This window comes from Oncorhynchus clarkii, chromosome 24, assembly GCF_045791955.1.
Source record: "Oncorhynchus clarkii lewisi isolate Uvic-CL-2024 chromosome 24, UVic_Ocla_1.0, whole genome shotgun sequence".
Taxonomy (NCBI): Eukaryota; Metazoa; Chordata; class Actinopteri; order Salmoniformes; family Salmonidae; genus Oncorhynchus; species Oncorhynchus clarkii.
The window spans coordinates 32,316,452-32,376,897 of NC_092170.1; the positions used below are offsets into that span (position 1 = coordinate 32,316,452).

The following is a 60,446-nucleotide window of genomic DNA, read 5'->3' on the forward strand; positions in this document are numbered from 1 at the left end:
GGGCTGAGGATGGGGATGTTTGGGGCTGAGGCGGGGCTGTTTGGGGCTGAGGATGGAGCTGCTTGTGGCTGAGGATGGAGCTGTTTGGGGCTGAGGCTGGAGCTGCTTGGGGCTGAGGATGGAGCTCTTTGGGGCTGAGGATGGAGCTGCTTGGGGCTGAGGATGGAGCTGCTTGTGGCTGAGGATGGAGCTGTTTGGGGCTGAGGCTGGGGCTGTTTGGGGCTGAGGCTGGAGCTCTTTGGGGCTGAGGCTGGAGCTCTTTGGGGCTGAGGATGGGGCTGTTTGGGGCTGATGATGGAGCTGTTTGGGGCTGAAGCTGGGGCTATTTGGGGGCTGATGATGGAGCTGTTTGGGAATGAGGATGGGGCTATTTGGGGCTGAGGATGGGGCTGAGGTGTGAAATAGTGAACAGTCTCTGTGTCACCACCACTGAAGGATTGATTGATTGCTGAGCCTTTGCCATAAGTATTAGTGTAAATATTTTCCCTCTCACGCTCCTCCTCCTCTCTGCTTCAATCATTCACATTGATCAGAGAGCGAGAGAGAGAGAGAGAGAGAGCGAGAGAGAGAGAGAGAGAGAAAGAGAGAGCGAGAGGACGTATTCACCCTGCACACCCTAATAGGCAAACAACCAAGCCAAAACAAAGGCCAAGTCTTCCCTTGCTTTGTGCTTTCACCCAATTTGGCATGAGGGTCTGCTATACAAATTGATGGAAACTGGGATGCAGCTTGAGCCCCACCCTCTTCAACATATTTACATTTGAAGTTGGAAGTTTACATCCACCTTAGCCAAATACATTTAAACTCCGTTTTTCACAATTCCTGACATTTAATCCTAGTAAAAATTCCCTGTCTTAGGTCAGTTAGGAAAAGCACTTGATTTTAAGAATGTAAAATGTCCGATTTATAGTAGAGAGAATGGTTTATTTCAGCTTTTATTTCTTTCATCACATTCCCAGTGGGTCAGAAGTTTACATACACTCAATTAGTATTTGGTAGCATTGCCTTTAAATTGTTTAACTTAAGTCAAACTTTTTGGGCAGCCTTCCACAAGCTTCCCAGAATAATTTGGGTGAATTTTGGCCCATTCCTCCTGACAGAGCTGGTGTAACTGAGTCAGGTTTGTATGCCTCCTTGCTCTTACACGCTTTTTCAGTTCTGCCCACAAATATTTTATAGGATTGAGGTCAGGGCTTTGTGATGGCCACTCCAATACCTTGATTTGGTTGTCCTTAAGCCATTTTGCCACAACTTTGGAAGTATGCTTAGGGTCATTTTCCATGTGGAAGACCCATTTGCGACCAAGCTTTAACTTCCTGACTGATGTCTTGAGTTGTTGCTTCAGTATATCCACATAATTTTCGTACTTCATGATGCCATCTATTTTGTGAAGTGCTGATCACACACACAACATGATGCTGCCAACCCCTGTGCTTCACGATTGAAATGGTGTTCTTCGGATTGCAAGCCTCCCCCTTTTTCCTCCTAACATAATGATGATCATTATGGCCAAACAGTTCTATTTTTGTTTCATCAGACCAGAGGATATTTCTCCAAAAAGTACGATCTTTGTCCCCATGTGCAGTTGCAAACTGTAGTCTAACTTTTTTTATGGCAGTTTTGGAGCAGTGGCTTCTTCCTTGCTGAGCGGCTTTTCAGGTTATGTCGATATAGGATTAGTTTTACTGTGGATATAGATACTTTTGTACCTGTTTCCACCAGCATCTTCACAAGGTCCTTTGCTGTTGTTCTGGGATTGATTTGCACTTTTGGCACCAAAGTACGTTCATCTCTAAGAGACAGAACGTGTTTCCTTCCAGAGCGGTATGACGGCTGTGTGGTGTTTATACTTGCGTACTATTGTTTGTACAGATGAACGTGGTACCTTCAGGCATTTGGAAATTGCTCCCAAGGATGAACCAGACTTGTGGAGGTCTACAATTTTTTTCATGATGTCTTGGCTGATTTCTTTTGATTTTCTCATTATCTCAAGAAAAGAGGCACTGAGTTTGAAGGTAAGCTTTGAATACATCCACATGTACACCTCCAATTGACTCAAATGATGTCAATTAGCCTAACAGAAGCTTCTAAAGCCATTACATAATTTTGTGGAATATTCTAAGCTGTTTAAAGGCACAGTCAACTTAGTGTATGTAAACTTCTGACCCACTGGAGTTGTGATACAGTGAATTATAAGTGAAATAATCTGTCTGTAAACAATTGTTGGAAAAATTAATTGTGTCATGCACAAAGTAGATGTCCTAACCGACTTGCCAAAACTATAGTTTGTCGACAAGAAATGTGTGGAGTGGTTGAAAAACAAGTTTTAATGACTCCAACCTAAGTGTATGTAAACTTCTGACTTAAACTGTATCAACGAATTGGCGAGGGCACTAGAACAGTCTGCAGCACCCGGCCTCGCCCTACTAGAGTCTGAAGTCAAATGTCTACTGATGATCTGGTGCTTCTGTCCCCAACCAAGGAGGGCCTACAGCAGCACCTAGATCTTCTGCACAGATTCTGTCAGACCTGGGGCCTGACAGTAAATCTCTGTAAAACAAAAATAATGGTGTTCCAAAAAAGGTCCAGTTGCCAGGACCGCAAATACAAATTCCATCTAGACACCGTTGCCCTAGAGCACACAAAGAACTATACATACCTCTGCCTAAACATCAGCGCCACAGGTAATTTCCACATTAATATCAGGCTAAAAATACTTGAATCAGTTATAGAACCCATTTGCCCTTTATGGTTGTGAGGTCTGGGGTCCGCTCACCAACCAAGAATTCACAAAATGGGCTAAACACCAAATTGAGACTCTGCATGCAGAATTCTGCAAAAATATCCTCTGTGTACAACGTAAAACACCAATGCATGCAGAGCAGAATTAGGCCGATACCCACTAATTATCAAAATCCAGAAAAGAGTGGTTAAATTCTACAACCACCTAAAAGTAAGCGATTCCCAACCCTTCCATTACAAAGCCATCACCTACAGAGAAATGAACCTGGAGAAGAGTGCCCTAAGCAAGCTGGTCCTGGGGCTCTGTTCACAAACACAAACAGACCCCACAGAGCCCCAGGACAGCAATACAATTAGACCCAAACAAATCATGAAAAACTATATAACTACTTGACACATTGGAAAGAATTTACAAAAAAACTGAGCAAACTAGAATGCTATTTGGCCTTAAACAGAGAGTACACAGTGGCAGAATACCTGACCACTGTGACTGACCCAAATTCAAGGAAAGCTTTGATTATGTATAGACTCAGTGAGCATAGCCTTGCTATTGAGAAAGTCCACTATAGCCTGACTTCTCGAGAGCCAGGTCTGCCAATGTGCACACTGCCCACAAAATGAGGTGGAAACTGAGTTGCACTTCCTAACCTCCTGCCCAATGTATGACCATATTAGAGACACATATTTCCCACAGATTACACAGATCCACAAAGAATTCAAAAACAATCCCAATTTTGATTAACTCCCATATCTACTAGTTAAATACCACAGTGTGACATCACTGCAGCAAGATTTGTGACCTGTTGCCACAAGAAAAGGGCCACCAGTGAAGAACAAACATCATTGTAAATATTTATTTTCCCTTTTGTACTTTAACTATTTGCACATTGTTACAATGCTGTATATAGACGTAATATGACATTTGAAATGTCTTTATTCTTTTGGAACTTCTGTTAGTGTAATGTTTACTGTTCATTTTTGTTGTTTATTTCACTATTGTTTAATTTCTACTTCACTTGCTTTGGCTATATTTTTAAAAAAATGTAATGTAACTTTTGTTTGTTTATTTATGTTTCCCATGCCAATAAAGCCCTTTGAATTGAATTGAGAGGGAAAAAGAGAGCATTGAGAGGGTGAGTAGTGATTTAGGGAGTTTTAGGGAATGGCAAATGTAACTTTTTCGTAACTTACTTTCTCTTACAAACACATACATGTAGGTGTGTCTTTTTAGAGGAGAGTGGGGAGCTATTTGGATTGTCTATTCCTCAAGCTGTTGGCTGGAAATACCCCTTATAGGGTTGAGGTACCCATATACTTGCCTGTTTTAAAGTTCCAGACATAGAGAATTCAGAACAGAGAGGAAGAGAGTCAGAAAGGAGGAGAACGGGTGAGGGGGGGACAAGAGTGAGAGCGAGGGAGAGAAATGTAGAGAGAGCAGAAAAATATTAACATGAATAATTTCTGTCATTTAGGTGGAGTGGAGAGAGGGAATGGGATAATGAAATTATTTAACGAACTATAACAGCCTTTTATTGGTTTTTAATTACATGAGTCATCGTTCCTTAATGCCATCAGACTGGCTGGCTTTCACATTACAAATTGGACGGAGGTCCGTCTACACTAAGGAGAACATCACACAAAGCAGCCTGTAAGAACACATACAGAACATACCAAATGATGGGACAGTGTAACCTAACATTCAGATGAGACATTAGCTTAATACAGTAACAGAAAACTAAGTTGCAATAATGGACTTGTTAAGGAGACGGTTTGGACGAGTTTTCCCTCCAATCGGTTATCAATGCCTCGTTCTGCCACCTTTGCTGACTCTATTTGGTCACATCTCGGTGTTCAAAAAGTAAAAACGATAAAAGGCAGTATCTGAGCCACAGTTCTACGTTTTTTAAGTTAAGTGTTAATCAAAGCGAGTGTGACTGTCTCAATGATTTGAATGATTTGTCTGGAATGTTGATTGCTTTGACATAGAAAAGCACAGCTGAGTCAGGCACCCTATCGCACACACACACACACACACACACACACACACACACACACACACACACACACACACACACACACACACACACACACACACACACACACACACACACACACACACACACACACACACACACACACACAAACATCACGGAAGGAAAACACCAACAACGACACTATTCTTTATAGAGACTTCAGAGTTTTTCTCTTTCTCTTGGAACAAAATATGTCGAGAAAGCCATACTCAAGATGACAAACAATGTAAAAATGGTACAGGAACTTTCCAGCTGAGTTTGAACGATACTGATATTGTGTATAACACCTTGTCAATCAACAGAGTGAAAGGCAAGGGTTCACATTTGTTTTAATATTTTATTTGTTGGTAGTGATCCAGGTACAAGGAAAGAAAATAACTTTGATTTATCTTACAGGACATGGGGATGGGTCTTGTAAAAGTTTTCTTGTTCTTGGACAAGGACATGCAAGTGAATACAGAAGGTTGTTTACAGGAAAGATATGAGAATGTATAAATTGCATTGGAGAGAGGGTATCACCTTTCCCCGCACTGTAAAGAAAGACAACTTCCTATTTTTGCCTTTCTTTAATCCTCTTTTTTTGCAAAAAGGCAACACACAGATCCAACAATACTGAGAAAAGTAACAAAAGAAAGGGAAAGTACTTCTCAACCTCCCAAAAAAGAACATTTGTATCTATTGTCGTATCAAGCAAATGAGGAACATATCGCTGTTTGTGTTTGGAAAAGGTTTTAGTTTCTTTTGTTTTGAGATGAGAGGAAGCAGAGTAGATAACATGCAGGACCGAGTGACTCGGGTATCTCTGACAACTAATGACTCAGTATTGCACCTGGAGAGACCATCAAGTCCTTTTGGCCTAGCTCAGGGATGGGCAACTCCAGTCCTCAGGGGGCCTGATTGGTGTCACACTTTTGCCTCAGCCCCCACTAACACACCTGACTTCAATGATCAACCAATCATGACCTTCAGTTTTGAATGCAATTATTTTCATCAGCTGTGTTTGCTAGGGATGGGGACAAAGTGTGACAGCACCCCGCCCCTGAGGACTGGAGTTGCCCATCCCCGGGCCTTCTCCAACAGAAAAAAAAGACATTTTTTTTAATATTCCACAAATCTTTATGCATATTTCACAATATACCTTTTTATTCTCATTTGAATAAATACAAAACAACAACACAGTGATTTAAAGGAAAACCATGAGTATTAAAAAGACAAAAACGCATTAGACATTAGAAATATCGATATTCATTTGGTATGTTCTGTTACTGACATCTTGCCTTAAGGTGGATGGACCAGCACGTTAAACTTGGAATTAAAACCACTGGTGAAAAGAAATGAAACAGGACAGCATTGTACATAAAAGAGGGATATCTTTCAGCAATGAAACTGGAATGAAATAACTGAGTGGAGATGCATATGAATATATACACATATATACACACATACATGAACACCGGCAGAATGTAAAATAACCTGAGATACTCCTTGCACCTCATTTCCAGAACACTGGCCACTAGGTTGATGATATGATATGACAGTGACATAAACGTGACAGTACAACAGCATATCTGACAACGCCTTCAGTTTCCTTTCCAACTCTCCTTTTATCAACATTAAGCAGTACTAAAGAAGACACAAAAGAAACACTGAACCAGTAAAATTGTGAACGTTGATTTTGAAAACATTATTAAGCAGTACTTTTAAGTCCATAAAAGGCATACAAAGAAACAGGCTTTAAAAAAAAGGATAAGAACATTGTTTGAAAAGATACAAATTGAACATCTGAGGCTGAATAGTTCCATGCGGCCGGCAGAAGGAACACGTGTTGTGACTGTTAGGCAGATAGAAAGTAGTGGTCTATGCTGTAGAGACAGAGGCAGTGGGATCTGATACTGCAGGTGGCTCTTCTCCATTCTGACTGTACTCAACCTAACTTCCTCTCCACTATCTGATGCATTCTGGGAATTTGAGTCCCAATAGGGAGTCTAGTTAGTGCCCTATTGTATGCTAATCAGAACACAGTACCATACTTCAGGGTAGGGACTGCAGTGCTCCGACTGAAACAGATACAAAACAGGCCACTGTGTTGTTTTCCATGGGATGCCATGGATGTGGAGTACATTGAGTGCTCTAAATTAAGCAAACATAATTTAAAATGGATGACAAAATAAAATGTTGACTTTTGGACAAAAAAAAAGGACCTATCCTAAATCTTCTTTCCTGGCTATAGAGAAATCCTTTAGTATCAATGTTAGTTATTGGGTTCAACCCAATCCAGAGTTTATCAAAAGGAAGGGATGATCAAAAGGAAGTCCTTTGTCAGTGTTAGATTATAGATTAGACCTTCTGAACCATGGCTTTGAGGCTCTTCATAGTGTATTTTAAGTGCTGTGGCTTCAGATTATACAAACGGATTATACAAATGATCTTCGGATGAAAACAAAAACTCTAGAATTCAATGAAAATAGAATCAAAGAAGATGAGATGAAGATAGAATCAAAGAAGATGAGATGAAGATAGAATCAAAGAAGATGAGATGAAGATAGAATCAAAGAAGATGAGATGAAGATAGAATCAAAGAAGATGAGATGAAGATAGAATCAAATAAATTGTGTTCAAACGCTGGACTGAAGATGAGGGCCCAGCTAGACGTCCATTGTGGATGTGTTATGTTCTGAAAACAAGACAATGCTTGGACAGCCTCACAACTGCCTCACAACTCATATCAGCCCATTTGTAGGACTATACGGTTTACAATAGATTCAGATTATGTAGGATCGAAGCTAATCCAATAATCAACTCATAGTTAGAGGAGAGACAAGTCATCATCTTGCTCATAGCCTCTGTACACATTGAACAAGCCCCCCCCCCCTCTCTGCCTCTTCTCTGGCCCCCTACCTCAAAGACACTAACAAACCCCATCTTCTTTCTGATTAGTCCTAACTTGGGAATGGGCATCCATTTAGTTGCTGTCCATAAGCAACCCCTCACTCTTTAATATCTCTCTGTACATTAGTATATAATTTCTCATCTTTCTACAGAAACTCCTCTTCAAATCTTGGTCCTTTTCTTCCTGTCAGGAGGAGCTATGCTTTTGTGCTTATCACCAAAAATCACAGTGCAAAAAAACAATAATTAATCATAATAATTATAATAATGAATCAATGATAGCTATTAACAAATGATGGATTATAAAACAATTATTTTATGGCACAACAGCCTATCAATTCAAATATAATACAAATGACTAGATATAACCAAGAGGACGCTAAAACTGAAGTAGGCTTGCATAGCAATGCAACAACAACGTAAAGAATCTATTTACAGGAAACAAGATTCCATTTTTTCCCCAAGTAAGGTTATTTTGAAAATGAGTTTTCTCATATAGACGTTTTACCTGTTTTGTTTAGTTGCTATTGTCTGACTGAAAAAAAATAAAGTTGGGCGGTGAGAAATAATTTAGTTGAGGACAACAACATAGTGGGATGTACCGTATGTATGTCTGTGTTTATACATCACATTTACAGTTCTGTTATGGTGGTCATCATCGTCATCTTCCTGCTCCTCTCCTCTGATAATACACAAAGAAGGACAAAGGTCATTACACCAACAGGCGAGGCGTAATTCTGATGAGGACGACGAGGCTTTACTCCAGTTCAGTTCAGATCCTACTGCAGGCAGGTCACTCTGTGAGAGAGACAGAGAGAACAGCAATGTCAGGACAAAGCCATATCTTTGTCAAAATGCTATACATTAAATCAATAAAGTTGCCTATAGTATCACAACGCCTTTTTGCAATAAGATGGTAAACAAGAATGGTGTAATACGTACATAACTCGCCCGCGTAATGTCCAGGTCCGTTGGTCCCCAGGTAGTCGCTGTGGTCTGTGGCAGCCCGTTGGTGTGGCCCTCGAGGCCCCTCTCCCTTGCGTGGCCCCGTGGAGCCCTTGGAGGAGGCTGTCCCAGAGGAGCTGTGGCCCCCGGGGGAGGGGAACGAGGGTTTACTGTAGGGGGGCAGGCACCCCGCTTCTGGACAAACACACAGAGGGAAACAATTCATATTGTCACTACTAACCCTGATTGTAGTCGGGAAGTTGACACTTTTTTCTTTTAATTGAACCTTTATTTTACCAGGCAGGTCAATTAAGAACACATTCTTATAATACGTGCATTGCAAGAAGATAAAGGGGTCCTGTGGGGCTGGGGGCAAGGTGAATACATTATCATTCACTGAAATGACATGGGGAGGGGCAACAAAAGGATAGAACGTTACAACATGGTGGTTTATAGATTCATTATGGGGCTAGGTATGTGTTTGGGCAGGTGCAGGTGGATAGGCGGGGTGGTGGTGGTTGCAGAAGGTGCTACAGTGAGACAGAGAGTCTGTTGGCAGACCTCCCTTCTAATGACATCTGCAGTGTGCTGGTGCCAGCAGGCAGTGTGGGCTCACACATGGGTCCCTCAGCTAACACCCCTTTGAAGGGGAGTAAGGCAACTACAGAGGGGTTAGTGTCTGCTGTGACATACCCTGCTACCGGTCAGTATATTGTAGCTCTGACCTGCTGTGACATACCCTGCTACAGGTATTGTAGCTCTGACTTGGTCTCTAGATATAGAGGTCTATAGATATATAGCATCATATCTCATCAAACATCCTCCCGCTGTTCTGATAATGATTAACTGGGCTTGTCTTGACCCCTCAGAACTCTGCTGTGTGTCAGTCAACTTGGAGGGACTTCTGAACTCGGCTGTGTATCAGTCAACATGGAGGGCCTTCTGAACTCTGCTGTGTATCAGTCAACTTGGAGGGCCTTCTGAACTCTGCTGGCTATCAGTCAACTTGGAGGGCCTTCTGAACTCTGCTGGATATCAGTCAACTTGGAGGGCCTTCTGAACTTGGCTGTGTATCAGTCAACTTGGAGGGCCTTCTGAACTTGGCTGTGCATCAGTCAACTTGGAGGGCCTTCTGAACTCGGCTGTGTATCAGTCAACTTGGAGGGCCTTCTGAACTCTGCTGGCTATCAGTCAACTTGGAGGGCCTTCTGAACTCTGCTGTCTATCAGTCAACTTGGAGGGCCTTCTGAACTCTGCTGTGTATCAGTCAACTTGGAGTACACCTCTTATAGAATCTGATGAGTGTGACGCTTCTCTGTGTCTCCTGGTCTGTCAGTCTGTCATTCTGCCTGCCTCTCTGTTGGTCGTTCTGTCTGTCTGCCTCAGTGTCTGCCTCTCTGTCTGTTTGCCCTGGCACAGACAGGAGAGGAACACAGCATGGTGAGGTCTAATGACTCCACCCACAGACAGGATATGAACACAGCATGGTGAGGTCTAATGACTCCACACACAGACAGGATAGGAACACAGCATGGTGAGGTCTAATGACTCCACACACAGACAGATGGGTGGAGTGGTGGAGTAGCCACTGTTTGTCTGAGAGGGGAAAGCTGGGGAATTAGAATGCATCTGCGTGGCAGGGGCCTCCTGCCTGGACTGGGCTGGAGCCGGACACCATTGCTGACAACTACAGGCTGTGTGTGTGTGTGTATGTGTGTGTATGTGTGTGTGTGTGTGTGTGTGTGTGTGTGTGTATGTGTGTGTGTGTGTGTGTGTGTGTGTGTGTGTGTGTGTGTGTATGTGTGTGTGTGTGTGTGTGTGTGTGTGTGTGTGTGTGTGTGTGTGTGTGTGTGTGTGTGTGTGTGTGTGTGTGTGTGTGTGTGTGTGTGGGGGGGGGGGGGGGGGGGTTCTGGAAGACAAGTACAAGTGGCAGACAGTGCAATCTGTTCATGGGAGCTGAGTCTCCTCTGAGATTGAACACCAGGATTTAGTAAAGGCTCTGGTCTGCCAAGGCACCGCAGCCATCAGGACCCTGCTGTCACACAGTTAAGGGCTCTGCTGGATCTCTCTTTGTACAGCAATGGCTGCTGACCTAACCACAGGTCTACTCGCTCCATACTCTGATGTGGAATATGAGTTCTATCCTACTGTTCTAAAGTAGTATACAAGAAATTGGCATCTTCAAATTAGAATGAAGTGGAATTTGTGGATCAGGTCTGAGTCTTTCTGACAATGTGCTGGCATTCTGATTTGCTTCTACCCTCCAGTCCTGTACCTGCTTTGTGTCCCCTGCGTGGGTCGTCTCCTCGGTCCATGGATGCTAGTCTGTCCTGCGCCTGGCAGTGCCGCTCCAGAGAGGTGCGTGTCTGTCTGTCCATGCAGCTCTTCATCTCCTCCAGCCCAGACAGGGGCATGGCGCCACACATGGGCTGGCGTTCCAGGGACGATGCCTGCCTCTCGGCTGGGGGGCCCATTCCGCCTACACTACGGGCCCCCTGGATATAACCTGGTCCCTGGATGGGCGGGGGGTCAGGGGGAGGAGGTAGGTCTGGGAGGGAGGGAGGCGTGATGTGGTTAACTACAAGGTTACAGTCTGGTGATATATCAGTAATCAGTCAATCAGTATTAATCAGTAACTGTAATGTAGTCCAAGTCCTCATAGATCAGGGCTCTCCAACTCTGTTACTGGAGAGCTCTCCTCCTGTAGCTTTACTCCAACTCTGTTACTGGAGAGCTATCCTCCTGTAGCTTTACTCCAACCCTGTTACTGGAGAGCTATCCTCCTGTAGCTTTACTCCAACCCTGTTACTGGAGAGCTATCCTCCTGTAGCTTTACTCCAACCCTGTTACTGGAGAGCTATCCTCCTGTAGCTTTACTCCAACCCTGTTACTGGAGAGCTCTCCTCTTGTAGCTTTACTCCAACCCTGTTACTGGATAGCTATCCTCCTGTAGCTTTACTCCAACTCTGTTACTGGAGAGCTCTCCTCCTGTAGCTTTACTCCAACTCTGTTACTGGAGAGCTCTCCTCCTGTAGCTTTACTCCAACCCTGTTACTGGAGAGCTATCCTCCTGTAGCTTTACTCCAACCCTGTTACTGGAGAGCTATCCTCCTGTAGCTTTACTCCAACCCTGTTACTGGAGAGCTCTCCTCCTGTAGCTTTACTCCAACCCTGTTACTGGAGAGCTATCCTCCTGTAGCTTTACTCCAACCCTGTTACTGGAGAGCTCTCCTCCTGTAGCTTTACTCCAACCCTGTTACTGGAGAGCTCTCCTCCTGTAGCTTTACTCCAACCCTGTTACTGGAGAGCTCTCCTCCTGTAGCTTTACTCCAACCCTGTTACTGGAGAGCTATCCTCCTGTAGCTTTACTCCAACCCTGTTACTGGAGAGCTCTCCTCCTGTAGCTTTACTCCAACCCTGTTACTGGAGAGCTATCCTCCTGTAGCTTTACTCCAACCCTGTTACTGGAGAGCTCTCCTCCTGTAGCTTTACTCCAACCCTGTTACTGGAGAGCTCTCCTCCTGTAGCTTTACTCCAGCCCTGTTACTGGAGAGCTCTCCTCCTGTAGCTTTACTCCAACCCTGTTACTGGAGAGCTATCCTCCTGTAGCTTTACTCCAACCCTGTTACTGGAGAGCTCTCCTCCTGTAGCTTTACTCCAACCCTGTTACTGGAGAGCTCTCCTCCTGTAGCTTTACTCCAACCCTGTTACTGGAGAGCTCTCCTCTTGTAGCTTTACTCCAACCCTGTTACTGGATAGCTATCCTCCTGTAGCTTTACTCCAACCCTGTTACTGGAGAGCTCTCCTCTTGTAGCTTTACTCCAACCCTGTTATTGGATAGCTCTCCTCCTGTAGCTTTACTCCAACCCTGTTACTGGAGAGCTCTCCTCCTGTAGCTTTACTCCAACCCTGTTACTGGAGAGCTCTCCTCTTGTAGCTTTACTCCAACCCTGTTACTGGATAGCTATCCTCCTGTAGCTTTACTCCAACCCTGTTACTGGAGAGCTATCCTCCTGTAGCTTTACTCCAACTCTGTTACTGATTCAGATTTTCAACCTGCTAATTATTAGAATCATGTGCTCTAGATTAGGTTTCGAGTGAAAACCTACAGGACGGTATCTCTCCAGGAACAGGGTTGGAGTAAAAACCTACAGGACGGTATCTCTCCAGGAACAGGGTTATAGTGAAAACCTACAGGACGGTATCTCTCCAGGAACAGGGTTGAAGTAAAAACCTACAGGGCGGTATCTCTCCAGGAACAGGGTTAGAGTGAAAACCAACAGGACGGTATCTCTCCAAGAACAGGGTTGAAGAGCCCTGTTATAGATAATGAGTAAGTTGTGTCAGAGGTAACTCTTTACTGAGACACATTTCTGGGAAGCTTCTGGTTCAAACACTGTGCCACCCCAGCGTCTTCTCTTACCATCTGCACTGGCGTCTCTCCTGTGGGGTGCCGTTCCCTGTCCCCGGGGCTTGCGGGTGGGCCGGGCAGCCCTCTGGTGGCCCAGGCTATGTGTGCCCACCGTGCTGCCATCTGTAGAGAAGGGACTGCTGGGCCGGGCCCGGTGGGACAGCCCTTTACCTGGAGGAGGAGGGAGAGAAGAAGACAGAGAGGCCACTAGGTTAGTGGAGGTACTGAGAGGAACATGGAGAGAGGGGAGTTAAGGAGCATGCCTGGGAAGAGAATGTTGATTTCCAAGCAGGAAGCTCACATGATCCCATGGAAGGTTCAGTTAGTTAATCAGTCAAATGTAAAAAATCCTCAAAATCACACCATTATTTTTACAATGAGAAAGTACAGGCAGTGTTAGAGGCCTGCAAAGAAATCACCAGTGTTCACCCAGATAATTGTCCTCTATCCCAAGTTCGTAGGAGTCAGAGTGCAAAGCTGGAGGAAGGTTAGAGTTGAATCAAGGTTTGTATCCTTTGTTCAGCCACATATTGTAGAGCCATGCAGATTCTCCACCAAAACAGCAGTAGAGGAAAAAACACCAGCCAGCAGATGTCAGGAAGTAGATCAATCTCCTTCTGGGTCATATAGAGGTTCCAGGGAGAACAGGCTGGAGGGGCTCCACTCCTCATATACCAACCTCTCTTGGCCAGGCTGGTGCCCTCCAGGTGGTAGCCTGCCTTGTCAGCGGCTGCCACCAGGGCCTGGGCGAAGCTACAGTGGGTGTAGAGGGATCCATCAGAGGAGCTGCCCACACTGGACCTGTGGCTGGAGTAGTGACGGTCATCTTCCTCTGAGGCTGAACCCCAGCCGTTAACCATGGACCCTGAGGGACACCGCCAGCTAGAGCATCAGAGATGTGCATGTGTGTGTGTTCACAAATCAAGTAACAATTTTTGATATCCAACCGCACCATGTTTACAGCCTCCAGACCCCAACCGAGGAAATTCCACGGACACAAAAGCCCTTGAATGATCTTCCATACTGAACATCTTCACTGTGGCTATAGGTTTCAACGGATTCATGTGCTGTGTAATCTTATAATGAGAGTTAATATCAAGTTTCATCTCAGATGGGTTTCTCTGTGCTGGAGGGACTCTTGTGTTCTAGCATGTCACTAGTAGTTTTCTACACTCATTCTGTTCTGGCCTGCCCCTCTCGTCACACACACACACATAAACATGCACACACACACGTTGATGGACAACATAACCATGGCCTCTTGAGTTTGGCCTGTGTTTGAAAGAGAAAAGTAACACACCTGTCCAGAGTTGAGTCCCAGTATTACCTCAGGTGACACACCTGTCCAGAGCGGAGTCCCAGTATTACCTCAGGTGATACACCTGTCCAGAGCTGAGTCCCAGTATTACCTCAGGTGACACACCTGTCCAGAGCGGAGTCCCAGTATTACCTCAGGTGATACACCTGTCCAGAGCTGAGTGTATTACCTCAGGTGACACACCTGTCCAGAGCTGAGTCCCAGTATTACCTCAGGTGATACACCTGTCCAGAGCTGAGTCCCAGTATTACCTCAGGTGATACACCTGTCCAGAGCTGAGTCCCAGTATTACCTCAGGTGACACGGATGAAGCAGCTCACTAAACAGTGTTGAATCAAACACCTAATGGTTTAACAGTAGAAACACCTGGCTCTCTTATCATGCCTTGTTAAAGCACTCCACACTCTGTGGAAAGTCCTGCAGCATTGACTTAGCAATAATGCCAAATCAATCACTTAAATTCCAAGATGGCATAGGAGTGGGATGTCTGTTTTGATTGTCTTTTCCCATCCCTTGTATATATCGTTTTTTTTCCTCGTCTATATTTTTTAGATTTTTAATCTAATTTTCCATCTAGGGACAAGGTCCTTAATAAAACGTTTTCTTAAAAAAAATATATACAAAACGCTGTATAGAAAATATATAAATATGCTTTTTTCTATTTTTAAAATGTACAAATGTTCCTGCAACCCGCATCACGCACTGTGGTATGGATCTGCTATTTTTAAAACCGGAACCCCCTTCAGTAGCTAGCCAGCTAACTAGCAACTAGCTAGTAGTCAGTTAGCCAATGCTAGCGGTCATCACCGTTAACTCGGACATCGGCCAACCTCAGCCCGGTCAATTCCTGCCAGTCTGCACAGCGCAATATCAACCTAGAGCATATCGGACTGCTTGTATCTACCTCATCTCCGGATTCCTGCCGCAAGCTCTGAACCTTTACTCCGGATCATCGCAGCAAGCTAGTCTGGACCCCTTTGCTGCCGACACGGAGCCCCACCAATCCATCACGACTGGTCTGCCGACATAACCATCCGAGGGGGTTTCAACAGGCTCTCCCTTTGCGACGTCCCCCTGAGGCCCATCTGTTAGCCTGCTAGCTGTCTGAATCGCCATGCCTCCAGCTCGCCTAGCTACTCACTGGACCCTATGATCACTCGGCTACACATGCCTCTCACTAATGTCAATATGCCTTGTCTATTGCTGTTTTGGTTAGTAATTTTTGTCTTATTTCACTGTAGAGCCTCCAGCCCCCCTCCATATGATTTAGCCAGCACTTTGTTCCACCCCCCACACATGAGGTAACTTCACCTGGCTCACCAAAATACTCAGTCAGTTAGGAAAGCTAAGGCTAGCTTTTTCAAACAGGTTTTGGGACACTGTAAAGTTCATGTAGAATAAGAGCATCTCCTCCCAGCTGCACACTGCACTGAGGATCAGAAACACTGTCACCACTGATAAATCTACGATAATCGATCATTTCAAAAAGCATTTTTCCACAGCTGGACATGCTTTCCACCTGGCTACCCCTACCCGACCAACATCTCAGCAGCCCCTCAGCACCTCCTTGCCCAAGCCCCCACCCCCGATTCTCCTTCACCCAAATCCAGACATCTGATATTCTGAAAGAACGGCAAAATCTGGATCCCTGCAGATTAGCTGGGCTAGACAATCTGGACCCTCTCTTTCTAAAATTATCCCCCGAAATTGTTGTAACTCCTTTTACTAGCCTACTCAAACTCTCTTTTGTATCGTCTGAGATCCCCAAAGATTGGAAAACTGCCGTGGTCATCCCCCTCTTCAAAGGAGAAGACACTCTAGACCCAAACTTATATCGACCTATATCCATCCTGCCCTGCCTTTCTAGAAGCTTCGAAAGCCAAGATAGCATCGAACAGATCACCGACCATTTCAAATCCCACCGCACCTTCTCCACTATGCAATCTGGTTTCCAATCTGGTCATGGGTGCACCTCAGCCAAGCTCAAGGTCCTAAAAGATATCATAAACCGCCATCGATAAAAGACAGTACTGTGCAGCCGTCTTCTTCGACCTGGCCAAGGCTTTCGACTCTGTCAATCACCACATTCTTATCGGCAGACTCAATGGCCTCGGCTTCTCAAATGACTGCCTTGCCTGGTTCACCAACTACTTCTCAGATAGAGTTCAGTATGTTAAATCGGAAGGCCTGCTGTGCGGACTTCTGGCAGTCTCTATGGGGGTGCCACAGGGTTCAATTTTCGGGCCGACTCTTTTCTCTGTATTTATCAATGATGTCGCTCTTGCTGCTGGTGATTCTCTGATCCACCTCTACACAGACGACACCATTCTGTATACATCTGGCACTTCTTTGGACACCGTGCTAACAAACCTCCAAAAGAGCTTCAATGCCATACAACACTCCTTCTGTGGCCTCCAACTGCTTTTAAATGCTAGTAAAACTAAGTGCATGCTCTTCAACCGATTGCTGCCCGCACCCTCCCTAGTGACTAGCATCACTACTCTGAACAGTTCTGACCTAGAATATGTGGACAACTACAAATACCTAGGTGTCTGGTTAGACTGTAAACTCTAAACATACTCTCGTAAAACTGACTATCCTACCGTTCCTTGACTTCGGCGATGTCATTTACAAAATAGCCCCCAACACTCTATTCAGCAACCTGGATGTAGTCTATCTGTTTTATCAACAAAGCCCCATATACTACCCACCACTGCGACCTGTATGCTCTCGTTGGCTGGCCCTCACTACATATCCGTCACCAAACCCACTGGCTTCAGGTCATCTATAAGTATTTGTTAGGTAAAGCCCCGCCTTTTTTCATCTCACTGGTCACCATAGCAACACCCACCCGTAGCACGCGCTCCAGAAAGTATATTGCACTGGTCATCCCCAAAGCCAACACTTCCTTTGGCAGCCTTTCCTTCCAGTTCTCTGCTGCCAATGACTAGAACAAATTGCAAAAATCACTGAAGCTGGAGTCTTATATCTCCCTCTAACTTTAAGCATCAGCTGTCAGAGCAGCTTACCGATCACTGTACCTGTACACAGCCAATCTGTAAATAGCACACCCAACTACCTCATCCCCATATTATTACTTACTCTCTTGCTCTTTTGCACCCCAGTATCTCTACTTGCACATCATCATCTACACATATATCACTCCAGTATTAATGCTAAACTGTAATTATTTTTGCCTCTATGGCCAATGTATTGCCTACCTCCCTACTCTTCTACATGTGCACACACTGTACATCGATTGTTCTATTTTTCCTTTCTTTTGTGTTGTTGACTGTATGTTTGTTTATGTGTAACTCTGTGTTGTTGTCGCACTGCTTTGCTTTATCTTGGCCAGGTCGCAGCTGTAAATGAGAACTTGTTCTCAACAGGCCTACCTGGTTAAATAAAGGTGAAATAAAATAAAGTATGTAAAAATGAAGGTCAATTATATCACTAAACAAAGGCAGCAGAGATTTGTAGCCTGGTACATCACTGTCAGGAAGATTAAAAGACAAAAGGGGAAAATGTCACATGCAAAATAATCATTATCTAGACTTTCCAGAAATACTGGAAACTTAAGGAAACCCTCGTGGATGGAAGCTGTTCCCATAAAACAGAGCCTATATTGTGAATGTTTCTGGTGAGAGTATGTCTTTATCCTTTCAGAAACTCCTAAAGAAAGCCTTTCCATCGTGCCAACAAAAATATGCCATTCTGGCAGGCGAGACTACAGTCAGCTTAAATGACAGCTTTCTGAGAGGCTTGCTTGGCAGACACAATGAAGTGGCACTTATCCAAACTCACACACACACAAACACACACACACAATCTCGTGGTCCGCAGACAAGCCCATGAGACAAAAATGAAAAGAAATGTGGATGTCATGATGAAGAGAAAAGGGGGGATACGGTACAGAGCTCAAATGGAGGAGGAAATGTCATGGGGAGAGAGGGGAGAGGGAAAAGAGGGAGTAGCAGGGATGAGAATGATGATGAGAGGGGAACAGAGGGGATGAGAGGGGTACTGAGATGGGGTCAGTGGGGAACAGAGGGGATGTGAGGGGTACTGAGATGGGGTCAGTGGGGAACAGAGGGGATGAGAGGGGTACTGAGATGGGGTCAGTGGGGAACAGAGGGGATGTGAGGGGTACTGAGATGGGGTCAGTGGGGAACAGAGGGGATGTGAGGGGTACTGAGATGGGGTCCGTGGGGAACAGAGGGGATGGGGTACTGAGATGGGGTCAGTGGGGAACAGAGGGGATGTGAGGGGTACTGAGATGGGGTCAGTGGGGAACAGAGGGGATGTGAGGGGTACTGAGATGGGGTCAGTGGGGAACAGAGGGGATGTGAGGGGTACTGAGATGGGGTCCGTGGGGAACAGAGGGGTACTGAGATGGGGTCAGTGGGGAACAGAGGGGATGAGAGGGGTACTGAGATGGGGTCAGTGGGGAACAGAGGGGATGAGAGGGGTACTGAGATGGGGACAGTGGGGAACAGAGGGGATGAGAGGGGTACTGAGATGGGGACAGTGGGGAACAGAGGGGATGAGAGGGGTACTGAGTTGGGGTCAGTGAGGGGATGAGAAGGTTACTGAGATGGGGACAGTGGGGAACAGAGGGGATGAGAGGGGTACTGAGATGGGGTCAGTGGGGAACAGAGGGGATGAGAGGGGTACTGAGATGGGGTCAGTGGGGAACAGAGGGGATGAGAGGGGTACAGATATGTGGTCAGTAGGGAACAAAGGGGATGAGAGAGGTGGTCAGTTGGGAACAGAGGGTGACAGTCACAAGTCTGGCCAAGGCAGGCACAGAGAGGAGCAGGCATACCAGAGGTCTGGCACTCATTCAGACACAGAGAGGAGCAGGCATACCAGAGGTCTGACACTCATTTAGACACAGAGAGGAGCAGGCATACCAGAGGTCTGGCACTCATTCAGACACAGAGAGGAGCAGGCATACCAGAGGTCTGGCACTCATTCAGACACAGAGAGGAGCAGGCATACCAGAGGTCTGGCACTCATTCAGACACAGAGAGGAGCAGGCATACCAGAGGTCTGGCACTCATTCAGACACAGAGAGGAGCAGGCATACCAGAGGTCTGGCACTCATTTAGACACAGAGAGGAGCAGGCATACCAGAGGTCTGGAACTCATTCAGACACAGAGAGGAGCAGGCCTACCAGAGGTCTGGCACTCATTCAGACACAGAGAGAGACAGGAGAAGATCAACTAAACCCAAACATGTACCAGCTGTACTGACAGAGTCCCTTTCATACTACACTTCTCATTGGAACACAGCGTTAGTCCAGCACTGTAATTGACGTAAAACTCAATGTCTGATTTATGTTTGTGCAGCCCAAGGAAATCAGGAAACTGAGGAAACTCCCTAAAAGTGCTTTTCAATTTCTCGCCCCTGAGCCCTTTCACAGCACAACATTGTGGTTTGTGCAGAACCCAGCTTAAACAAGGCCTCAGGGAACTAAAGCTTTCAACCAGCAGCTCACCTTATAACAGCTTTTCTCTCTGAGAAACGATCGGAGCAAATTATCCACAAACTAATGGAAAACTTCAATAAACCTGGGAAACCATTTGACAACTTTAAAACCTTGCACATTCCAATTTTACTGCACTGACTGAAAATACCCAAGACACTAACTACGTTCTGGCCTTTATCTTGCCAGGCTATTTTCTCGTTCTGGCCTTCATCTTGCCAGGCTATTTTCTCTCACACTGCTTTTCTCTGAGTTTTCCTTCTAAGAAGAAAAAACAAAGAATGCAATTCCTCTGGGTCCAATCCTCCCGCAGAGACTAGTGCAGATGATGAAGTATAAGCAGAGAGAGGCAGTCAAACCAAGGCACTGAGACTTCCTTCCAACTCCACTCCTCCAGCTCATGACCCACTACCTCAGCACATCACATCACACAGTGAGCTTTCAGCCACACTAACTGCTAGTCTCTACTACTCGTGTCTTTGGGACACAGCTATCCCTGATACGTCAAGGAAACCTTGATCTTGCTGACATCATGTACTGAAAACGCAATTTAGCTTAATCTTTGTGGTCTTGAATTCTGCAACCAATCGTGCTTAATCTACTTTACATGAGCGCAATTCTTTTCAGACTAAGGATTCAGGCTAAGGATTCAGATTAAGGATTCTGATTAAGGATTCAGACTAAGGTTCCATTCAATTCTCAAATGACTAGGTATCTAATAACCTTCTCTCACCTGCCTATGTTCCCTGTACTAATGGTCCAGGCCAGTAAAAGGGAGCTATCCACAAGCCAGGAGCAGTAAAAGGGAGCTAGTCACTAGCTAGCCACTAGCCAGGGCCAGTAAAAGGGAGCTAGACAGGGCCAGTAAAAGGGAGCTGGCCACTAGCCAGGGGCAGTAAACGGGAGCTAGCCAGGGGCAGTAAACGGGAGCTAGCCACTAGCCAGGGGCATTAACGGGAGCTAGCCACTAGCCAGGGGTTAGTAAATGGGTGCTAGCCAATAGCGAGGGGCAGTAAACGGGAGCTAGCCACTAGCCAGGGGTTAGTAAACGGGAGCTAGCCAAAAGCCAGGGGCAGTAAACTGGAACTAGCCACTAGCCAGGGGTTAGTAAACTGGAGCTAGCCACTAGCCAGGGGTTAGTAAACAGGAGCTAGCCACTAGCCAGGGGTTAGTAAACAGGAGCTAGCCACTAGCCAGGGGCAGTAAACAGGAGCTAGCCACTAGCCAGGGGCAGTAAACAGGAGCTAGCCACTAGCCAGGGGTTAGTAAACAGGAGCTAGCCACTAGCCAGGGCCAGTAAAAAGGGAGCTAGCCACTAGCCAGGGCCAGTAAAAGGGAGCTAGCCACTAGCCAGGAGCAGTAAAAGGGAGCTAGCCACTAGCCAGGGGCAGTAAACGGGAGCTAGCCAGGGGCAGTAAACGGGAGCTAGCCAGGGGCAGTAAACGGGAGCTAGCCACTAGCCAGGGGCATTAACGGGAGCTAGCCACTAGCCAGTGGTTAGTAAACGGGAGCTAGCCACTAGCCAGGGGCAGTAAACAGGAGCTAGCCACTAGCCAGGGGTTAGTAAATGGGAGCTAGCCAAAAGCCAGGGGTTAGTAAACGGGAGCTAGCCACTAGCCAGGGTTTAGTAAACGGGAGCTAGCCAAAAGCCAGGGGCAGTAAACGCGAGCTAGCCACTAGCCAGGGGTTAGTAAACAGGAGCTAGCCACTAGCCAGGGGTTAGTAAACGGGAGCTAGCCACTAGCCAGGGTCAGTAAACATGAGCTAGCCACTAGTCAGGGGTTAGTAAACAGGAGCTAGCCACTAGCCAGGGGCAGTAAACAGGAGCTAGCCACTAGCCAGGGGCAGTAAACAGGAGCTAGCCACTAGCCAGGGGTTAGTAAACAGGAGCTAGCCACTAGCCAGGGGCAGTAAACAGGAGCTAGCCACTAGCCAGGGGCAGTAAAAGCCAGGTATCCCAGGTTCCTCCTGCCACTAAAACTGATTTATGCTGATGGAGCGGCTCATCTGCATGTCGTTAAGCAGGTAAATCGTTCCCCCTGATGAGCTGGCGGCTGCACCTGCCGACAGGAGACGTGACCCTGCACCCCCCCCCCCCCCCCCCCCCCACACACACACACTCCCCTCAGCCCTCCCTGCCAGGGGGTTGTTGGGAGAATAATCACCCAGAGAGACACATCACTGAGATCCCTGTGGATGTTATACTGCAGCATCAGTAACACACAACACAGCTAGCTACTCTAGAATACAAATACACCGCCCTGGGATATAGTACCTGTGTGTATTCATCTCAGCCTAACCATGGTAATTTAACACTGCTTCAGGTGGATTCACCTTTAGCTTTAGAAAAATATGTTGTATTATGCAGTGCATTACATAATACAAAGACACACAGACAATACACACAGACAATCTCTCTAGTGAAAAAAATGTATGTGCACTGTTTTTATGGGCCCAACGGTGAGAATTTTTTATTTAGTGGCATTTGTTATAACATTAAGGAAACAGACCTATTTACATATTATTATAACAATGACAAATCCATCATGTTGGGCTCTACAGAAATCTGCTCCTGCCCCCTCTCTCCACAGCCTCAAAATGGTGGCCGCGATTAATCTCTGCATATTCCCCCTTCCTCCATCTGCCCCTCCTGCTAACCCTGGAGCTGGGACCGTATCTGTGCTGTCAAACGGTGGGAAGCGGGGGAGACTTGTGGAAAGATAAGAAGAAATAGTAGTGTCTTCAGAGTAATACAGTGCAGGAGAGATGCAGCAGATTAGGGCCCAGTCGCAGCTTTATATTCCTCTAAATATATAAACAGCAGCATGTGTCATAGCCATGTTCCATCATCCCACAGAAAAACTACACTCTGGGGTTGCAGTCGACAGGCCAGCCAAGCAGCCGTGTCAATCCTCCCTCCCTCTCTCCCTGTTCCTCTTTTTATAGATACAATGTATATCTCCCCCCTCTCTCTGTCTCTCTCTCTCTGTCTCTCTTTCTCTGTGTCTCTCGATGTCTCTCTTTCTCTCTCTTTCTGTCTCTCTCTTTCTCACTCTCTCTCAATTCAATTCAAGGGGCTTTATTGGCATGGGAAACGTGTTAACATTGCCAAAGCAAGTGAGGTAGATAATATACAAAAGTGAAATAAACAATACAAAATGTAAAATTTCTCTCTGTCTCTCTCTCACTCTCTCTCTTTCTCTCTCTCTCTCTCTAGATATGTATCTTCCTCCCTTTCTCTTTGTCTCGCTCTCTCTTCCTCATTCAATATAAATATTTATCCCTTCTTCTCTTCCCTTCTTAGTTCTATCCCTCCTCACTCATAAAATACAGAGTTGCTGCTCCATCCTGTCTGTAGTAGCGGTCGATCGATTAATCGGAATGGCCGATTAATTAGGGCCGACATCAAGTTTTCATAACAATCAGATTATTATTATTTTTTACACCTTTATTTAACGAGGCAAGTCAGTTAAGAACACATTCTTTTTTTCTTATTTTCAATGACGGCCTAGGAACAGTGGGTTAACTGCCTCGTTCAGGGGCAGAATGACAGATTTTTACCTTGTCAGCTCGGGGGATTCAATCTTGCAACCTTACAATTAACTAGTCCAACGCTCTAACCACCTGATTACATTGCACTCCACGAGGAGACTGCCTGTTAAGCGAATGCAGTAAGCCAAGGTAAGTTGCTAGCTAGCATTAAACTTATCTTATAAAAAACAATCAATCAATCATAATCACTAGTTAACTACACATGGTTGATGATATTACTAGTTTATCTAGCGTGTCCTGCGTTGCATATAATTGAAGCGGTGTGTATCGTTGCTCCAATGTGTACCTAACCATAAACATCAATGCCTTTCTTAAAATCAATGCACAGAAGTAAATATTTTTAAACCTGCATATTTAGCTAAAAGAAATCCAGGTTAGCAGGCAATATTAACCAGGTGAAATTGTGTCACTTCTCTTGCATTCATTGCACGCAGAGTCATATGCAACAGTTTGTATATGCAACAGTTTGGGCCACCTAATTTGCCAGAATTTTACGTAATTATGAAATAACATTGAAGGTTGTGCAATGTAACAGGAATATTTAGATGCCACCCGTTAGATAAAATACGGAATGGTTCCGTATTTCACTGAAAGATTAAACGTCTTGTTTTCGAGATGATAGTTTCCGGATAAGGCCATTTTAATGACCTGAGGCTCGTATTTCTGTGTGTTATCATGTTATAACTAAATCTATGATTTGATAGAGCAGTCTGACTGAGCGGTGGTAGGCACCAGCAGGCTCGTAAGCATTCATTCAAACAGCACATTTGTGCATTTGCCAGCAGCTGTTTATGACTTTAAGCCTATCAACTCCCGAGATTAGGCTGGTGTAACCAATGTGAAATGGCTAGCTAGTTAGCGGGGTGTGCGCTAATAGCGTTTCAAACGTCACTCGCTCTGAGACTTGGAGTAGTTATTCCCCTTGCTACGCATGGGTAAAGCTGCTTCGAGGGAGGCTGTTGTCGTCGTGTTCCTGGTTCGAGCCCAGGTAGGAGCGAGGAGGGGGACGGAAGCTATACTGTTACACTGGCAATACTAAAGTGCCTATAAGAACATCCAATAGTCAAAGGTTAATGAAATACAAATGGTATAGAGAGAAATAGTCCTATAATTCCTATAATAACTACAACCTAAAACTTCTTACCTGGGAATATTGAAGACTCATGTTAAAAGGAACCACCAGCTTTCATATGTTCTCATGTTCTGAGCAAGGAACTGAAACGTTAGCTATTTTACATGGCACATATTGAACTTTCTTCTCCAACACTTTGTTTTTGCATTATTTAAACCAAATTGAACATGTTTCATTATTTATTTGAGGCTAAATTGATTTTATTGATGTGTTATATTAAGTTAAAATAAGTGTTCATTCAGTATTGTTGTAATTGTCATTATTACAAATGAATAAATAAGAAAATTGGCCGATTAATCGGTATCTGCTTTTTTTGTCCTCCAATAATCGGTATCGGCGTTGAAAAATCATAATCGGTCGACCTTTAGTCTGTAGTATAGCAGTCAGCCATGTCTGGTATAGAGGACTAGTATGTCCTGTTCAGTTGGTATGAGAGACGCAGTAGGACACAGCCATACTGTCCCACCTTCTCCAATGTCATGCCCTTCACATGTCCCTCTCTCCGCCAGACAGACGGCTGTAAAAGCTTTCAGTGAGTTGTAAAAATGGAAATGGTGCCTCCAGCATGGAATGGAATATTCCGCACGTGAACTGTATTCTATATCTTCTAGGGAAGATATGGGGTGCATGGCAGTCGCTGACGCTGTGTGTGAGCTAAATCAATCTCTCTCTCTCTCTCTGGTTCTGTCTCTCTCTCTCTCTCTCTCTCTGTCCCTCTCTCTGGTTCTCTCTCTCTCTCTCTCTCTCTGGTTTTGTCTCTCTCTCTCTCTATCCATGTCTCTCACCCACCCCTCCTCCCCTTTGCTCTCCTTCATCTTAATTTCCCTCTCACTGTCCTTTTTAAAATTCATGGAATTTCTTATCTCTTTTTGGGTATGATAATTATAATTCCACAGTCTGCCAAAACCACTTGAACAAACTGGGTTTAAGGTACATGCAATACATTCATTTCCAGGTGAGACACACATATACAGGAAATTGTGGAATGATAGTCTAATGCCATGAGCAGAATAAAATTTCATTGTAAATCAATGGTTAAAATGCAGTCTGTAACTGGGCAAACAGAATTGTAATACTTACCTACTAGTTTGCGGAACACTTTTCAACCTCATTTTCATTATCTCCAGCACAATACCAGTTTCAACACATGTGAACATTGGGCATTTCTAAGTTTTGTAGAAATAAAATATAAAGTAAATAAGTTCTACACGATGACATCATCAAAAGTGATTTTTGATTTTAAAACTGTGCTTTTCAAACACTATGAGATGTGCAGTGACGTGAAGGGGCAAGAAAAGACCCTCCCTTGGGCTAGAAACATGTTAACTTTTTAACCACAGATCATAGTAACACACTGTTTTCACATATGTAGACACTGGTTTGGTGCTGGAGATGATGAATTTGAGATTACATTTGATATGTTACCTGATAAGGGGTCCGTAATCTTTTTGAATTTCTGTGGAATGACAACTGAACATGCTTTTGTAGTTAAACTATTTTTTGTTTTGGAAAAGGATTTGTGATTGTTTCTTTGTAATACCCAAATCATTAATAAGAGAGTGGCAGAAAACTGCACAACATCAGGAAGATTTGACTTCTAACGAAGTGGGAAAGAAGTTCCAATACCCTTCTCTGAACGGAGAACGGAGACAACGACGTGTCAGATTTCCATTGTTCTGTCCACATGTCATTGTATCAGCGCAGTATCTCACCTGTTACAGAGCTGTCTAGGTTGTCCATGCTGGACCCTGGCGTGTGCTCAATACCATAGAGAGGCCTGGACATCTCATAGCCTTCATCCTCCTCCTCTTCCTCATCCTCCTCATCCTCGTCAGGGATGTCAGTCTCCAGGTCCGACACCAGGGTGCTGGACACGTACCCCACTGGAGGGGCGGGGGCCTGGGGAGGGAGAGGGGGGAGGGAGCCACCCTGTATGAGCCTGTCAGAGAGTCAGAGTAATATGGGTTATCATCATGCTACAGGTACACACCAAAACATAGACACAGGAGAGGATGGGCTGCTGGTGGGGGGACAGCAACATCAGGGAAGATAACAAATGTCAAAATACATCAAGAAAGACAATGCTGGTGAATGAAAGACAGGATGACATAAAGAAGGAATCCGAGATAGACGAAAGGAACTGTTAAGCTACATTTAGAAATTCTTTCAGATTCTGCCGCTTTGAATAAAATGGGACAATTCCACTAATTCTACGTCCCTCCTCCTTCCATGCCAACACAATGACCCTGTAATTGCAGTTGAAGAGAGTACAATGGGCCCGCTCTGTAGGCCTGTCGACACGAGGCTGTCACCCCCTCACACAGCCCTCTCTGCTCCACTCAGCGCCCGCCTCACGTCACTGACAGCCCTGTTTGTTTGAGGAGTGCCGTGGGGTCTGAGACGGTCTGCGGCGGGAGGGATTCTGATGTAATTACTGCCTCTTTCCTGTTGTCAAAGATGCTCTCAAACGTAGTCATTACTGGCTAACAAGACGGCTCCTTCCTGACAAGTCTTCCCTATTCCCTCTACTGTAATGAATGGATGCCAGTCTCTCCCTCTCTTCCTCCTTCGTTCTCTCCCTCTGATCCTCCGTTGTTCTTTCCCTCTCTTCCTCCTTCGTTCTCTCCCTCTCTTCCTCCTTCGTTCTCTCCCTCTCTTCCACCTTCGTTCTCTCCCTCTCTTCCTCCTTCGTTCTCTCCCACTCTTCCTCCTTCGTTCTCTCCCACTCTTCCTCCTTTTTTCTCTCCTTCTCTTCCTCCTTCGTACTCTCCCACTCTTCCTCCTTTGTTCTCTCCCTCTCTTCCTCCTTCGTTCTCTCCCACTCTTCCTCCTTCGTTCTCTCCCTCTCTTCCTCCTTCGTTCTCTCCCACTCTTCCTCCTTCGTTCTCTCCCTCTCTTCCTCCTTCGTTCTCTCCCTCTCTTCCTCCTTCGTTCTCTCCCACTCTTCCGACAGGGTGAAAAGTGGGCTTCATCTGCCGTGCATGAGCACCACAACAATAGAATGTATAGCAGCATGGATGTGGGTGGGGCTAAACAAGTGCTTTAGACATTGTGTTCTCACAGTGAGCAGAAGGGACAGTTGTGTAAGTGGTAACACTGGCCCATTAAAATGACATGATTCATGAGTGCTTGTGTTTTGCGCAATGCCGTGACTGTGCAGCTAACATAACACCAAAATAAAACATGGAAGGGAGGAATAAACAGATAGTGAAAGAAAAACACTTCCAGCACAATATCCATTGTAGGCATTCTCATATCACCCCATTTGAACATTGTAGTGTTTTTATAGTATTCTTCTCCAGTGGGTGTACAAACCATGTCTGTTTGGCCATGTCTAGTTGGTAGGCACGGGTGATCTCATCCAGGTGGGCCTGGAGCATGGGCTGCAGCTCCTCCCGGGGAGAGGGGGTGAGGGTGGCCGTGGACTGCTGGCCGAAGGACACCGCTGCTGGGGACGAAGCCACGCCACGAATGGGTGGGGTGGGGACCCTCTCTTCCTCCTCCTCTAGCTCATCCTCCATTCCCTGGTGGAGGTAGGTCTGCACGGGCATGGGAGGACCCCAGCCATCACTCTCATACCTGGGAGGGAGGAGGGGTGGCCACACAGAGACAGAGAGGGAGGAGGGGTGGCCATAGTGTGAGGAAGAGGGATGGGGGGTGGCCATACAGAGAGAGAGAGGGAGGAGGGGTAGCCATACAGAGAGAGAGGGAGGAGGGGTGGCCATACAGAGAGACAGAGAGAGGGAGGAGGGGTAAGATAAGTACTCTAACTCAACTTTCTTTCTTCTGGTCATGTGCCAGATTAGTGTGACTAGTGTGACCTTGACTGGTGTGATCTTGAATAGTGTGTCCAAGTGTGATCTTGACTAGGGTGACCTCGTGTGATCTTGACCAGTGTGACCAAGTGTGATCTTGGCTGGTGTGACCTGGTGTGATCTTGCCTGGTGTGACCTAGTGTGATCTTGGCTGGTGTGACCTGGTGTGATCTTTACCAGTGTGACCTAGCGTGATCTTGACTAGTCTGATATTGACTAGTGTGACCTAGTGTGATCTTGACTAGTGTGAGCTAGTGTGACCTTGACGTGTGTTACCTAGTGTGATCTTGACTAGTGTGACCTTGTGTGATCTTGACTAGTTAGACCTAGTGCGATCTTGACTAGTGTGACCAAGTGTGATCTTGACTAGGGTGACCTCGTGTGATCTTGACCAGTGTGACCAAGTGTGATCTTGACTAGGGTGACCTCGTGTGATCTTGACCAGTGTGACCAAGTGTGATCTTGGCTGGTGTGACCTGGTGTGATCTTGCCTGGTGTGACCTAGTGTGATCTTGACTGGTGTGACCTGGTGTGATCTTTACCAGTGTGACCTAGCGTGATCTTGACTAGTCTGATATTGACTAGTGTGACCTAGTGTGATCTTGACTAGTGTGAGCTAGTGTGACCTTGACTTGTGTTACCTAGTGTGATCTTGACTAGTGTGGCCTAGTGTGATCTTGACTAGTGTGACCTAGTGTGATCTTGACTAGTGTGACCTAGTGTGATCTTGACTAGTGTGACCTAGTGTGATCTTGCCTTGTGTGAGCTAGTGTGATCTTGACTAGTGTGACCTAGTGTGATCTTGGCTAGTGTGACCAAGTGTGATATTGACTAGTGTGAGCTAGTGTGACCTTTGCTAGTGTGACCTAGTGTGATCTTGACTAGTGTGACCTTGACTAGTGTGACCTAGTGTGATATTGACTAGCGTGGCCTAGTGGGATCTTGGCTAGTGTGACCTAGTGTGATCTTGACTAGTGTGACCTAATGTGATCTTGATTAGCGTGACCTAGTGTGATCTTGACTAGTGTGACCTAGTGTGACCTTGACTAGTGTGACCTAGTGTGGTCTTGACTAGTTTGACCTAGTGTGATCTTGTCAAACTTTCTAAATTACTTTGTAGACTTTGTAGAATGTGGTCATGGCTCACATCAACACCATCATCCCAGAAACCCTAGACCCACTCCAATACCGCCCCAACAGATCCACAGATGATGCAATCTCTATTGCACTCCACACTGCCCTTTCCCACCTGGACAAAAGGAACACCTATGTGAGAATGTTATTCATTGACTACAGTTCAGCGTTCAACCCCATTGTGCCCTCAAAGCTCATCAATAAGCTAAGGACCCTGGGACTAAACAACTCCCTCTGCAACTGGATCCTGGACTTCCTGACGGACCGCCCCCAAGTAGTAAGGATAGGTAACAACACATCCGCCACGCTGATCCTCAACACAGGGGCCCCTCGGGGTGAGTGCTCAGTCCCCTCCTGTACTCCCTATTCACTCATGACTGCATGGCCAGGCACAACTCCAACACCATCATTCAATTTGCCGATGACACAACAGTGGTAGGCTTGATCACAGACAACAACGAGATGGCCTATAGGGAGGAGGTCAGAGACCTGGCTGTGTAGTGCCAGAACAACAACCTCTCCCTCAACGTGATCAAAGGAGATGATTGTGGACTACAGGAAAAAGAGGAAAGAGTCCGCCCCCATTCTCATCGCCGGGGTTGCAGTGGAGCAGGTTGAGACCTTCAAGTTCCTTGGTGTCCACATCACCAACAAATAAACATGTTCCAAGCTCATCAAGACAGTCGTGAAGAGGGCATGACAAAACCTATTCCCCCTTAGGAGACTGAAAAGATTTGGCATGGGTTCTACAGCTCCACCATCGAGAGCATCCTGACTCGTTGCATCACTGCCTGGTGTGGCAACTGCTCAGCCTTCGGCCGCAAGGCACAACAGAGGGTATTGCGTACGGCCCAGTACATCACTGTGGCCAAGCTTCCTGCCATCCAGGACCTCTATACCAGGTGGTGTCAGAGGAAGGCACTAAAAATTGTCAAACACTCCAGCCACCCTAGTCATAGACTGTTCTCTCTGCTACCGCACGGCAAGCGGTACCGGAGCACCAAGTCTAAGTCCAAGAGGCTTCTAAATAGCTTCTACCCCCAAGCCATAAGACTCCTGAACATCTAGTCAAATGGCTACCCAGACTATTTGTATTGCCCTCCCCCCTCCACTGCCACTCTCTGTTGTCATCTATGCATAGTCACTTTAATAACTCTACCTACATGTACATACTACCTCAACTAACCGGTGTCCCCGCACATTGACTCTGTACCAGTACCCCCCTGTATATATTGTCATTTTTTACTGCTGCTCTTTAATGACTTGTTACTTTTATCTCTTATTTTTATACATATTTTGGGGGGAAACTGCACTGTTGGTTAGGGGCTTGTAAGTAAGCATTTCACTTGTTGTATTCGGTGCATGTGACTAATACAATTTGATTTGATTTGATTTTGTAAGTGGATTCTTTAATTTCCCATAACGATGCTTATACATGCTGAAATAATACTAGTTGTAAAGAAAATGTTCATTAAATAAATTTGTCAGTGCACACACCACAGGATGTAACTGCTTTAATCTGCGGCCATTAAGAGGCTCAGATTTACAGTTCAGAGGACTCCTCATTTGCCAGATAGCCTATTAAACCAGATGAGTCTCAAAAACTGGAGATGAGGGTGAGAGGACAGCACGCCTCAACTAGGGAGACGCACAGTTAAAGGATATGTTATGTGTGAGTGTTTCTATCCTGAACAAAAATATGAACATGTAATGTGTTGGTCCCATGTTTCATGAGCTGAAATAAAACATCCCAGAAATGTACTAACAAAAAGCTTATGTCTCTCAAATGTTGTGCACAAATTTGTTTATATCTCTGTGAGTGAGCAATTCTCCTTTGCCAAGATAATCCATCCACCTGGTGTTACATATCAAGAAGCTGAATAAACAGCATGATCATTACACAGGTGCACCTTATGCTGGGTGGACCCCGGTCCTCCAGCCATCCCTCAATAAAAGGCCACTTTAAAATGTGCAGTTTTGTTACACAACGCCACAGATGTCTCAAGTTTTGAGGGAGCTTACAATTGGCTAAGCCTGTATGAAGGGTCAGACAATGATAGATATATATAATTTTTCAAATTAGTGTGGACAGAGTGGGCAGAGTGTGGACTGTTTTGCATATCCATGAATGTATAGAGTGTATGTTATGGTGGGTGTGGCTCGTACCCTACTCCTTCATAGTGCTCGTTGGGGTAGTGGTCCATCTCGGTGCCAGGGAGAGGGTGTAAAGGGGGAGGGGGCAGGGCCACGTTGGCCCAGCTGGAGCCGTTAGTCTTGGTGGGTTTGGTGCCAACCTTGGCCTTCTTCTTCTTACCCCCCTTACCACCTATGGACAGCAGAGATGGAGCGAGTTAGAGATTGACTCAGGCAACATGAAGAATTAAATTACTAAAAAAATCTATAAAACCATATAACATGGGTGGCTATGTGCAGTATTCACTGTCAGTCTAACAAGCAGATATTGCCAACATTCAAACAAACAAACAGCTTCAACGAGCCGTGCCTGTCAGCAGCATCATACAGAAGAACCTCAAGGCCAACTACTGAAAATCATGCTTCCATTGATTGATTTGCTGAAGGTCCTCAAATCTCCATAGAAACAGGGAGAGAGCAGCAGTAAAGAAGCAGAGGGTGGATCCCGGTCCTCCAGCCATCCCTCAGTGTCCCTATCTCACTACAGGTGTGAGTCCACAGTGAAATACCTCACTAGAGGTCCACAATTAAATATCTCACTAGAGGTGTGGGTCCAAAACGAAATATCTCACTAGAGGTGTGGGTCCACAGTGAAATACCTCACTAGAGGTGTGGGTCCACAGTGAAATACCTCACTAGAGGTGTGGGTCCACAATGAAATATCTCACTAGAGGTGTGGGTCCACAATTAAATATCTCACTAGAGGTGTGGGTCCACAATTAAATATCTCACTAGAGGTGTGGGTCCACAGTGAAATATCTCACTAGAGGTGTGGGTCCACAATTAAATATCTCACTAGAGGTGTGGGTCTACAATTAAATATCTCACTAGAGGTGTGGGTCCACAGTGAAATATCTCACTAGAGGTGTGGGTCCACAATTAAATATCTCACTAGAGGTGTGGGTCCACAATTAAATATCTCACTAGAGGTGTGGGTCCACAGTGAAATACCTCACTAGAGGTGTGGGTCCACAATTAAATACCTCACTAGAGGTGTGGGTCCACAATTAAATATCTCACTAGAGGTGTGGGTCCACAGTGAAATACCTCACTAGAGGTGTGGGTCCACAATTAAATATCTCACTAGAGGTGTGGGTCTACAATTAAATATCTCACTAGAGGTGTGGGTCCACAATGAAATATCTCACTAGAGGTGTGGGTCCACATTGAAATATCTCACTAGAGTTGTGGGTCCATATTGAAATATCTCACTAGAGGTGTGGGTCTACAATGAAATATCTCACTATAGTTGTGGGTCCATATTGATATATCTCACTAGAGGTGTGGGTCTACAATGAAATATCTCACTAGAGTTGTGGGTCCATATTCAAATATCTCACTAGAGTTGTGGGTCCATATTCAAATATCTCACTAGTGGTGTGGGTCTACATTGAAAAATCTCACTAGAGGTGTGGGTCTACATTGAAATATCTCACTAGAGGTGTGGGTCTACATTGAAATATCTCACTAGAGGTGTGGGTCCACAAAGAAATATCTCACTAGAGGTGTGGGTCCACAATTAAATATCTCACTAGAGGTGTGGGTCCACAGTGAAATATCTCACTAGAGGTGTGGGTCCACAATTAAATATCTCACTAGAGGTGTGGGTCTACAATTAAATATCTCACTAGAGGTGTGGGTCCACAGTGAAATATCTCACTAGAGGTGTGGGTCTACAATGAAATATCTCACTAGAGGTGTGGGTCCACAATTAAATATCTCACTAGAGGTGTGGGTCCACAATTAAATATCTCACTAGAGGTGTGGGTCCACAGTGAAATACCTCACTAGAGGTGTGGGTCCACAATTAAATACCTCACTAGAGGTGTGGGTCCACAATTAAATATCTCACTAGAGGTGTGGGTCCACAGTGAAATACCTCACTAGAGGTGTGGGTCCACAATTAAATATCTCACTAGAGGTGTGGGTCTACAATTAAATATCTCACTAGAGGTGTGGGTCCACAATGAAATATCTCACTAGAGGTGTGGGTCCACATTGAAATATCTCACTAGAGTTGTGGGTCCATATTGAAATATCTCACTAGAGGTGTGGGTCTACAATGAAATATCTCACTATAGTTGTGGGTCCATATTGATATATCTCACTAGAGGTGTGGGTCTACAATGAAATATCTCACTAGAGTTGTGGGTCCATATTCAAATATCTCACTAGAGTTGTGGGTCCATATTCAAATATCTCACTAGTGGTGTGGGTCTACATTGAAAAATCTCACTAGAGGTGTGGGTCTACATTGAAATATCTCACTAGAGGTGTGGGTCTACATTGAAATATCTCACTAGAGGTGTGGGTCCACAAAGAAATATCTCACTAGAGGTGTGGGTCCACAAAGAAATATCTCACTAGAGGTGTGGGTCCATATTGAAATATCTCACTAGAGGTGTGGGTCTACAATGAAATATCTCACTAGAGGTGTGGGTCCATATTGAAATATCTCACTAGAGGTGTGGGTCCATATTGAAATATCTCACTAGAGGTGTGGGTCTACAATGAAATATCTCACTAGAGTTGTGGGTCCACAATGAAAGCCCACTGTTATCTTTCTCAGTTGTCCTCAGTGTGGTCCGCAGGCCTCAGATCACTTGTTATAGAGAGGAAAAGGCTGCAGGCTGTTTTTGCTGTGGTGCCTCTGTGCTTTCCCCTATATAGAGAACATAGCATATCTGAAGATGTATCTGTGACCATAGCATATCTGAAGATGTATCTGTGACCATAGCATATCTGAAGATGTATCTGTGACCATAGCATATCTGAAGATGTATCTGTGACCATAGCATATCTGAAGATGTATCTGTGACCATAGCATATCTGAAGATGTATCTGTGACCATAGCATTTCTGAAGATGTATCTGTGACCATAGCATATCTGAAGATGTATCTGTGACCATAGCATTTCTGAAGATGTATCTGTGACCATTGCATATCTGTAGCGTGTGTGTGTTTGTGTAGGTGTTCTATGAGCATTGTATGTGTGTCTGAGGTCAGAGAACGGACACCTCAATCCAGAAAATACTCCCCAGTTGACGTTGTCAGCCACACATACAGGGTAGTGGAAACCATCCCTGGAGGCCTCTTGTGTACATTTGCATCTGTTGGTTAAGCCTCACTGCCAAAGGCCTGTAATCACGTTGCTCAGAGCCACAAAAAAAGCTACATTTCAGGGAACCCTGCAGTTTGTGCCATGCAACACCATGTAATCTAATAGACTGTCCAGACTTGGACATGGCTATAAATTAGCTAAATGTCATCAAAAAATACCTTTCATCAACACTCAGGGATATTTGGGGAAATGAAACTATATGATCCAGTAAGGCTGACATCAGAAACAGAGAAAATACAGCATATTGCTCTAGCAGTAAATGGAGAATTGTGTTATTTGACCATTTTCCCTATAAAATTGTAGCTGTTACCAGGCAGAAATGTTCCTGTCAACAATGATTGGATTGCAACAATGTTGCAGCAGAACATGAGAGAGAGGTTAGTACTGGGAGGAGGATGGTCTGATAAAGTCATCAATAGAGTCATAAAATAACAGCAGTAAGCCCAAGGCAGGAAGTATAGTCAAAGTCATTTGGTTTCCTAGACGTTCCTCTGGGCGACACTCAACTTTTCCCAATAAATGGTGATCTGGCGTGATTGCTCAATCAACCCGATTCCCTCCTCACCGGAGCAGGCATCAATACTGTAAATGAGCCTGTGCCATGGAGGGAAGGATGACCCATTTTCTCGCTGACAAACACAGGGCCTGTCTTCAAAAGGATCTACCACTATATTTCGATGTGGAGCTGGGTATTTATACCGCCTGGTTTGGGCGCTCCCTCCCAGTCTATAACTGTGGGGCCAAGCGGAGGTCTTGAACTGTCTCTGTGTTCATTTAGTGCCTCAGCGCTGAGTGAGAGACACAGACAGAACCTCAGAAAGGAGAGTCCAGAAGAAAGAACTCCACATCCAGATTTAAACACATGGCACTGAGAGAATAGATCAGACTGGATTTTCAGGGAAGTACCTCCTTAGAATAGTTGAAAACCACTGTATTATGGGCTTATAATAACAGTAGAGAGGGAAGTCTATATGAGATAGGACACATGGGGGAATACGCTGATGGACAGATAACTAGCAAGTGTGCCTATTTGTGAAATCATTCCAATGTGTTTGGTATGTGGGTGGATGATGCAGCAGACTAGATCATCAAAACTGAGCCACCTACAGCCCTGAGCCATGAAGCTCATTAGGAGTGGGGCAGTGTAAAGTTGGAGGAGAGGGGGGAAGTAGGGATGGATGACACCACTCTAAGAACAGTGAGAACATAACCCTTCTCCTGGTCTCCATAATGAGATAATACAGGGATCATGGAGCTCACAAGCTAGTACCTCTCCTCCTCACTCCTCTCCTGCTCTCCTCCTCTCTCCTCTCCTGCTCTCCTCTCCTCTCCTGCTCTCCTCTCCTCCTCTCCTGCTCTCCTCTCCTCTCCTGCTCTCCTCTCCTGCTCTCCTCCTCTCCTGCTCTCCTCCTCCCCTCCTCTCCTCTCCTCCTCTCTCCTCTCCTCTCCTCTCCTCTCCTCTCCTCTCCTCTCCTCTCCTCTCCTCTCCTCTCCTCTCCTCTCCTCTCCTGCTCTCCTCCTCTCCTGCTCTCCTCCTCTCCTCTCCTCCCCTCCCCTCCTCTCCTCTCCTCCTCTCCTGCTCTCCTCTCCTCCTCTCCTGCTCTCCTCTCCTCCCCTCCTCTCCTCTCCTCCTCTCTCCTCTCCTGCTCTCCTCCTCTCCTGCTCTCCTCCTCCCCTCCTCTCCTCTCCTCCTCTCTCCTCTCCTCTCCTCTCCTGCTCTCCTCCTCTCCTGCTCTCCTCCTCTCCTGCTCTCCTCCTCCCCTCCTCTCCTCCCCTCCTCTCCTCTCATCCTCTCTCCTCTCCTGCTCTCCTCTCCTCTCCTGCTCTCCTCCTCTCCTCCCCTCCTCTCCTCTCATCCTCTCTCCTCTCCTGCTCTCCTCTCCTCTCCTGCTCTCCTCCTCCCCTCCTCTCCTCTCCTCCTCTCTCCTCTCCTCCTCCAGTAGTGTAGATGTTAATGAGCAACACCCCCACATCCCCAGTGAAGACCCACGCTACCCTGAAAGCTGCTCTATTCCTGTTCCTCTTCATCTGGTTCCTATCTCAGACGTTCATTATTTCCTCCCCCAGCTCCTTGAAGCGAAGCACTGTGCTGCTCTTTTCACTTCGTTCCTTTTCAAACGTCTAGTTTTTCATTAGTTGACTTCAAAACATGAAATGCAGTAAAGTTCCCTTCATTGCCATCCAACCTCTGGCCATTGAAGTTCTTTACCTATAATACGTTATTCTGTCAAAACTATGCTGTGTATTCCTGTAGGGTTTAGACCTCGTAGAGAAACATTGCAGCGTATAGAGAGATAAGCCACAGATGGATAGAGATAAATTAGATAAATGCATATTTAATAGGATGCTGTTTCACTTCAACCAGGGCCCTTATCAAACCAGTGTGTATAGCATGCCTCACAGTACACAATACATCTCTGGAATGATATTATTTCTTAAGGTCTACCATGGAGGGGGAAGTGCAAAGGTACAGTCCCAATTGAATTCCTATACAGGTCAATTTAATTAGTAGGACCAATATGCTCTAAATCCCTGACATTTCAAGGGAAGATACCCTGCGGCTATCAAACGAAATACACATGTTAGCTTAACACAATCAAGGGCTTCTTGTCCCCTGGCCCCCCTGTGTTGATGTAAAATGAGCCTCTATCTGCATTTCTCATATGAGCACTACAGATTGAATCTCTCTCTCTCCTTCCTTCCTTCGATATATACACTATTGTTCAAAAGTTTTAATTGTTAATTGTTAATGTTGTAAAATCATTTTAAAATGATAAACTTGGATTAGCTAACACAACGTGCCATTGGAACACAGGAGTAATGGACCTATGTAGATATTCCATTAAAAATCAGCTGTTTCCAGCTACAATAGTCATTTACAACATTAACAATGTCGACACTGTATTTCTGATCAATTTGATGTTATTTTAATGGACAAAACATTTGATTTTCTTTCAAAAACAAGAACATTTCTAAGTGACCCCAAACCTTTAAACAGTAGTGTATATCCGATTGTTTTGAAACTGGTACCATTCCTCTCCTGTGCCATCTCTTCCTCTCTACCTCCAGCAGAGTGACTGACTGTTGACCTGGCTGGGGTCTATGGGATGCCTGTGTCTATGTCAGGTGGAAGACATGACCACTCCAGACTGCCTCTCCTCTCCAGCCTAATGTCTGCCAGCCATTGCATTGGATTAGAGATCAGAGAGGAGGGGAGGGGAGAGGAGAGGAGGTAGAGAGGAGGGTAGGGGAGAGGAGAGAGGAGAGGAGGGGAGGTAGAGAGGAGGGGGAGGTAGGGGAGAGTAGGGGAGGGTAGGGGAGAGGAGGAGGGGAGAGGAGGGGAGGTAGAGAGGAGGGTAGTGGAGAGGAGGGTAGGGGAGAGGAGAGGAGGGGAGAGGAGAGGAGGGGAGAGGAGGTAGAGAGGAGGGTAGGGTAGAGGAGAGGAGGGGAGGTAGAGAGGATAGGAGGGGAGGTAGAGAGGATTGGAAGGGAGGTAGAGAGGAGAGTAGTGGAGAGGAGGGTAGGGGAGAGGAGAGGAGGGGAGAGGATAGGAGGGGAGAGGAGGTAGAGAGGAGGGGAGGTAGAGAGGAGGGTAGTGGAGAGGAGGTTAGGGGAGAGGAGAGGAGGGGAGAGGAGAGGAGGGGAGAGGAGGTAGAGAGGAGGGGAGGTAGAGAGGAGGGTAGTGGAGAGGAGGGTAGGGGAGAGGAGAGGAGGGGAGGTAGAGAGGATTGGAAGGGAGGTAGAGAGGAGGGCTGCCTCTGTGCCCTATAAAATTCTCAGTACATGGGTTTTACTGTGGTCAGTAACCATTAGAAGAGGGAAAATGGGAGACATTCTCACCATTTTAGTCAGCCAAGCATCTCAGATGGTGTGTGTGTGTGTGTGTGTGTGTGTGTGTGTGTGTGTGTGTGTGTGTGTGTGTGTGTGTGTGTGTGTGTGTGTGTGTGTGTGTGTGTGTGTGTGTGTGTGCGCGCGTGCGTGTGCGTGTGTGTGGTCTCACAATGCACCACTCTAAATGTCTGAAGGAGTCCCGTTGCCCAAATTCTCATCTGCTCTCATGCTCCTGGTGAGAGACAAAGCCTGTTACAAGGCCCAGCCGTGATGGAGTCAGCCCAGCTAGGATGCCTGGAGCCCTGTTCTAATAGTACAAATCCTCACTTCCTCTCTTTAAAGGGAAGATTAGAGCTGGTTTCTAATCTAATCTGGAGGACAAAGCACTTCACAGCATGTGAATAGAGGATCGTTGCTGCACCTAACATTACATCATCTACACAGCACATTTGACAATGTGGTTGATGTCAGCCATCAACGCTGGCCTGGAAATGCGTGCATCGTTTATTAGTTGTGAGTATTAGCAGTGGGAGCAAAATAACAGTGGTGAGGAGGAGGGGCGGGTTCATAAAGACAGACGTTGGGTTTTGCACATGCAAAAGAGATCAATAAAGCTATTAACAAGTCAATCACTGATACAGTGGATTAAATGGCAGTCATTGAGTTATCCCAGAATGTTGAAGAGAGTAGGAAGACCAGTCACATCCCTGCCTTGCCACATCAGAAACCAACCTGATAGGCTGCCGCTTCGGTCTGAGCTGTTGTGAGAGCTGGTGGTGCTGAAATCTTGTGATTGGTTGTGTGGCATTCTATTAGACAATCCCTCGGCCAATCGGTAGTCAGGAATGAAAAGGAGTGCTAGTGGGGTTAAAGGGTAAAAATATACAGTGGCATCAGGTGATTGGCTGAAGCACATGCAGAACATGCAGTTAGATCAGCAGGCAAGCAGTGAACATTCTCCACTCATGCACACCTCTTCTTGTCAGCCATCTTGACATTTGTTCTCTCTCTCTCTCTCTCTCTCTCTCTCTCTCTTTCTCTTTCTGTCTCTCTCACATTAATCACTCACTCACCCACCCACCACCCACTCACGGTCACATTCACTCAGTGAAACATTTAGCCTTTGTTTGTGACGCATCATTTTGGGGGGTTTTATATGTATAACGTTTTTGACTTTGACAACAAAAAATATGAGGAAAATAATATTTTGGAAGAAAGCCAAGTGATTATCCATTCTTGAGATTGGAGAGATAAATCCACTTGTAGCAGGTGCAAGTTATTTACTGTAACATTGTTTTTAGATACAATCAAATGTTACTTTTTAAATAATGCAAGACGGTAAAGGATGGGAAATTGAGTTACATTATGGGCACAAACAATACAACAAATCTACTTTAAATCTCTAGAGAATGAGACCATGAATATACAGAAAGAGTCTCAGAAAACTCATTAGTCCTGACGCAGGAATCTCCACAAGGCTTTCAGAAAAGTTCTCTATCAAATCCATTATAATTAAGTTGAATTATTTTCTTAAATATTAGTTGTGCTAAAGAGGATAGGCAATTAGTTAGAACAGAGAGGGGGAAGTAACATAATCCAAAGCAAGAGAAAATGGATGCTTTAATCTAGCTCCCTGGCCATTCATCAGGTGTTTATTTAACCTTGGAAAGTGACCAAGACTGAATGGCAGCAAGGGGAAAATGAGTCCTTAAAACAGAATCAGGTGGTCACGGTGGAGTGGAGCTGGAATGGGCTTCAGAGACAGATTGTGAGTATTAAAGTCCAAACTACTGTCAGGTCACAGTAAACCCATGGCTTATAAACAGGGGTGAACTGGGGTATCATATGAAACACTCCATACTGACTCAGCAGTGATTTGTACTGGGGTCAAACACTCACAGTAGGAGGAGTGAGGCCATGATGGTTAAGGCTAATATTGTCATGTGAACACTTCCTTCCTTCCTTCCTTCCTTCCTTCCTTCCTTCCTTCCTTCCTTCCTTCCTTCCAACACACACACACACACACACACACACACACACACACACACACACACACACACACACACACACACACACACACACACACACACACACACACACACACACACACACACACACACACACACACACACACAATCCCACTCACTGTTGTTGCAGGAGTTCTTGTCAGGCAGGGAGTACCCCAGGTTGGCCATCTCCTGTTTGGCCTGGATGGAGGCCTTCCACTGGGCCTCGGGGAGGTCCACGGCCAGCTCATGGATGCTACTGGAGTGGAGGATCTGTGTGGTGGCATAGGGGGTGGCTCCCTGGGAGCCCTGGCTGGGGCTGTTGTAGTTAGCCTTGGTGGTGAAGTCTATACTGCTATAGATGGCTCCGTCAGACAGCATGGTGCCGCTCTTATCCCCATTACTACTGGTGTCTGGAGGAGACACAGGGAGAGAGAATATGGGTCAGTTTAGAAGACTGTGGTGTGGGCTTCAATGACAAATACTGTGTGAACATCAACTATAATTGTATTTGAATAGACAATAGAAAGGTAAAGTGATGTTTAGAGTCATTGATGAACAAGGCTGCTCTTCAAGATAGATTAGGAGTGGAGTGGTGTCTACGTCTAACTATGAATCAGGTCAGAGTGACCCTGGGTTCAGTCAGCAACAGTCCCAGGGGTGTGAGGGAATTACCCTGAGCATCTCAACGCTTTGACATCAACTCAGCTCTTAACATCCAGTTTAACATATTCATCTCATTGAAAAATCCATCCACACTTATTCATGCATTCTAATTCCAGTGGCTGACTTCACAACCTTGGGCCTCTCTCTCTCTCACCCCCCCCCTCTCTATCCCTACCCCCAACCTCTCTCTCTCTCCCTCCCCTCTCTATCTCTCTCTCCCCTATCTCTCTCCCTCTCTTCTGAGCCTGCTTCTTTCCCTCTCTGTTTTCCTGTCTCCCTCCTCCCTTTGTTGCTGCCAATGAGGGATAATGGTGCCACTCTGCATATGTGTGTGTGTGTGTGTGTGTGTGTGTGTGTGTGTGTGTGTGTGTGTGTGTGTGTGTGTGTGTGTGTGTGTGTGTGTGTGTGTGTGTGTGTGTGTGTGTGTGTGTGTGTGTGTGTGTGTGTGTAAGTGAGCCCAGCCCCTCAGTATTACTGTAGGGTTTGAGCGCCCAGTGAAGGGGAGATGATGTAGAGCCACGGCAGAAGAGTCTGCAGTCAAGCTGGCCCTGTCCTTCACAACCGGCTGCCCTGGACCATCTTTTCACATCCCCCCTCTCTCTCTCTCTCTCTCTCTCTCTCGCTCTCTCCCCTCCCCCTCACTCTCTTTCTCCCTCCCCATTTTTCTCTCTCTCTCTCTCTCTCTCTCTCCCCATTTTTCTCTCTCTCTCGCTACTCTCTCTCTCTCTCTCCCCCCTCCCCCCCTCACTCTCTTTCTCCCTCCCACCCCATTTCTCTCTCTCTCTCTCTCTCTCTTTCTCTCTCTCTCTCTCTCTCTCTCTCTCTCTCTCTCTCTCTCTCTCTCTCTCTCTCTCTCTCTCTCCCTCCCTATCTCCCCTTTCTAAATTCAATTCAAGGGGCTTTATTGGCATGGGAAACATATGTTAACATTGCCAAAGCAGGTTAGGTAGATAATATACAAAAGTTAAATAAACAATAAAACTTAACAGTAAACATTACACTCACAGAAGTTTCAAAATAATAAAGACATTTCAAATGTCATATTATATATACATATATACAGTGTTGTAACGATGTACAAATGGTTAAAGTACAAAAGGGAAAATAAATAAGCATCAATATGGGTTGTATTTACAGTGGTGTTTGTTCTTCACTGGTTGCACTTTTCTTGTGGCAACAGGTCACAAATCTTGCTGCAGTGATGTCATACTTGGGTATTTCACCCAGAAGATATGGGTTTGTTTTCAAATTCTTTGTGGATCTGTGTAATCTGAGGGAAATATGTGTCTCTAATATGGTCATACATTGGGCAGGAGGTTAGGAAGTGCAGCTCAGTTTCCACCTCATTTTGTGGGCAGCAGCCAGGTCTGCCTACGGTGGCCTCTCTCAATAGCAAGGCTATGCTAACTGAGTCTATACATAGTCTAAGCTTTCCTTAAGTTTGGGTCAGTCACAGTGGTCAGGTATTCTGCCACTGTGTACTCTCTGTTTCTGTCTCTCTATACTTCTCCCCCTCCCCTCTCTCTCTCTTTCTTTCTCACTTACCCCCCCCCCCCCCCCCCCTACGTTGCCTCCATCTTGTCTCACATCCTCATCTTCTGAGGTATGGCTGATGACACTACGCTGGACTGTTTGCCATTACTCAAGCGGTGACAGTGCCTATACCCTGCTGCTAGCGCGCTAGCCTCCCTCTGATGTGGTATGTAAATGTATATCCAAAAACACTCATGCAATATGCAAACAGGTTTACATCTTTGTGGGGCTGGTAGCTAGGAGGTGAGAGGAGGACATGATGAATCATCTGAGCTAGGGTACAGTACAGAGGAGCAGTAGAGGAGTCAGATCAGCATATATCATCTCATACTATATCTACTATCTCTCCTCTCTCGCTTCTCTCTCCCCTCTCTTTCTTCGCTCTCTCTCCTCTGTCTCGTCTCTCTCTTCTCTCTCCCCTACCTCTTCCCTCTCCCTATTATCTATTATATATCTCTCCTCTCTCCCTTCTATCTCTCCTCTCTCTTATGTCTCCTGTATCTCTCTCCTGTATCTCTTTCTCAGTGCATGCTGGGAGTGTTATGTAGTTTTGAGACCGTGTGGAGGGCTCTGTCCTTACTAATTTTCTTGATTCTTTCCTTAGTGTTTTCTTTCAATTATTCTGTTAGTTTAGCGGTACCCGCTGGTTTTGTTCAAAGTTAAGGAGGAAGAGGACAGAGTTTTAGTTTCCTGGTGTTTGAACGGTGTGGTGTGTGCTATGGCTTCTCAGCCTAGTGCGGAGGAGATGCTGTCATTACGGCATGGATTCAGGTGTGTTCCTGAGAATGGAGTTAAGGTGGAGGAGGTTCTGCTCTCGGTCGGTGAACAGGTAGGACCTGGAATTATACATTCTGCATCCAGAATGAACAAAGCTCTGGTTGTGCTCATGAAAATAGTACATTTAGTGGGCAGGCTAATTACTAGTGTAATATTTGTAAGGGATGTGTTGCTGCCGATTTCTCCACTTTCAACTCCTTTGACAAGAGTGGTAGTTGTGAATCTGCCTCTGTTTATTACAGATGATCAAAGAGAGAGCTGAATCATTTTGGTAAGTTTTCTAGCGGTTTTCGTGTACCGTCGGCAGGTTTTCAGATGCCGTTGAGCACGTTGTTTAGTTCCGGAGGCAAGTGTTCATGTTTCTGACTTACAATGAGCAACAGTTGAATGTGCATTTTAAAGTGAGACATGGGGAGGGGCTCTACGCAGGGTTTGCCAGCACAGATAGCCTGCAGTGCTTTGAGTGTGGGGATTTGGGGCAGAAGAGCTTTGCGTGCCCACATAAAGGCCTTAGACAAGGTGAGTGCCAGTGGGGGAAATTGAGGTCAATGTGCAGGGGGCCACGAGACACAGGCAGCAGAGGAAGGGTCTAGTCAGGTTATAGATGGTGGTGTAGATGAGGCTGGGTCTAGTCAGATTATAGATGGTGGTGTAGATGAGGCTGGGGTGGTCAAAGGCACCAAGAAACCTTTGCCTGGTGCTGGGGGGGAGGGGCTGACCACAGAGAAAGTGCAGATGGTCAAGATGGGAGATGGAGATGAGGAGGATGAAGGTGAGTCTGAGGAAGAGGACGATGAGGAGGAGGAGGCTTTCTTTTCAGACTCCTCCTTAATGGGTCCAGAGCTGACAGCCAGTCAGGCAGAGGGGTCAAAGTACATGGTGAGGGAACAGTCAATGTTCCTGAATGAAACAATAAGGGACAACGTTCATCTTAAAGCGTTTCCTTGCAATCTGGGAAAGGTTTTAAGTCCAGTACAGCATGCTATGAAAAATGAGAGGCATGGTTTCCTCTCACCCAGGGAACGTTTTAGCTAGAGGAAGTGGGTCACAACAGTGCGTAAAGGTCTACTTATAGATGCTGTTTAGATTCATATTTTTTTTCTGGCACGGGATTTTTGAGCCTTGCTATTGGTGCAGGGGTGACAGTCCTTTTTGGGTCTGGGACCACCGGGTCTGGATGTAACAATTTGCTGCTCAAAGGAGGTGTGTAGGGGTAGACTGCTTCTAGTAAAAGCAGAAATGAATAACAGGGGTTTTGGCCTGACACAGAGAGGGGACTTATGTTTGGGTGTCTTAGACAGGAACTCTCACAGGTAGCTCCTGAGGAGACCCTGGTGGTCGGCAGGGAGAGGAATTGTACAATGAATTTGATTAAACACAGAAATGGGGAGGAGCCTCATTCAGGCTCAGTGGAGCTGTTAAGGGACATCATTAATCAGTCTGACCTAGTGGACTTTGATTCATGTGTTTTCTGTGTACGCCAGGTTAATGACATTATTGTCCCGGTGGAATTCGAGTTCTATAAAATTATAAAAAGAAAAGTGTGGAGATGTTTCAGGGCATATGGTGTGTCGGGGGCAAGGTGAGGATATTTGTGTTTTTTCTCTCTCTCTCTCTCTCTCTCCCTCTCTCTCTCTCTCTCTCTCTCTCTCTCTCTCTCTCTCTCTCTCTCTCTCTGTCTCTCTCTCTCTCTCTCTCTCTCTATATATATATATCCGGCTGATCATATATATATATATATATATATATATATATATATATATATATATATATATATATATATATTAGTATAGGACAGACCCAGATCTCTCACCTCCTCTGCCAAAGTTACTGAGGTCGTTGGGTCCCCCGGAGCCACTATTGACAGGCAGGCTGGTTGCAGGCCAGGAGTCAGCCAGCCACGGGTAGCCTGCGTCACTGGCATTCAGCAGGCCTGGTCGGCTAGGAGGAGACACAGGGGATGTTAGACATGGAAACACTGGTCATAGTTAGGAATAGTAATAGGTAAAAGTTGTCTTAAAGTTGTACTAATGAGATCATTCAGAAACTGGATGTATGTACACAATGTTGCTCTCATTTAAAGTTAGAATTCATTCAGGCTACACTGCTCTGTATCTGTCCTTTTGTCCTGCTCTCTCACTCTGACACACACACAATAACACCAACCCACACAATAACACACACACACATAATACACACACATTAATTAATACACACACACACACAATAACACCAACCCACACAATAACACACACACATAATACACACACACACTATTATTTTTATATTTAACCTTTATTTAGCTAGGCAAGTCAGTTAAGAACAAAATCTTATTTACAATGACCCGGGCCAAACCCTAACCCGGACGACGCTGGGCCAATTATGCACCACCCTATGGGACTCAATCGCGGCCGGTTGTGATACAGCCTGGAAACGAACCAGGGTCTGTACTGACACCTCTAGCACTGAGATGCAGTGCCTTAGACACTGTGCCACTCGGGAGCCAATTAATACACACACAAACATTTTAATACACACACACAAATACACACACACACACACACACACACACGGTAATACACACACACACACACATTAATATACACACACATTAATATACACACACACGTTAATACACACACACACACACACATATTAATACACACACAAACATTTTAATGCACACACACACACACACATACACACACACACACACACACACATACACACACACACACACACACACACACGGTAATACACACACACACACACACACACATTAATATACACACACAGTAATATACACACACACACACACACACACACACACACACACACACACACACAGTAATGCACACACACACACACACACACACATTAATATACACACACAGTGATATACACACACACACACACACACACACACACACACACACACACACTAATACACGCACACACATTAATACACAAACACACACACACTGCATAGTCACACATCATTCTTCCACCCCCACATAGACACATTCACAGATAACCTTGTTCATTAACATCCATTGATCCCATCAACCCCTTGTGGTGATGCCTTAGTTGATTGGCTGTCCTCCAGACCCAGCCCGAAACCCTCTCCCCTCTCCCAGATCAACTTGTGGGCTGCTGCAGCCTGTGGGATGGATGGATGTACCGGGGCTGGCTCCATTTAACAGGTGTTGGGAGTCACTCCCATGGGTGTGGGGGCCATCAAAATCTCCCATTAGGACTTGAACCTGTCACGGGTGACTGCTGGGAGGCCTTTAGGGCCACTTTACTGTACAATCACGTCTCAGCCTCATTACCACGGGCAACACAGATGGAACTAGATGAGATATGAGAGATGGAGCTAAATGTCTTTGTTTGTGTGTCAGTACATTGGTACCACACTAGTTTCCAACGGCTGAACCATACAGATGGATTCATATTTTCTACTGAATGTACTATAATCTAGAAATGTATCAATAGTGTTATTTTTCTGCCCAGGGTAAGGAGAGGATTCAAAGACAGTGCTGTTTGTCTACAGACAAAAGCATCCCGGCAGAGTGTGGAATGAGAGGTTGAACTGAGCTGTTCAAGGTCTCCACAGCAGCAGCAGCAAGCTAGAGCTTTCCCTCTCTTATCCCTGAGAAATAGCTGGCTGCCACGGTCGGTCAGACAGGCAGCATCACATGATCAACCGGATGGTTTCTGCTAGAGGGAACATGGCACAACAACACCCCACTGCTAGTGCCCTTCAGTCTCTGTCTCTGTCTCTGTCTCTGTCTCAGTCTCTGTCTCTGTCTCAGTCTCTGACACGTTCAGTGCTACAGCCCAGCACCCTTAAAAGCTGTGACGTGCCTCATGCCTAACAGAGCTTTTGTCTCTGCTTCAGTGAGGTAATGTGATGTGCTGGCCCTGGGGAGAGGAGGGGGAGATGAGGGGGAGGGGAGAGCCCCAGGACATGGTCAGGTAATGGGCGCTCTGCAGTCAGTCTGTCCCTCAGCCACAGAGCCACAGGTTCTAATGATAAGAGTTGTTCCATGGATGGAGACTCCAAATGAACTGCAGCGCTGCAGAGACAGGAGGAAGGCGGGAGGGCTAAGAGCCCTCGCTGTGGTTCCTGAATGCCAAAACAGGCCCTCGGGGGGAAGGAGTCATTCAAATTGATGGCTGTGCATCAGAGACATGCACTTTTTATAGGGTAATACATCTCTTCCCCTACCACCTCCCCTTCTGTTTCTCACAGCGACACCCCCCCCCCTTTCTTCCTCTCCCTCCCAACCCATCTCTTTATAAACCCCATTTTCCTTTATTTTTTTCCACATATAGCTCTTGCTTTCATCCCTCCTCCTTTCCTCCCTCGCTCTCAACATCTGTCAGCCTACAGTTTCCTGGCAGTTGACAAAGAAAGAGAGAAATGGAGAGGGAGGGCCGTGTTCTCTCCTGTCGACTGCAGCTACAGTGCACCACGAAAGACCTTGTATATAGAAAAATACTATACTACTGTCTCAGTACCAGCCCTACAGCCCTACAGCCCTACAGACCTACAGCCCTACCCACCCAATAACCCTCCACCATGCAGCACAGCGCAGAGAGACCAGAGAGACCATTTGGAAGACAAGGTGTTGACAATGGAAATGGCTGCCTCGTCCTTGTATTCCTCACAGGAAGCTGCTCCGGGAGAGGATAATTAGAATGAGAATGATTTCTATTGGGATTATTTGTTATATGCGATTCTGGGGGGAAATGGTCATACGTCTTCTGGAACCTCGACAAATTACGTTTAATCCTAGTTGAGTTCGGGGATGTATTGCAGCCTTGGCCATGATAAGATTTTGAATTCGTACTATTTTCCTGTCAGACTTGTTGGCTGTTTGTTATGGAAGGTAGCAAACCTGAGCAACCGCCCAGGATGCCTGATGCACAACGAGCCATAAACAAGCCAGACCAGAGATATTAATCCCAATACAACCCCATAGATCAGATGTGTTCATGCTACTGTGTTCATGCACGCCTACTGGTCAATACAACCCCCACTAAAAGCCTGCACATCCAATCACACTTAAGGCATGTTCAAACATGAATTTCCATTGGATATTTTCCGTTCATAGAGGCTTCTGTCACTTAGCTTCTGAGTCCTGTCATATCAAGGAATCTCCATAGTAACAGTGTTGCCACAACCCGTTGGCTGCTGTGCTGTGCTCAACCCACTCTCTATAGAATCTGCTCAGGCTAAAATATTGATCAGCGCTGAGATAGTTATTACTAGCTCCTAATTACCATCTCGCTATTGGCAGGGTAGAAGGAATGAGCCTTTTATGAATTTCACATGAGCAGCCAAAGTCAAGCCATCCAAGTGTAGCAATCTGCAGCCTATTCATCTTCCATGAATCATTTATTCTGTGATCGATTAAGTGATTTGTTCAGTCAGGGCAATTTGGCAGCAGCCAATGAGGAGCTGGGAACAGACGCGACTCCATTTGCTATTGTCTAATTAATGCAATAAACATCCCAGGTAACAAATGAACACATTTCCCTGTGATACTGGGCGGGTCACTCTCACTCTGCAGGGGCAGATGGGGTAGCTGCAACATCTGGGCTTTGATGTCACCACAGTGACTAACGACCAGGACCAGGGCTTTGATGTCACCATAGTAACTAATGACCAGGACCAGGGCTTTGATGTCACCACAGTGACTAACGCCCAGGACCAGGGCTTTGATGTCACCACAGTGACTAACGCCCAGGACCAGGGCTTTGATTTCACCACAGTGACTAAAGACCAGGACCAGGGCTTTGATGTCACCACAGTGACTAACGACCAGGACCAGGGCTTTGATGTCACCACAGTGACTAATGACCAGGACCAGGGCTTTGATGTCACCACAGTGACTAACGTCCAGGACCAGGGCTTTGATGTCACCACAGTGACTAACGTCCAGGACCAGGGCTTTGATGTCACCACAGTGACTAACGCCCAGGACCAGGGCTTTGATGTCACCACAGTGACTAACGACCAGGACCAGGGCTTTGATGTCACCACAGTGACTAACGACCAGGACCAGGGCTTTGTGCTAGCTAGACAAACACACCTAGCTCCAGACTTACTGCATCCTACCACTCTGTTGCTGTGTAGAAATGTCTCCCCCACTGACTTAAGCTATGACAAATATAGAGTGCCACAAATACAGACCCCTCCGATTCAATCATCCGGGCTGAGAATCAGAACCACTTATGTGGAAAACTGAAGGAAAAACACCACAACAGAAAATAGATGAGAGAAGACATGGCAAGTGGCGTGGTTAATTCTTTGAGTGCTTGCTGGCGGCACTGGCAGAAATATGGGCGAGCATGCACATCGACACACTACACACACACTACTCACACACACACACTGCTCGCACACACACTGCTCACACACACACTGCTCGCACACACACACACACACACACACACACACACACACACACACACACACACACACACACACACACACACACACACACACACACACACACACACACACACACACACACACACACACACACACACAGAGAAAAACAAACTCATATACATATACACACAGTAGATTAAATCCTGGAAAAACAAACTCTCACAGAAACACAGACTCTGAATAAGTTTAGAATCTCAGACGAGTGTGTGAGCTCTGTGTGGATTTACCTATCTACCAGAGCAGTAGAGAGACAGAAGTCCGGACTCCTCTGGGGAGCCTCCTGAATCTCTACAAAGGCTCAGTAACGGGTGTTATTGAGATAGGCCCTACTCTCTGCAACCACTCTCTCTCCCACCACACACACACACACACACACACACACACACACACACACACACACACACACACACACACACACACACATACACACACACACACACACACACAATCACACACACACACACACACACACACACACACACACACACACACACACACACACACACAGGCACACACACACAGACACACACAGAGAGAGAGCGAGCAGGCTGTGTGGGGTGCAGCAGGGATACCTCCACACCTCTCCCCTGGGTAATTATTTTGACATTATTACATGTGCTCGGATCTCAGTCGCCTTGGCAAAGTGACAGGCAAGTGTATCACTCCAGGGGGCTTCTGGGTTATCTGTAGCCGGCAGGAGAAGATAAATGACAAAATAAAAGCTCTCTCTGCTTAAATTGTTTCTACTAATTCTGTGGGGGAGATTTATGAGTCTATCTATTGATGCGTGAACGGAGATAGTAATGTATGTTTGCACACAGATCTGTGTGCGACGTAAACACGTAGGTATTGGTTATCTATAGATCCATCAGTCATCTATCAGCGTTAGAGCAGGCTTGCTCAGTGCAGCGCAGACATACTACATACTTTAGGAAGATGAGCCAAGGGTACTATAGTGAAGATGTGTAAAGTCCAGGACAGAGGTCAGCACAGCTTTAGATGCATGTTGTTGATAATAACACCGTTATGGTCTAATGCTATAGCATAATGTTATAGTCTAATGGTATAGTCTAATATTATAGTATAATGACATAAGAAATGGTATAGTCTAATATTATATGTTAATGTTATAGCATAATGTTATAGCATAATGGTATAGTCTAATGTTATAGCATAATGTTATAGCATGGTGTCATAAGAAATGGTATAGTCTAATGCCATAAGAAATGTTATAGTCTAATGTTATATGTTAATGTTATAGCATAATGTTATAGTCTAATGTTATAGTATAATGTTATAGCATAATGTCATAAGAGATGGTATAGTCTAATGTTATATGTTAATGTTAGCCTAATGTTATAGCATAATGTTATAGTCTAATGTTATATGTTAATGTTAGCCTAATGTTATAGCATAATGTTATAGTCTAATGTTTTATGTTAATGTTAGCCTAATGTTATAGCATAATGTTATAGTCTAATGTAAGTTTAATGTTATAGTCTAATGTTATAGCATAATGTTATAGTCTAATGTAAGTTTAATGTTATAGTCTAATGTCATAAGAAATGTTATAGCATAATGTTATAGTCTAATGTCATAAGAAATGTCATTGTATAATGTTATAGTCTAATGTTAAAGTCTAATGTTAAAGCATAATGTAATAGCATAATGTTAGTCTAATGTCATACGAAATTTATAGTCTAATGTTATATCATTATGTTATAGTCTAATGTTAATTCATACTGTTCTAGTTCAATGTTATAGTCTAATGTTATATCATACTGTTATAGTTTAATGTTATATCATTATGTTATAGTCTTATGTTATAGTCTCATGTTATAGCATAATGTTATAGTCTCATGTTATAGCATAATGTTATAGTCTCATGTTATATCATTATGTTATAGTCTTATGTTATAGTCTCATGTTATAGCATAATGTTATAGTCTCATGTTATAGCATAATGTTATAGTCTCATGTTATAGCATAATGTTATAGCATAATGTTATAGTCTCATGTTATAGTCTCATGTTATAGCATAATGTTATAGTCGCATGTTATAGCATAATGTTATAGTCTCATGTTATAAAATAATGTTATAGTCTCATGTTATAGCATAATGTTATAGTCTCATGTTATAGTCTCATGTTATAGCATAATGTTATAGCATAATGTTATAGTCTCATGTTATAGCATAATGTTATAGCATAATGTTATAGTCTCATGTTAAAGCATAATGTTATAGTCTCATGTTAAAGCATAATGTTATAGTCTCATGTTATAGCATAATGTTATAGTCTCATGTTATAGCATAATGTTATAGCATAATGTTATAGTCTCATGTTATAGCATAATGTTATAGCATAATGTGATAGTCTCATGTTATAGCATAATGTTATAGCATAATGTTATAGTCTCATGTTATAGCATAATGTTATAGCATAATGTGATAGTCTCATGTTAAAGCATAATGTTATAGCATTATGTTATAGTCTCATGTTATAGCATAATGTTATAGCATAATGTTATAGTCTCATGTTATAGCATAATGTTATAGTCTCATGTTATAGCATAATGTTATAGCATAATGTTATAGTCTCATGTTATAGCATAATGTTATAGCATAATGTTATATTCTCATGTTATAGCATAATGTTATAGCATAATGTTATATTCTCATGTTATAGCATAATGTTATAGTCTCATGTTATAGCATAATGTTATAGTCTCATGTTATAGCATAATGTTATAGTCTCATGTTATAGCATAATGTTATAGCATAATATTATAGTCTCATGTTATAGCATAATGTTATAGCATAATGTTATAGCATAATGTTATAGTCTCATGTTATAGCATAATGTTATAGCATAATGTTATATTCTCATGTTATAGCATAATGTTATAGCATAATGTTATAGCAAAATGCTTGACTGGGTTGCTGGGTTTTCACAGTCTGATGGAGGTGGTTTGAAAGCCCTTCAGAATAGAGGTGATGTGTTGTGTATGCTGTTGGTTTTGATTGGCAGAGTGATGACAGGTGTGATGTTGTTTGGCTCTATGTGTGGAGAGAAGGGCTCTCAGTGTCCCTGATGGAACACTGACGGGTAGAACACTCACCTTCCATTGCTCATCAGACCCCCGTCAACACGCTGGAACGTCACTGGGGTCAGAGTGGAGGAGAGGAGAGAGGGAGCGCCACGACATAAAAGGAGAGAAAAGACAAAGCAATTTGTTTGACTTTTCATATACTTTCAATGACATTGATGACCACATCAGGGATGCATTGCCAACACTAATACCGGTTGATCAGAGAGAGTTCTGATGGTTTTAGCCCCCAACCATTATCAGGAATTATTCTTGTGAACGATCGCACCACTGCACCCAATGTGTCCTTCCAGTGTCTTCTGTAGCTGGCTGGATATTGATGGCTTCCCTAAGGGATGCAGAGGCCCCACAGTGTCCATTCTTATCATGGAAATTATAACAAGGATGCTGTGAATAAGGTAGCAGATTGCATTGCTTTGCATAAAGTGACACGTAATGTGTTTTTCTCAAAGACAAGATTCTTGATGAGAACAGAAACTCATTTCATCTCCCATTTTTTGGTTTGAATCATTATCAGATTTTTGATTAAATCTCGGCCAAAATAAAAATGATTAGAAAAGGCAGAGGGCTCATTAATCAGGTAGAATTAGATGTGTGGGGGCTGGAAGGAAGTGAGTTACAGATCTCTCTAGCAGCAGGGTACACTGACTAGCATGACTCTCAGAAGCCATCTACAGATAATAAATAAGAGTCTTTGTCAGCAGCTAGTAAAACTGTTGCAGCTCAGCGTAAGAGAACGTTTCATCTCTGCTCAACACAGATGATGGACGTCAATGGATCACAGGAAATTGAAAAAAAGAGAGAAAGAACCATAGAGTTTTGTAAATCACCCTGTGCGGATGACAGAGGAAATCACCCCGTGCGGTTGACAGAGGGGGAGAAGGAAAAAACAGAAACCTACATGAGTCGAGAAGGAGCTGAGAGTAATGTGGCTTATTTAATAATTTCCTGTGATCCATTGACGTTTTGCACGCTCAGTCATCTGATGTCTTATTGTCATCATCTGTGTTGAGCAGAGATGAAACGTTCTCTTACGCTGAGCTGCAACAGTTTTACTAGCTGCTGACAAAGACCCAAATGTTGTTCCCTAGATGGAGATTAAAGGGAGGAGGGCTGAACATTTCTTCCCTCCTCTCCTCCACTCAGGTTTATTTTCCAACAAGCCAAGGCACGGGCAAAATAAAGTATTCAGAGAATACAGGAAGAAAGGAGGAGAGGAGATAAAAATAAAAATAAAATGTGATAGTGTGACACAGAGAGTGCTGCTGGTAGGACAACCTCTTCACTTTGTCATCAACCAACCAAAACACTTTTACCACAATCCTTCTGGAACTGTACACTGGCATGTTGCAGTATATAAGTGAAAAACCAACCCCAACACAGTAATGACCTAAAAGAAGAAAACTCCGTCAAAACATTACTGTTATTTTGCTTCAATCATTCCACACTAGCTTATTTACATACTTTGACAGTGGATCTCCAAAAGAAAATGGTTGACATTCCTTATTCACCATTACTCTATAGCTACTTCTCTTTATTCCACTAGCAAGAAACACATCTCTCTCTCCCTATCTCCGCTCTCTCTCTCCTATCTCTCCTACAGTATCTCTCTCCTACAGTATCTCTCACTCCTATCTCTCATCTCTCACTCTCCTACAGTATCTCTCTCTCTCCTATCTCTCCTACAGTATCTCTCTCCTATCTCTCCTACAGTATCTCTCTCTCTCCTATCTCTCCTACAGTATCTCTCTCCTATCTCTCCTACAGTATCTCTCTCTGTCTGATATCTCTCCTACAGTATCTCTCTCTCTCTTCTATAGTATCTCTCTCTCTCCTATCTCTCCTACAGAATCTCTCTCTCTATCTCTCCTACAGTATCTCTCACTCCTATCTCTCATCTCTCACTCTCCTACAGTATCTCTCTCTCTCCTATCTCTCCTACAGTATCTCTCTCCTATCTCTCCTACAGTATCTCTCTCTGTCTCATATCTCTCCTACAGTATCTCTCTCTCTCTTCTATAGTATCTCTCTCTCTCCTATCTCTCCTACAGAATCTCTCTCTCTATCTTTCCTACAGTATCTCTCTCTCCTATCTCTCCTACAGTATCTCTCTCTCTTGCTCTATTTCCTAGGAGGAAGAAGAGGAGCGAGAAGAGAATAGGGAGGCTGATACTGTGCTCTGCGGTGGGGAGGCCTCTGATGTGCCTATCTTTGCTCAGACACATGTATTCTCCGCTGTGGAGGACTTTAATGTTAGCCAGCCTGACGTGGCTGTGCCCTGCTCCTTCCTCCAGATAAGGACTTTCTCCAATATGAATAGGGATGAATCCTCTTTAATAAGTATTAAGGGGTGAGGATATAATCAACGTATAAAATCCCGTCAAATCTTCTTCCCTGCTGGTCGCGTGCCTCGAAAACCCGTGATTTACCTCTCCTGTATGACAGCTTTACTGTAGGAGTCAGGGACAGACAGTAGGACACTGTGTGTGGGCATCACCTCATCTCCTAGCTAACATCCTAAATGACACACTACCTCACTCATACACTCAGTGACATTAAAATACAACCACCAAAATATTAATATCTAAACCAGTCCTCCTCGTCCCCTTCAGTCCTTGACTCATTGTTCTCTCCCGGTGGACACCACCCTGATCCTCTAGCCTCAGTGCAGTGTGCTTACAATCTAATACACACACTCTTCAGTTTCACTAGTACGTTTGAGTGGAACACTTATCTTCCAGCGGCCAGAGCAAAAGGTGAGAATAGGGAGTGGGTGATTGTCTACAGGAAGATCGGGCAGAGGAGCAGGGGGTGTATCACAGAGAGAATGTGTTGCCTGGAGTGGCTAAGCTACAGCCAGGACCACAGCCAGCCTCCCTGCACTGGCCTTATCTCCGTCACACTGCTGGTACAGGACCAGTAGAGAAGAACCCCAGTCTGAGGAACTCATTTCATATGTAATGGACTCTGTTCTCCTCAATTCATCTATATCTCTCCAGGAGAGTACAGTGAGCAGACAGAGGCTTTTCTCTCCTGTATTTACAGTTTCTTTCATCGAGAGACAGAGGCTGATTGCCTGCTTGCTCAACATTGGTGCCAGTCAGGTCCACTTTGGGAGAGCATGTACTGATACTCCTTTACAGTATAGGGGGCTAACATTGTTACAGTTGTCAATTTAACTGCAATGAACCAATTAGTCCATGGTGTATAAAGTACCAGAGCCACTTAATGCTATGAAGAGAGATAAAGAAGACTACCAGAGTAGCCAATGAGGATATTTTAGAAGGGCAACATAATCACATATATAATCCCAATCAACACCAACACCTGTAAAAAGAGAATCACCCCTTCAAGCCCAATGCATACCTCACAGGAACATCAAAGAGGAGAGTGAAGAGTCTTCAGGACGCATACCCACTACTATCAAAGAGGGGAGTACAGAGTATTTAAGGAGGAATACCCACTACTATCAAAGAGGAGAGTGAAGAGTCTTTAAGGACGAATACCCACTACTATCAAAGAGAGGAGTACAGAGTCTTTAAGGACGAATACTCACTACCATCAAAGAGGAGAGTGAAGAGTCTTTAAGGAGGAATACCCACTACGATCAAAGAGGAGAGTGAAGAGTCCTTAAGGAGGAATACCCACTACTATCAAAGAGGAGAGTGAAGAGTCTTTAAGGAGGAATACCCACTACTATCAAAGAGGAGAGTGAAGAGTCCTTAAGGAGGAATACCCACTACTATCAAAGAGGAGAGTGAAGAGTCTTTAAGAAGGAATACCCACTACTATCAAAGAGGAGAGTGAAGAGTCTTTAAGGAGGAATACCCACTAATATCAAAGAGGGGAGTACGGAGTCTTTAATGATGAATACCCACTACTATCAAAGAGGAGAGTGAAGAGTCTTTAAGGAGGAATACCCACTACTATCAAAGAGGAGAGTGAAGAGTCTTTAAGGAGGAATACCCACTAATATCAAAGAGGGGAGTACGGAGTCTTTAATGATGAATACCCACTACTATCAAAGAGGAGAGTGAAGGGTCTTTAAGGAGGAATACCCACTACTATCAAAGAAGAGAGTGAAGAGTCTTTAAGGAGGAATACCCACTACTATCAAAGAGGAGAGTACAGAGTCTTTAAGGAGGAACACCCACTACTATCAAAGAGGAGAGGGAAGAGTCTTTAAGGAGGAATACCCACTACGATCAAAGAGGAGAGTACAGAGTCTTTAAGGACGAATACCCACTACTATCAAAGAGGAGAGTGAGGAGTCTTTAAGGAGGAATACCCACTACTATCAAAGAGGAGAGTGAAGAGCCTTTAAGGAGGAACACCCACTACTATCAAAGAGGGGAGTGAAGAGTCTTTAAGGAGGAATACCCACTACTATCAAAGAGGAGAGTGAAGAGTCTTTAAGGAGGAACACCCACTACTATCAAAGAGGAGAGTGAAGAGTCTTTAAGGAGGAACACCCACTACCATCAAAGAGAAGAGGGAAGAGTCTTTAAGGAGGAATACCCACTACGATCAAAGAGGAGAGTACAGAGTCTTTAAGGACGAATACCCACTACTATCAAAGAAGAGAGTGAGGAGTCTTTAAGGAGGAATACCCACTACTATCAAAGAGGAGAGTGAAGAGCCTTTAAGGAGGAACACCCACTACTATCAAAGAGGGGAGTGAAGAGTCTTTAAGGAGGAATACCCACTACTATCAAAGAGGAGAGTGAAGAGTCTTTAAGGAGGAACACCCACTACTATCAAAGAGAAGAGGGAAGAGTCTTTAAGGAGGAATACACACTACTATCAAAGAGGAGAGTACAGAGTCTTTAAGGACGAATACCCACTACTATCAAAGAGGAGAGTGAGGAGTCTTTAAGGAGGAATACCCACTACTATCAAAGAGGAGAGTGAAGAGTCTTTAAGGAGGAATACCCACTACTATCAAAGAGGGGAGTGAAGAGTCTTTAAGGAGGAATACCCACTACTATCAAAGAGGAGAGTGAAGAGTCTTTAAGGAGGAATACCCACTAATATCAAAGAGGGGAGTACGGAGTCTTTAATGATGAATACCCACTACTATCAAAGAGGAGAGTGAAGGGTCTTTAAGGAGGAATACCCACTACTATCAAAGAGGAGAGTGAAGAGTCTTTAAGGAGGAATACCCACTACTATCAAAGAGGAGAGTGAAGAGTCCTTAAGGAGGAATACCCACTACTATCAAAGAGGAGAGTGAAGAGTCTTTAAGAAGGAATACCCACTACTATCAAAGAGGAGAGTGAAGAGTCTTTAAGGAGGAATACCCACTAATATCAAAGAGGGGAGTACGGAGTCTTTAATGATGAATACCCACTACTATCAAAGAGGAGAGTGAAGGGTCTTTAAGGAGGAATACCCACTACTATCAAAGAGGAGAGTGAAGAGTCTTTAAGGAGGAATACCCACTAATATCAAAGAGGGGAGTACGGAGTCTTTAATGATGAATACCCACTACTATCAAAGAGGAGAGTGAAGGGTCTTTAAGGAGGAATACCCACTACTATCAAAGAAGAGAGTGAAGAGCCTTTAAGGAGGAATACCCACTACTATCAAAGAGGAGAGTACAGAGTCTTTAAGGAGGAACACCCACTACTATCAAAGAGGAGAGGGAAGAGTCTTTAAGGAGGAATACCCACTACGATCAAAGAGGAGAGTACAGAGTCTTTAAGGACGAATACCCACTACTATCAAAGAGGAGAGTGAGGAGTCTTTAAGGAGGAATACCCACTACTATCAAAGAGGAGAGTGAAGAGCCTTTAAGGAGGAACACCCACTACTATCAAAGAGGGGAGTGAAGAGTCTTTAAGGAGGAATACCCACTACTATCAAAGAGGAGAGTGAAGAGTCTTTAAGGAGGAACACCCACTACTATCAAAGAGGAGAGTGAAGAGTCTTTAAGGAGGAACACCCACTACCATCAAAGAGAAGAGGGAAGAGTCTTTAAGGAGGTATACCCACTACGATCAAAGAGGAGAGTACAGAGTCTTTAAGGACGAATACCCACTACTATCAAAGAGGAGAGTGAGGAGTCTTTAAGGAGGAATACCCACTACTATCAAAGAGGAGAGTGAAGAGCCTTTAAGGAGGAACACCCACTACTATCAAAGAGGGGAGTGAAGAGTCTTTAAGGAGGAATACCCACTACTATCAAAGAGGAGAGTGAAGAGTCTTTAAGGAGGAACACCCACTACTATCAAAGAGAAGAGGGAAGAGTCTTTAAGGAGGAATACACACTACTATCAAAGAGGAGAGTACAGAGTCTTTAAGGACGAATACCCACTACTATCAAAGAGGAGAGTGAGGAGTCTTTAAGGAGGAATACCCACTACTATCAAAGAGGAGAGTGAAGAGTCTTTAAGGAGGAATACCCACTACTATCAAAGAGGGGAGTGAAGAGTCTTTAAGGAGGAATACCCACTACTATCAAAGAGGGGAGTGAAGAGTCTTTAAGGAGGAATACCCACTAGCATCAAAGAGGAGAGTGAAGAATCCTTAAGGAGGAATACCCACTACTATCAAAGAGGAGAGTGAAGAGTCTTTAAGGAGGAATACCCACTACTATCAAAGAGGGGAGTGAAGAGTCTTTAAGGAGGAATACCCACTAGCATCAAAGAGGAGAGTGAAGAGTCCTTAAGGAGGAATACCCACTACTAACAAAGAAGAGAGTGAAGAGTCTTTAAGGAGGAATACCCACTAATATCAAAGAGGGGAGTACGGAGTCTTTAATGATGAATACCCACTACTATCAAAGAGGAGAGTGAAGGGTCTTTAACCTCTTTGATCTCTAGGGGCGCTATTTCCTTTTTGGATAAAAAACGTTCCCGTTTTAAGCGTGATATTTTGTCACGAAAAGATGCTCGACTATGCATATTCTTGACAGTTTTTGAAAGAAAACACTCTGAAGTTTCAGAATCTGCAAAGATATTGTCTGTAAGTGCCCCAGAACTCATTCTACAGGCGAAACCAAGATGATGCGTCAACCAGGAAATGAGCAGATTTCTGAAGCTCTCTTTTCCATTGTCTCCTTATATGGCTGTGATTGCGCAAGGAATGAGCCTACACTTTCTGTCGTTCTCCCAAGGCGTTAGCAGCATTGTGACGTATTTGTAGGCATATCATTGGAAGATTGACCATAAGAGACTACATTTTCCAAGTGTCCGCCTGGTGTCCCTGCGTCGAAATTGGAGCGTAAAGCCAGGTGCAATTATTTTTCCATTTGAGAGCAAGGAGAAACCAGGCTTCCAGGAAGGAT

At 44.8% G+C, this 60,446-nt stretch overlaps 2 protein-coding genes across 2 annotated transcripts in view; both read right to left on the bottom strand.

Annotated features, from left to right (window-relative positions):
* Positions 1-3,955, bottom strand: part of LOC139382636 (uncharacterized) — a 5,122-nt gene extending 1,167 nt beyond the window's left edge. The window contains exons 1-2 of the mRNA XM_071126730.1: positions 3,934-3,955; positions 1-389 (exon numbers count right to left, since the gene is read on the bottom strand). The exon at positions 1-389 is cut by the window's left edge and continues 1,167 nt beyond it. Coding sequence (XP_070982831.1) covers positions 1-389; positions 3,934-3,955 — 411 coding nt within the window. The remainder of the gene's footprint in view (positions 390-3,933) is intronic.
* A 3,553-nt stretch (positions 3,956-7,508) lies between these two features.
* On the bottom strand, positions 7,509-53,517 carry LOC139382637 (roundabout homolog 2-like). The gene is made up of 13 exons (XM_071126732.1): positions 53,427-53,517; positions 53,171-53,213; positions 45,401-45,528; positions 40,752-41,024; positions 39,338-39,463; positions 31,627-31,786; positions 27,827-28,090; positions 26,224-26,450; positions 13,700-13,885; positions 13,033-13,191; positions 10,885-11,157; positions 8,607-8,804; positions 7,509-8,462 (listed from the first exon to the last, which is right to left on the bottom strand). Coding segments are annotated over exons 1-13 (2,130 nt in total). The 3' UTR covers positions 7,509-8,460.
* Positions 53,518-60,446: the final 6,929 nt, after the last annotated feature.

Bases quoted from the DNA above. Each gene is read 5' to 3' on its own strand.
- LOC139382637 (XM_071126732.1), bottom strand. From the start codon at position 53,517: ATGGACACTGTGGGGCCTCTGCATCCCTTAGGGAAGCCATCAATATCC. The intron at 13,886-26,223 runs GTGAGATACTGC...GGTGTCCCTCAG, and splicing joins CCTAGACAGCTCTGTAACAG to GGTCCATGGTTAACGGCTGG. The intron at 11,158-13,032 runs GTAAGAGAAGAC...CCTCCCTCCCAG, and splicing joins GAGAGACGCCAGTGCAGATG to ACCTACCTCCTCCCCCTGAC.